Source organism: Pan troglodytes, chromosome Y (genome assembly GCF_028858775.2).
Source record: "Pan troglodytes isolate AG18354 chromosome Y, NHGRI_mPanTro3-v2.0_pri, whole genome shotgun sequence".
Lineage (NCBI taxonomy): Eukaryota > Metazoa > Chordata > Mammalia > Primates > Hominidae > Pan > Pan troglodytes.
This window is the reverse complement of record NC_072422.2, coordinates 11,363,970-11,436,058: the sequence shown is the minus strand read 5'-3', so window position 1 is coordinate 11,436,058 and position 72,089 is coordinate 11,363,970. Positions and strand designations below refer to the sequence as shown.

Here is a 72,089-nt window from a genome sequence, read left to right as displayed (position 1 = left end):
CCATGAGGGTCCTTCTCCATGAACTGGGAAACGTTTAGTATGGAAGTCATTGAACCAGACCTAGGAAACCCCAAGCCAAAGAGGAACATGAAGGTCAGGAGAAGAAGAGGCAAGTGTGGAGGCCAAATCCCACCAAGCATCAATCCATTCCACCCTTATTTGGCTCCAAGTAAGAAAGCCCTCAAATGCGGTGTTTTCCAAGATAGCCGCAATTTGTACATCAAATATTCTTTGCATGTTGCAGTACTCCCACCTGAACACTAGGCCATAGTGTGGGACTGCTTGTGCAATTAAGAGAATATGGGGATGGAGTTAGAAGCAACTTCTGTGTTATCTGTCTTCAGTTTTTTTTGCAGGTGAAGTTGCTAGACACTATCTACCCCTCTCCAGATTGTATCTTCAGCCCTATGTGACCTTATTGCTGCTCACAATCGATGTCCCAGAATGAAATCCCAAGAAGATTTAGGAGTGTCCCCTAATATCGTGAAGCACCTGCTAAGGTGGGAAACAAATTCAAGGTGAAGTCAAAGGCCCTGTAGTCAGAATTGCTAGTTTCTCTCCTTAGGTCAGCCACAGGACAATGAAACACTGGGAGAGGTCTATTTTTCTGGTGTGTTGTGCTCTTCTTCTTTCTACATGAGTGGCTTTTTTGCAAAGAAAAGTCATTTGAACACCGGTGGTCCTCGGCCCACCTGGCAAATCTTTGTGGATTCATAATCAACAGAAAAATACAGAACACAGAGCCCTGCAGCCCAAGCAAAGCCACAAAGACAGGCCACCAAAAAATGGGGAACTCAAAAAAAGGAGTGCTGAAGTGCATTAGCCGCATTCCTTTAAGCAGACTCCACTTTCAGGCACCCACACAGACACACAATGCCACAAACACGCAGACATAGAACACTCACAACACTACCACAGAAACACACAGACCTGCAGCTTCTGAGGCTATGTATTTCTGCAGGAAGCCCCACCTGAGACAGAGCAACCCCAGGAAATAGGGAAGCTGTACCTAGATGTCACAATGGAGCAAGCTTCAAAAAACTCACACAACGCCTAGGCAGGCCTGAGGAATCTGTCAGATATTTCTGGATTCTTAGGGATTTCATGGTTTATAGTTCTGGGGCTGTGCTTGAGGCTTCTTTAGACTGGCTCTTGTCTTCCCTCTCCTAGGATCATGGGACTATATCGTGGATCTCACAAAAAAGACAAGCCAGAGTCCATAGCTGAAGCACCTCTCCCAAGTTCTTTGCCAAGCTGCAGGGACTTTTTGCTAGGCAATGGTGACATTGCTTGTGACGCTAGCCAGAGGTCCCAATCAGGCCCAATGCCTTGACACTAGTGCATGTGTATTCATGAGGCAGTCTAGAGTGGCCGGCTGTCAGAGCTGTCAGCCTGCCTAAGCAGAGGAAAATGGTACAAACAGAGCCGAGCTGGCATCAGGATAAATGCTGCCTATGAAAACCCACTGTGGTACCCTAAAAGCCAAGACCTCAGGGACCCTTCTGGCAGTCTCTGTCATCGGGTACCCCTGGAGCAGGAGTCGTTTTGAGACGCTGAGGTTGTCACTGGAAACTGATCTTCTGACTTCATTCATGAGAGGCTATGTGCAAGAATAGGGTCCCATGGAGATTGGAATTGGATCTAGTGTGTTGTTGAGGGTTCTTTGAGTGATAGAATCATACCTGAAAACCCAGAGGTGGATGTCAGTGAAAGATGGCTGGGCTCTTGACCTCACTGCCTCCCTTCATCCTGGGCTTCCCAGGGGCTCTCTTGGAAAGGAAGGAACCAAGACAAAGGCAAGTCCAATTTGGAGCAGTGTTCTTACACCTCGGACCGGCCTCTCATGGGTGCAGATGAGGTTGAAACAGTATCTCAGAGGCCTTTGGTGGTGATGGCAAGCCTGATAAGGATGTCCAGTAGTGCCATTGAAGGTCACTGTGCATTCAGCCTACCTGAAATCCCTTTAGCTCTCTGAAATCCCTGGCTTCTAAACAATCTTTGGTGAGAGGCAGTCCCATCCAGAAATACCCCAATAAAAGATCCCCTCCACAAAGAGAAGGCTATAAATGAAACCGATGTGGATGAAATGAAACAGAGACTAGATTACCAGGCAAAACCCAAACATGACTGAAAGCTTTCCATCCTACCGGAATCATTCAGCCCTCTGACAGAAGCGAGAGAACAGGGTTTTCTTGGCTCTAATGGGAATTCACGGTATAAATTATCAAAGCTAACCAGTCATTAAAATGTGACAGTGTTTAAAAGTAAACACTCACTCAGTGAATTCTCATGAGGGTTGTTTTCCATGACCTGCAAATCATTTAGTGTGGAAGTCATTGAGCCCGACCCAGGAAACCCTAGGCTGATGAGAAACATGAAAGAAAAAAAGAGGCAAGTGTGTAGGCCACATCCCAACCAGCATCATTCCATTCTACTCCAATTTGGCTCCGGGTATGAAAGTTCTCAAACACTGTGCCACGGTGTTGACTGCTTGTCTAATTAAGGTAGTGGGGGGGATGGAGTTGGAAGCACCTTCTGTGTCACCAGTCTTCATTTTTTTTTTTCAGGTTAAGTTATGAGTCCCCTTCCACCCCTCACCAGATTATATCCTCACTTCTATCTGACCTTATTGCTCCTCAAATTCTATGTACCAGGATAAAATCTGAAGACAATTTAGGAGTACCTAGTCATGACATGAAGCACCTGCTCAGGTGGAAGCCAAATTCAAAATGAATTCAAAAGTCCCTGCAGACAAGACTACAAGTGTTTCTCCCTGGGTTGCTCACAGAACAATGAAACACTGGGACATGTTTGTTCTGGGATGTTGTGTATTCCTCTTGTTTCTAGAACAGTGTTTTTGTTTTGTTTTGTTTTGTTTTGTTTTGTTTTTGCAGGTGTAGGTGATGTGGACCGCGGTGAGTCACAGTCAGAATCAAAATTCATTGTGGATACATGATCCACAGAAAAATTAAAAAACAGGGAGCTCCACAGCCCAAGCAGCGACACACAGACAGACCGCTTAAAGTTTGGGAGACTCAAGAACAAGAATCATCACAGTGCATTAGCCAAATCTCTTGCGCACGCACAGACACACACACACACACACACACACACAGACAAAGGCACAAAGCTGCACCCAAATGCAGACATCCATGACTCACAACACTCTTAGAGAAATACGTAGCCCAGCAGCTTCTGAGGTTGTTTGGCCCTGCAGGAGGCCTCACCTGGGAAAGAGCAATTCTGATGAACACAGGAAGGGTATGACTAGAAATCGGAGAGGAGCAAGTTTTAAAAAGACTCATCCCTACAGAGACTAGGTGGACCTGAGCCATCCTACAGATCCTTTTGACATATTCCTGGGGCCCTGCTGAGGTTTCATCAGAATGAATTATGTCTGCCCTCTCCTAGGATCATGGGACTTTCCTAGGATCATGGATCCCATAGAGAAGATGGGTGAGAGTCCACAGCCAAAGTACCTTCACGGAGGTCTTCTTCCCTAAGCCACAGGGACTTGTTGCTAGGCAATGGTGACATTCATTTTGACTTTAGCCAGAGCTCACAATCAGGCCTGGTGCCCTGAGACTAACAGATGTGCATTGGTGAAGCAGGTTCTGATGCCTGGCTATCAGAGCTGCCTGCCTTCCTAAGCAGAGAAAAACTTTACAGGCTGAAGTGGCTTGGCATTGTGAAAAAGCCTGCCTGTGAGAACACTCTGTGGGATCCTTAAAATGTTGACCTTAGGGCCTATTCTGGCCGTCTCCATCATGAGTTCCCACTACAAGAGGAGGCATTTTGAGACTGCGAGTTGGTAGCTCAAAATTGCTCTTCAGACTCCATTTCTGAAAAATGCTGCATGCAAGAATGGATTCCCATGGGGATTGGAATTTTCTGTAGTTTGTTGTGGTTTTTTTGTTTTTTTGTTTTGTTTTGTTTTGTTTTTTTCTGGCTAATGGAATTACATTTGAGACCCCCGAGGTGGGAGTCAGCAAAAGATGGCTGGGCTCTTGGCCTCACTGCCTCTCTTCATCCTGGGTCTCACAGGGCCCATCTGTGAAGGGCAGGAAACTCTCTGGGAAAGACAGGAACCACCACAAATGCAAGTCCAAGGTGGAGGATTGTTCTTACATTTCAGACTGGCTTCCCATGGGTGCAGATGGCTGTATCTGGCGGAAGCCTGAGAAAAGTGTCCAGTACTGCTGTTGAGAGGCACTGTGGATTCCCCATGAAAGGAAAAACAAATCCAGCCTTGTCTGAGAGAACCAGTTGTCTTTTGCTAGAGTCCCAGCAATGTTCAATGATTCCTGCCATAGGACCAAAAAGCATGCTGCAAACAACCTCAGCCAGGACAATGAGTCCAGGAACCACATTGTGGAGGGTGTTCGCCTACCCAAAGTCCATTTTTCTCCTGAAATCCTGAGCAGGCAATAAATCTGTTATTAGTGGCAGCTCCATCCAGCAACAGCCCAATGAAAGACCTTTTATACCATGTGAAATGATGTGTAGATGCAGTAAAACAGAGTCTAGATTACAAGGCAAAAACCACAAATGGTTGTCCTCTTTTCATCCTACAGGGTTATCTATCTTCGATAGAAGTGGGAGAAAAAGTTCCAAAAAAGAAAACAGGCAGCTAAAGGAGAAATTATGCTTTCAAAATTATCACACCGGCCCAGTTATTAAAAAGTGAGAGTGTTTAGAAGGAAAAACTTGTGCAATGGATTTCCATGAGGGTTACCCTCTGTGAACTGTTAATTGCTTACTGTGGAAGATGTGAAGCTGCCTTATGTTGGAGTCCAAGCAACGTTCTAAGATTCCTGTCAGAGAACCCAAAATTTTAATGCAAAGTGCAGACCATCTCAGCCTCCACAAGGAGAACACAACCCACAACCTGGAAAGCAGCCAGTCTACACAAAGTTTCTTTTGCTTTCTGTAATCCCTGGCAGCCAAAAGACCTGTGGTGAGATACAGTACCATTCAGCAGCAGCCCAGTGAAATACCCCCTCCACTCTGAGAAAGGATGTGCAGGTGAAATGGAACAGAGACTAGAATGCCAGGCAAAAGTCAGACGTGGCTGCATGTTTCTCTTCCTATAGAAATCTTGCTGCCCTCCGATAGAAATGGTGGAACAAGGGACAGGTTTTCTTGATAGCAGGTGTAATGAGAACTCACAGTTTTAAAAGCATCACAGCTGCCAAGTAATTAATACCTGACAGTGATAACATGAAATAATCGTGCAATGGATTCTCATAAAGTTCGCCCTCCCTGTACTGGGACACGTTTAGTGTACAAGACATTGATCCATATGCAGAAAACCTGAGGTCAGTGAGGAACATGGAATTCAGGAAAAAGAGGCAAGGACAGATGCCACATCCCACCTGCCATCAATCCATTGCACTCCCATTTGGCTCCTGGTGTGAAAGCCCTCAAATCAGGAGTTTGCAGCATGGACTCAGTTTGCCCTCCAAAAGTTCCCTGAACGTTGGAGTACTGCCATCTGAAGATTGGACCATTTTGTGGACTGCTACGCAATTAAGGGAACGTGGGGATGCAGTTGGAAACAACTTCTGTGTCATCTGTTTTCATTATTTTTGCAGGTGAAGGTGAGAGTCATCGTCCACCCCTCACCACATTGTATCCTCACCCCTCTCTGTCCTTATTGCTGATCACACTGTCTGTCCCAGAATGAAATTCCAAGACAATGGAGGAGTGGCCCCTCAAGATGTGAAGCACTTGCTTGGCTGGGAACTGAATTCGAGTTAAATTCAAGGAGCCACGCAGACAAGACTTCTAGGGTCTCTCGCTAGGTTGGCTGATAAAAAATGAAACACAGGGAGATGCCTGTTCTTGGGTGCGGCGTGCTCTTTTTCTTTCTAGAAGAGTGACTTTTTTTTTATTTTTGCAAGAGAAGGCGGTTTGTACCCCAACCCATCTCAGCCAGGCCCCACCTTCATTGCAGATTCATCATCTGCAGAAATATAAAGAATGTGGATCCTAGCAGCAAAAGCAGAGCCACACAGGCCACCAAAATATTGGAAGAGTCAAAAAAAAAAAGGAAGATGGATCCTCACAGCAAAAGCAGAGCCACACAGGACACCAAAAAGTTGGAAGAGTCAAAAAAAGGAAGCACTACATTGTGTTAGCCACATTTTTTAAAGCATACTGCACTTACAGGCACAAACACTCACACACACACACTAAGCCACAAATACACCCAGACATCCAACACTTGCAACACTGTCACAGAAAAACACAGACCAACAGCTCCTGAGGCTGCATGGTTTTGTAGGAAGCCCCATCTGGGGGAGAGCAAACTGTAGGAACACAGGTGGGCTTTATCTGGAAGTCACAGTGGGGCAAGTTTCAAAAAGACTTACCCCTACAACGTCTAGGCAAGACTGAGAAATCCTTCAGATCTTCTAAATCATTAGGAATGTTGCAGTTTATTTCTGCGGATCTGCTTGACAGTTCTTCAGGCTGGCATATATCTGCCCTCTCCTAGGAAGATAGGACTATCCTGAGCATTCTGCAAAGAAGACAGTTAAGAGTCCATGGCTGACAGACCTCCACAGAGGTCTCCTCCTATGACAAGTTGCAGAGACTTGTCACTAGGAAACAGTGACATTCATTGTGATACTAGCCAGAGCTATCTATCAGGCCTCGTGCCCTAAGACTAGAGCAGGAACATTGGTGAGATATGCTTGGGCACCCAACCATCAGAGCTGTTAGCCTGCCTAAGCAGAGGAAAATGTTATCGGCAGAGCCAGCCTGGTGCCATGAAAAAGGCTGCCTGCAATAACCCACTGCAAGACCCTAAAACTCTGGACATTAAGGCCACTTCGGGAACACTCTGTGGTCAAGAACCACTGGAGGAGGATGCATCATTTCCAAACTGTGAGCTGGTCACTGAAAACTGATTTTCTGACTCTATTCCCAAAAGAGGCTGTGTGCAAGAATCTAGTGCCATGAAGGTTGGCATATTTTCTGGTGGGTTGTTGAAGGGTTTTTTTTTGTGTGTGTGTGTGATGGAATTATACCCGAGACACCAGAGGCAGCTGTCAGAGAATGGTGACCGAACCCTTGACCCTATTGCCTCCCATCATCCTGGGACTTGCAGGGGCTCTCTGGGAAAGGCAGGAACCACGACAAAGGGAAGTTTGAGATCAAGCAATGTTCTCACATGTTGAACTGGCCTCTCAGAGTTGCAGATGATGTTGAGAAATTGTCACAGCAATGTCTGTGGCAATTGCAAGTCTGAAAATATTGTCCAGTAGTGCTATTGTGGGGCAATATGGACCCAGCATGAAAGAAAAGAAAAATCAAGGCTCACATGGGAGAATGAGCTGACTTGAACTAGAGTCCAAGAAACTTTTGAAGACAGATGCCAGAGGAACCAAAAGCTTTCTGCAAATTAAAAAGAAACTCAATCCCCACAGTGAGAGCATGAATCACAAGCTGGAGTGCAGCCAGCATACTCAAAGTCCTTTTTGCTCCCTGAAATCAGTGGCAGTAAGAAGATCTATATTGTGAGTCAGTCCCATCCATCAACAGCCCAATGAAATACACTCTACACAATGAGAAAGGACTTGCCGATGAAATGAAACAGAGTATAGGTTACCAGGCAAAAGCCAGACATATGACTGTTCCTCATCCTGCAGGAATCGTGCAGCCCTCTCATAGAAGTAGGAGAACAAGAGTTTTTCTGTTGGTGGCTGTAACAAGAATTTATGGTTTTAAAAGTACCACAGTGGCTCAGTCATTAAAATATGACAGTGTTTAGAAGGAAACACTCATGTAATGCATTCCCATAGGTTTTGTCTTCCATGAACTGGGAAACGTTTAAGGTGAGGATACTGAGCCAGACCCAGGAATTTCTGGACCAACGAGGAACATGAAATTGAGAAAAAGAAGAGGCAAGTGTGGGGGCCACATCCCATTCAGCATCAGTCCATGCAACTTTCCTTTTTCTCTGTGCATGAAAGCCCTCAAATCAAGAGTTTGCCAGCATGGCCCCAGTTTACCCTACCAGTAGCCTCTGCACCTTGGATTAATCTCACCAGAAAAACAGACCATGATGCGGACTGCTTTCGCAATTAAGAGAATGCAGAAGTGCAGTTGGAAGCACCTTCTGTGTCATCTTTCTTCACCATTTTGCAGGTGAATGTGTGGGAACACATCCACCTCTCACCAGATTGTATCCTCAACCCTATCTGACTTTATTGCTGTTCACATTCTGTCCCATAATGAAGTCCTAAGACGATGGAAAAGTGCCGCCTCACAACGTGAAGCACCGGCTCAGCTGGGAACCAAATTAGAGGCAAATTCAAAGGGCCCTGTGGACAGGACTGCTAGTGTGTTTTTCTGGGTATGCTGCAGGAAAATGAAACACTGGGAAATGTCTGTTCTTGGGTGTGGTGTGCTCTTTCTATTTCTAGAAGAATTTTATTTTTTTTTCAGAAGGCGGTGGTTTGGACCTTGGCCCATCTCAGCCAGCCTTCCAATTCACTGCAGATTTATGATCAATAATAATAATAATAATAATAATAATAAAGAAAGAACATGGAGCACTGAAGCCTAAGCAGAGCCAGACAGAGAGACCATCAGAAAGTTTGGAGACTCAAAAAAACAAGTGCTGCAATGTGTAACCCACATTCCTTTAAGCAGACTTTCCTTACGGGCACATACACACACACACACTAAACCACACATACACGCAGACATCCAACACTTGCAACATTCTCATAATAACACGCAGACTAGCAGCTTCTGAAGATCTGTGATTCTGCAGGAAGCCCCACCTGGAAGATTGCAATTCAGGGGAATACAGGGGAGCTTTAAATCTACTTAGAAATCACAGTGGAGCAAGTTTTGAAAAGATTTACTCTCACAACGCCTAGGTAGATTGAGGCATCCTGAAGATATTTCTGTACACTTAAGGTATTCTTGGTTTATTGCTTGGGCTCTGCTTGATGTGTCTTCAGGCTGGCTTATGTCTGCCATCTCCAACAATCATGGGACTATCCGATGGACCCCTCAGAGAAGACAAGTAACAGTCCACAACTGACACACCTCTACAGATGTCTCCTTCTCTTCCATGCTGCAGGGACTTGTCCTTAGGCAATGGTGCCTTTCATTGTGATGCTAGCCAGGGTTTACAATCAGGCCTGGTGCCCTGAGACTAGCACATTCCCATTTGTGGGGCAGGCTCAGGTGCCTGGCTGTCAGAGCTTTGAGACTGCCTAAGCAGAGGAAAATGATACAGGCAGAGTTGGCTTGCTATCGGGAAAAAGGCTGCATTCGATAACTCACTGTAGGACTCTAGAAATCTCAACCTTAGGGCCCCTTTGGGCAATCTCTGTAGTTGGGTCACGCTGGAGGAGAAGGTGTTTTGAGACTGTGAGGTTGTCACTGGAAACTACTCTTCCAGTTCCTTTCCCAAAAGAGGCTGTGTGCAGGAATCAGGTCCCCTGAGCATTAAAATATAGTCTGGTGAGAGGTTGAGGGGTCTTCAGATGATGGATCGTACTTGAGACCCCTGAGGCACATGTCAACAAAAGATGGCTGGGCCCTTAACCTCAATGCCTTCCTTCATCCTGGAAGTCACTCTGGGTGGCTCTCTGGGAAAGCCAGGAACCATGACAAAGGCAAGTCCATGTTGGAGCAGTGTTCTCACACCTCAAAATGTCTTCTCATGGATGCAGATAAGGTAGAAGCTATGTCTCAGAAGTGCTCTGTGGCAATTGCAAGCCTGAAAACATGTCCAGCAGTGCAGTTGAAGGAACTATGGAACCCCATGAAATCAAAGAAAAATGAAAGCTTGCCTTAGAGAATGAGCAGACATGTGCTGGCATTCAAGCAACGTTCCAAGATTTGTCAGAGACCCAAAAGCCCCTGCAAAGTGCAAGCAAACTCAGCCCCCACAAAAAGACCACAACCCACAACCTGGAAAGCAGCCAGCCAACCCAAGGTCCATTTTGCTCCCTAAAATCCCTGGAAGCCAAAATATTTGTGGCAAGAGTCAATCCCATGCAGCAACAGCACAATGAAAGACCCAACACAATAAGAAATGATGTGTAGAAGTATTGAATCAGAGCCTAGATTACAAGGCAAAAGCTAGAGAGAGATACCTGCTTCTCATCCTAAAGGAATCAGGCAGTTCTCTGACAGAAGTGGGAGAAAAAAAGTTTCCTTGTTGGTGGCTGTAATGGAAATTTACAGTATTAAAAGTATCACAGCTACCCAGTCATTAAAATGTGACAATGTTTAGAAGAAAACACTTACACAATGGGTTCCCATGAGGGTCATACTCTAGGAACTTGGAAACGTTTAGCATGAAAGACGTTGAGCCAGACCCAGAAAACCCAAGGCCTATGAGGCATATGAAAGTCAAGAAAAGAAGGGTCAAGTGTGCAGGCCACATCCCACCCAGCAGCAATCCATCGCATTCCCATTTGGCTCTGAATATAAAACCCCTCAAATCGGGAGTTTGATGGGGCAGCCCCAGTTTGCAAACAGAATGTTCCGTGCACTGCAGTACTCCCACCTGAACACCAGGCCATGCTGTGGATTCCTCATGCAATTAAGTGTTGTGTGGATGCAGTTGGAAGCACCTTTTTCATGTCTTCAGTTTTTGCAGGTGAAGGTGCGGGACCCCATCCACCTCTCCCAGATTGTATCCTCAAACCTCTCTGACCTTATTGCTTCTCCCACATTTTGTCCTAGAGTGAAATCCAAAGACAATGGAGGAGCACCCCTTCATGACATGAAGCGCCTGCTCAGCTTGGGACTGAATTCGAGGTAAATCGAGGGGCCTTGTGAACAGGACTGCTAGTGCTTCTCCCTGGGATGGCCTCAGGACAATGAAACACTGACAGATTTCTGTTTCTGGGCATGATGTGCTCCTCTTCTTTCTAGAAGAGTGCCTTTTTTTTTTTTTTCATGGGGAGCTGATGTGGACCCTGTTCAGTCACAGCCAGCCTCCCAATTTATTGTGGATTCAAGAACCACAGAAAAATGAAGTACGCAGAATCCTGCAGCCAAAACAGAGCCACACAGACAGGCCATCAGTAGGTTGAGAAACTCAAAAAAGAAAAAGAAAAAAAGAAGTGCTGCAGTTCATTAGCCACATTCCTTTAAGCAGCCTCCATGTACAGGCACATGGGCACACACACACACACACACACAATCAAACACACACAGACACAGAGCCACACAGGCATGCACACATCTAACACTCACAACACCCCCATGGAAACACAGTCTGGCAGCTTCTGAGGCTGCATGGTTCTGCGGGAAGCCCCACCTGGGAGAGATGAATTCTGGGCAGCACAGGCAGGCTGTACCTAGAAATCACAGTGGGGCAACTTCCTAAAGGACTCACGCCTACAGGGTGAGTAGAGAGACCTGAGGCATCCTGCAGATTTTTTGGATAATTGGAAATTTTGTGGTCTATTTCTAGGTCTCTGCTTGAAGTTTCTTCACACTGGCTCATGTCTGCCCTCTCCAAGGATCATGGGACTATCCCATACATCCCACAGAGAACACAGCCAAGAGTTGACTGCTGATGCATCTCCATGGAGGTCTCCTTCTTTGCCAAACTGCAAAGACTTGTTACTAGGCAATGGTGACATTAATTGTAATCCTAGCCAGAGCTCACAATCAGGCCTGTGCCCTGAGACTAGCACATATTCATTAACGAGGCAGTTTGGGCACCTGGCTGTCAAAGCTGTCAGCCTCCGTAAGCAGAGAAAAATGGTCCACAGAGAGCTGGCCTGGTATTGGAGAAAAGGCTGCTTGTGATAGCCCACTGGAGGGCGCTAAAAGCCTTGACCTCAGGGCTGTTTGGGCTGTCACTATGGTCGGGTCTCCTTGGAAGAGGAGGTGTTTTGATACTGTGAAATGGTTGCTGGGAACTGCTTTTGTGACTCCATTTTTGAAAGAGACAGTGTGCAAGAATAGGATCACATAGGGATTGGAAAATAGTCTGGTGATTTGTTGAGAAGTCATGGGGTAATGGAATCATAAATGAGTCACCAGGGGCTGGTGTCAGTAGAAGACAGCCAGGCCCTTGGCCTCATTGCCTGTCTTCATCCTGGGCCTTGCAGGAGCTCTCTGGGAAAGTCAGGAACCAAGAAAAATGCAAGCCCAAGGAAAAGTAGTGTTCTCACACCTTAAACTGGCTTCCCACAGGTGCAGATGAGGTTGCAACAGTGACAGCAAGGCTGTCTGTGGCAATTGGAAGCCTCAAAATGGTGTCCAGTAATGCTGTTGAGGGGCACTGTGGACCCCACCTGAAAGCAAAGACAAATCAAAGCTCACCTGAGAGAAGAAGCTGAATTGTGCTGGAGTCCAAGCAATGTTTAAGGATTCCTGTTACAGAAAAAAAAAAAAAAAGTCTCCTGGATAGTGCTAACAAACTCATCCCACATAATGAGACAAAATCTCACAATCTGCAGCTCAGCCAGCCTACCTGAAGTCCCTTTTTTCCTCTCTGAAATCCCTGGCAGCTAAATAATCTGTGGAGAGAGGCTGTCCAATTCAGCAGCAACTCAATGAAAGAGCCCTCCACAAAGAGAAGGCTGTGCAGATGAAATGAAACAAAGGCTAAATTACTAGGAAAAAGTGAGAGAACAGTGCCTGCTTTTCATCCTTCAGGAATCATGCAGTCGTCCAATAGAAGTGGGATAACAGGAATTTCCTTGTTGGCGGCTGTAAAGGGAAGCTGCCCAGTCAATAAAACGTGACAGTGTTTAGAAGGAAACAATCAAGCAATGGATTCCCATGAGGGTCTTTCTCTGTGAACTGAGAAGGGTTTATTGTGGAAGTCATTGAGACAGACCCAGAAAACCCTAGGCTGATGAGGAAGACGGAAGTCAGGAAAAGAAGAGGCAAGTCCGGAGGCCACATCCCACACAGCATCAATCCATTACACGCCTATTTGCCTTCGAATATAAAAGGAATCAAATAGAGAGTTTTCCAGCATTGCCAAAATTTGCTTTCCAAATGTTCCTTGCATGTTGGAGTCCTACCACCTGAACACTGGGCCATGGTGTGAACTGCTTGTACAATTAAGAGAATGTGGGGATGGAACTGGAAACATAGCTACTCACACTCTATGTCATAGGATAAAATTGCAAGATGATGGATGAGTGCCCCCTCATGACATGAAGCACCTTCTCAGCAGGGAATCGAATTTGCGGTGAATTCAATGGGCTGTGCAGACAGGACTCCTACTGCCTTCCCCTGGGTTGGCCACAGGACAATGAAACACTGGGTGGTGTCAGGTTTTCCTTGTAGTGTGCTCTTCTTCTTTTAGAAGAGTGAAGAGTGGCTTTTTTTTTTCCATGAGGAGGTGATTTGGATGCCAGTGCTTCTCAGCACAACTCTCAATTCACTGTGGATTCATGATTCATAGAAAAATAAAGAACACAGAGCCCGCAGCCCAAACTGAGCCACACAGACAGGCCACCAAAAGGTTGGGAGACTCAAAAAAAAAAAAGGAAAAAAAGCACTGATGTGCATTAGCGACCTTCCTTTAATCAGACTCCACTTAAAGGGACAGCTACACACCCACTTAAATACACAATACCACACCCACACGCAGACATCCACCTCTTGCAACACTCCCACAGAAACACAGAGCCTGGGACTTCTTGAGGCTATGTGGTTCTGCAGGAAGTCACACCTGGGAGAGAGCACACCTGAAAAACACAAACAGTGGGCAAGTTTCAAAAAGGCTCCCTTCTACAATGTCTAGGTAGGCCTGAGGAATTCTGCAGATCCTTTTGGATACTTAGGAATTACACTGTTTATTCCTGGGGCTCTGCTTGGTATTTCTTCAGGCTAGCTCACATCTGCCATCTCCTGGGATCAAGAGACAATAACAGGGATCTCACAAAGAAGACAGGTGACAGTCCACCACCAACACAACTCCAGAGAGGTCTTCTTCTCTGCCAAGCCTCAGGGACTCATCACTAGGCAAATGTGACATTCACTGTGATGACACCCAGAGCTCAAAATCAGGCCTGGTGCACTGAGACTTGTGCATGCACATTCATCAGGCAAACTCAGGTGCCCAGCTCTCAGAGCTATCAGCCTAATTAAGAAGAGAATAATAGTACAGGTCGAGCTGGCCTGGTATCAGGAAAAAGATCACATGCAAAATCCCACTGCTGTATCCTAAAAGTCTCAAGATCAGGGCATTTTTGGGCCATGTCCTTAGTCATGTCGCACTGGAGGAGGAGGCATTTTGAGATTATGAGGCCGTCTCAGGAAACAGCTCTTCTGACTCCATTCTTGAAAGGGGCTGTGTGCAAGGATCAGGTCCTGTGGAGAATGGAATACAGTCTGTTGTGTTGTTTAGTTCTTTGGGTGATAGAATTATATGTGAGACCTCAGCTGTGGGTGTTAGTGAAAGATGGCTGGGCTCTTGATCTCACTGCCTCTTTTCATCCTGGGACTCCAGAGACTGTCTGGGAAATGCAGGAGCCACTTCAAAGGCAAGTCCAAGATGGAACAGTGTTCTCACAACTTGGACTGGTATCACATGGGTGCAGATGATGTTGAGACAGTGTCTCAGGGCCTTTCTGTGGTGATGGTAAGCTTGAAAATGGTGTCCAGTAGAGCTATTGAGGGTCACTGGAATTGCCCATGAAAGTAAATAAACATTAAGTCTCACCCGAGAGAATGAGCTGCCTTGTGATGGATTCCAAACAATTTTCAATGATTCCTGTCAGAGAATCCAAAAGCCCCCTGCAAAGTGCAAACAACCTCAGCCCCCATAATGAGACAACGACCACAACCTAGAGTGCAGCCAGCCTACGCGAAGTCCCTTTCACTCTCTGAAATTTTTGGAAGCTAAATAATCTGTAGCAAGAGGCAGTTCCATCCAGCAACAATAACAAAAGAGACTCTCTACAATGAGAAAACCATGCAGATGAAATGAAGTAGAGGCTAGATTACCCGGAAATATTCAGACACCACTGCCTGCTTCCCTTCCTTCAGGAATCATGCAGTCCTCCAATAGAAGTGGGAGAACAAGAGTTTTAATGTTGGCGATGTCATGGGAATTTACAGTTTTAAAAGTGTCAAAGCTGCCCAGTCATTAAAAGCTGACAATGTTTAGGAAGAAACTCTCACACAAAGGATTTTCATGAGGGTTGTTATTTGTGAACTGGGAAACATCTAGTGTGGAAGTCATTGAGTCAGAAGCAAGAAAGCCTAGGCTGAGGAATATGGAAGTCAGAAAAAGAAGAGGCAATTGTTGATGCCACATACCACCCGGCATCAATCTATTCCACTCCCATTTGGATCCAGATATGAACTCCAGGGAGTTTGCCAGGGTGGCCCCAATTTGCACTCCAAATGTTTATTGCATGTTGAAGTACTCACACCTGAGCACTGGGCCTCTGTGTGTACTGCCTTTGGAATCAACTTTGGCATCATCTGTCTTCATTTTATTTGCAGGTGAAGTTCCGGGACTCCATCCACCCCTCAACATATTGTATACTCATCCGTATCTGACCTTATTGCTGTTCACACTTTGTGTCCCAGGATGAAATCACAAGATGATGGAAAAATGCCCCCTCATGACATGAAGCAACTACTGAAGTCAGGTCTGAATCTGAGGAAAATCAATGGACTTTGTGAACAAAGACTGATAGTGTCTCTTCCTAGGCTGGCCACAGGACAATGAAATATTGAGAGATGTCCCTTCCAGGGTGTGGTGTGCACCACTTCTGTCTACAAGAGTGGCTTTTTTTGCACGAGGGTGGTGACTTGGGAGCCGGATGGTCTCAGCCCACCTGCCAGTTCACAGGAGATTTATGATTCACAGAAAAATAAAGAACATGAAACTCCACAGCCTAGGCAGAGCAACACAGACAGGCCACAAAAGGCTGGGAGACAAAAAAAAAAAAAAAAAAAAAAAAAAAAAAAAAGTACCACTGCAGTGCATTAGCCACATTCCTGTAAGCTAACTCCACATGCAGGCACACACAAACACACAAAGGCACACACACACGCAGATATTTGACAGTATTAAATTCCCACAGAAACACACAGCCTGGCACAGCCTGAGTCAGTGTGGTTCTGCATGCAGAAATCCACACCTGGGAGACACCAACCCCCAGGGAACACAGCTGGACTGTACCTAGAAATCACAGTGGGGCAAGTTTCAAAAAGACTCACTCCTACAACATCTAGGCAGGCCTGAGGAATCCTGCAGGTCCTTTTAAATTCTCAGGAATTTCACGATTTATTCTTGGAGTTCTGCTTGACTTTTCTTCAAGCTGGCTTACATCTGCTAGGATCATGAAACTATCCCATGGATCCCACAGAGAAGACAGGTGAGAGTCCACCCCCGAAGCACCTCCACACAGGTATCCTTCTCTGCCAAGCCACAGAGACCTGCTGCTAGGCAACAGTGACATTCATTGCAACACTAGCCAGAGCTCACAATCAGGCCTGGTGCCCTGAGACTAGCACATGTGCATTAGTGAGGCAGGCTTTGGTGCCTGTGTGTCAGAGCTGTCAGCCTGCCTAAGCAAATGTCTATGTTAGAGGGAGAGGCACCCTGGTATTGGGGAAAATGCTGCCATCAAAAACCCACTGCAAGACCTAGAAGTCTTGACCTCAGGGCCCCTTCAGGCTTTCTCCTTGTTCAGGTCCACTGCAGGAGGAGGCGTTTTGAGATTGTGAGGTGGTAGCTGAAAACTCCTCTTCTGACTCTATTCCTGAAAGAAGCTGTGTGCAAGAATCGAGTCCCATAAGGATTGCAATATAGTCTTCTGTGTTCTGGAGGGTTCTTTGTGTGATAGAATCACAGCTGAAATCCCAGAGATGGATGTCAGTGAAAGATGCCATGCTCTTGACCTCACTTCCTCCCATTTATCCTTTGCATTGCAGGTGGTCTCTGGAAAAGGCAGGAACCACGACAAGGCATGTCCAAAATGGAGCAGTGTTCTCACACTTCAGCACGGCGTCTCAAGTATTAAGATGAGGTTGAGGCAGTGACTGAGAGGTCGTCTGTGGTGATCACACGTCTGAAAAAGTTGTCCAGTAATGCTGTTGAGGAGCACACTGGATGCAACATGAAAGCAAAGAAAAATCAAGACTCGAAGGAGAGAAACACCTGCCTTGTGCTAGAGTCCTAGCAATTTTCAATGAATTCATTCAGAAGACCAAAAATCCTCCTGAAAAGTAGGAACAACCTCAGCCCCTATAACAAGACAACAACTGAAAACCTGGAGAGCAGCCAGCCTACCTGAAGTCCCTTTTTCTCTCTGAAATCACTGGTAGGTAAATAATCTGTGGCAAGAGGCAGTCCCAACCAGCAATATCCCAATGAAAGAGTCCCTCCGCAATAATAAGGCCATGCAGATGATATAAAACAGAGGCTAGATTACCAGGCAAAAACCAGACACAATTTCCTGCTCCTCATCGTACAAGAATCATGTAGCCCTCTGATAAAAGTGAGAGAACAAGAGCTTCATTGTTGGTGGCTGTAATGGGAATTTACAGTTTTAAAATTATCAAAGCTGCCATGTCATATTAAAACATGACAGTGTTTAGAAAGAAACACACACGCAGTGGATTCTCATGAATGTCGTTCTCCATGACCTGGGAAATTTTAGTGTAGAAGTCCTTCAGCCTGACCCAGAAAAACCTAGGTTGATGAGAAACATGGTAGTTAGGAAAAGAAAGGGTAAATATGGAGGCCAAATCCCACCTACCATCAATCCGTTTCACTCCCACTTGGATCTGGGTGTGAAAAGCCCCAAATCAATAGTCTGCCTGGAGGGAAGCAATTTACATGCCAATGTTCCTTCTATGTTGGGATACTTCCACCTGAACATCAGGCCATGGTGTTAATTTCTTGTGCAATTAAGGGAATGCAGGAATTGAGTTTGAATCACCTTCTGTGTCATCTGTCTTCATTTGTCTTGCAGGTGAAGTTGCGAGATTTCCTCCACCTCTCACCAGATTGTATCCTCATCCCAGTGTGACCTTATCACTGCTCATACTCTATGTCCCAGGATGAAATCCCAATGCAATGATAGAGTGCCTCCTCATGACATTAAGCACCTACACAGCTAGAAACTGAATTTGAGGTAAATTCAATGGGCCTTGTGGACAGGACAGCTACTGTCCCTTTCTGGTTTGGCCGGAGGACAATGAAACACTAATAGATATCTGTTTTATGGTGTGGTGTGCTTCTCTTCTTTCTATAAAAATGACTCTGTTTGCAAGAGGTGAATTGGATGCCGTCAGGTCTCAGCATGCCTCACAATTTCCAGCAAATTCATGATCCACAGAAACAATAAAGAACATGGAGCCTCGCAGCCCAAGTAAAACCACACAGACAGTCCACCAAAATGTTGGGACAATTAAAAAAAAAAAAAAAAAAACAGCGCTGATGTTCATTAGCCACATTCCTTTAAGCAGACACCACTTACAGACACACACACACACACAAACGCAATGACACACACACGCAGACATTCCACACTCACAACACTATCACAGAAACACATTGCCCAGCAGCTCCTGAGGCTGTGGTTCTTTAGGGAGCGCCAGCTGGGAGAAAGCAAATGCAGGGAGTACAGGCAGACTGTATCTGGAAATCAAAGTGGGGCAACTTCGAAAAACATTCATCCCTACAACATCTAGTCAGGCCTAAGGAATCCTACACGCCCTTTTGGATCCTTAGGAATTTTCCAGATTATTCCTGGGGATCTGCTTGACATTTCTTCAGGATGGCTCAAGTCTACCCTCTTCTAGAATCATGGGCCTATTCCATGGATCCCACAGATAAGACAGGCGAGAGTTCACAGGTGACGCACCTCTACAGAAGTATCCATCTCACGAATCCCCAGGGACTTGTCTCTAGGCAACAGTGACACTAGCCAGAGCTCATAATCAGGCCTGGTTCCCTGAGGATAGTGCATGCACATTCGTAAGGCAGTCTTGGCGCCAGGCTGCCAGAGCTGTCAGCCTTCCTAAGCAGAGGAAAATGACACAGACAAAACATGCCTGGTGTCAAGAAAAAGGCTGACTGTGAAAACACACTGGAGGGCTGTGAAAGTCTTAGCCTCAAGATCCCTTTGGGACATCTCCATTGTGGGGTACTTCACTGGAGGAGAATGTGTTTCCAGACTGTTGTGGCCACTGGAAACTGCTCTTCTGACTCCATTCCTAAAAGAGGCTGTGTGCAAGTATCATGTGCCATGAGGATTGGTATATACTATTGTGTGTTGTTGAGGGTTCTTTGAATGACAGATTCATATCTGAGACTCCAGAGGTGGGTGCCAATTAAAGATGCCCAAGCTCTTAACCTCACTGTCTCACTTCATCCAGGGCCTCACAGGGGTTCTCTGGCAAAGGTAGGAACTATGACAAAGGCAAGCCCAAATGGAAGTAGTGTTCTCACACCTCCAACAGGCCTCTCACATGTGCAGATTGGGTAGAGATGATGTCTCAGAGGCTTTCTGTGGTGTTGTCAAGCCTGAAAAGTGTGACCAGTAGCACCATTGAGGGGCACAGTGGATTGCCCATGAAACCAAAGAAAAATCAAGGCTCACCTGAGAGAACAAGCTGCCTTGTGGTGGAGTTCAAGCAACATTCAATGATTCCTGTCAGAGAAACCAAAAGCCTCCTGCAAAGTGCAAACAACCTCAGCCCCAAGAATGAGAAAATGACCCACAATATGAAGTGCAGTCAGCCTACCCATAGTCCCTTTTGCTCTCTTAAATCCCTGGCAGATAAATAATCTGTGGTGAGAAGCATTCCCATCCAGCAACAGCCCAATGAAAAGGCTCCTCCACAATGAGAAGGGAATGCTGATGAAATGAAACAGATGCTAGATTACCAGGCAAAAGCTAGACACAGCTGCCTCCTACACATCCTACAGGAATCATGCAGTCCTCTGATAGAAGTGGTAGTACAAGAGTTTCCCTGTTAGCTGCTCTAATGGGAATTTATGGTTTTAAAAGTATCAAAGCTGTCCAGTCATTAAAACATGACAGTGTTTAGAAAGATACTCTCAAACAGAAAATTCGCTTGAGAGTTTTTATCCATGCATTGGGAAAAGTTTAGTATGAAAGTCATGTAGCCAGACCCAGGAAACACTAGGCCAATGAGAAACTTGGAAGTCAGGAAAAGAAGAGGGAAGTGTGGATGCCACATCCCACTCAGCATCAATCAATTTCACTCCCATTTGGCTTCAGGTATGAAAGCCCTCAAATTGAGAGTTTACCAGGATGGCCCCAATTTGCACTCCAAATATTCCTTGCACTTTGGAGGACTCACACCTGAGCACCAGGACTTGGTGTGCACTGCTTGTGCAACTAAGGAAAAGCAGGGATGGTGTTGGAAGCACCTTCTTTGTCATCTGTCTTCATTTTATTTGCAGGTGAAGTTGCAGGACCACATCCACCCCTCACTAGATTGTATACTCAACCTGATCTTACCTTATTGCTGCTCATACTTTATATCCCAGAATAAAATCCCAAGATGATGAAGGAGTGCTTCTTCATGACTTGAAGCACCTGCTTAATTGGGGATCAAGTTCGACATAAAATCAAGGGGCCCTGTGAACTGGACTTCTCATGTCTCTCTCTTTATTGGCTGCAGGCCAATAAAATACTGGAAGATGTCTGTTCTTTGCTGTGGTATGCTCAACTTCTCTTTAGAGGAGTGGATTTTATTTCAGGGAGAAGTGACTTGCATACCAGCAGATCTCAGCCCACCTCCCAATTCATCGCAGATTCATGATTCATGGAAAATAAATAAATAAAAAAAACCATGAAACTCTAAAGCCTAAGCACAGCAACACATACAGGCCTCCAAAAGGTTGGGAGACTCAGAAGAAGAGGAAGAAAGGGAAGAAGAAGAAGGAGAAGAAGAAAAAGAAGAAGAGGAAGAAGAAGAAGAAGAAGAAGAAGAAGAAGAAGAAGAAGAAGAAGAAGAAGAAGAAGGAGAAGAAGAAGAGGAAGAAGAAGAAGAAGAAGAAGAAGAAGAACAACAACAACAACAACAACAACAACAACAACAACAACAAGAAGAAGGGGAAGGGGAAGGGGAAGGGGAAGAAGAAGAAGAAGAAGAAGAAGAAGAAGAAGAAGAAGAAGAAGAAGAAGAAGAAGAAGAAGAAGAAGAAGAAGAAGAGGGAGAACAAGAAGAAGGAGAAGAAGAAGAGGAAGGAGAAGGAGGAGGAAGGAGAAGGAGGAGGAAGAAGAAGAGGAGGAGGAGGAGAAGGAGAAGGAGAAGAGACAGCAATGCCATGCATTAGCCAGATTCCTTTTAGCAGACTTATCTTGCAGGTACACACGCACACACACAAACACACAGAAAACCCACACACACAAAGTCTCACACAAGCAGACATCCAACACTCAAAACACTATCACAGAAACACACAACTCAGCAGCTCCTGAGGCCGTGTGGTTCTTCAGGTTGTCCTATCTGGGAAACAGCAACCCCAGGGAACACAAGCAGGCTGCACATAGAAATCACAGTGGGGTAATTTTCAAAAAGACTCACCCCTATAATGTCCAGGCAGGCCTCAGTTTCCCTGCAGACCATTTTGGATTCTTGGTAATTTTGTGGTTTATTCCTGGAGCTGTGTTTGACATTTCTTCAGGCTGGCTTATGTCTGTCCTCTCCTAGGATCATGAAACTATCCCATGGATCTCACAGAGAAGGTGAGACTCCACCACCGACGTATCTCCATGGAGGTCTCCTTCTCTGCCAAGCCACAGGAACTTGTTGCTACACCATGGTGACATTCATTGTGATACTAGCCAGAGCTCTGGGTCAGGCTGGTGCCCTGAATCTAGCCCATGCCCATTCATGATGTAGGCTTGGGTACCCAGCTGCCAGAGCTGTCAGCCTTCCTAAGCAGACGAAAATGGTACAGACAGCAACGTCCTGGTATCAAGAAAAATGATACCTGTGAAAACACACTGCAGGACCCTAAAAGTGTCGACCTCCGGACCCCTGTGGGCCATCTTCATGGTCGAGTTCACTGCAGGAGGAGTCATTTTGAGACTGTGAGGTGGTCGCTTAAAACTACTTTTCTGACTCCATTCCCAAAAGAGGCTGTGTGCAAGAATCGGGTCCCATGATGATTGAAATATTGTCTGATGTGTTCTGGAAGGTTCTTTGCGTGATAGAATCATTCCACAAACCCCATAGGTGGGTGTCAATGAATGATGGCCAGGCTTTTGGCCCCACTGCCTCCTTTCATCCTTTGCCTCACAGGCACTCTCTGGGAAAGGCAGAAACCATGACAAAGTCAAGTCCAAAGTAAAGCAGTGTTCTCACACCTCTGACTTGCGTCTCAATGTTTCAGATGAGTTTAAGACAATGTGTCAGAGGCCATCTGTGGCAATGGCAAGCTGAAAGAGGATGTCAACTCGTGTTCTTGGAGCACTGTGGATTCCCCATGAAAGCAAAGAAAAATCAAGGCTCACCTGAGAGAATGAGCTTCCTTGTGCTGGTGTTCAAGCAATGTTCAATGTTTGCCTTCAGAGGACCCAAAATCCTAAAAATCGGTAAAGTACAAACAGCCTCAACCCCCACAATGACAAAAAAAGCAACAATCTGCAGTGCAGCCAGCCTAGCCAAAGTATTTTTTGCTCTTTGAAATAAATGGCAGCTAAATAATCTGTGGTGAAAGGCAGTCCTATCAAGCAACAGCCCAGTGAAAGTGACGTTCCACAGTGAAAAGGCCATGCAGGTGAAATGGAACAGTCTAGATTACCAGGCAATACCCAGACACAGATATCTGATTCTCAGCCTATAGATATCATGCAGCCCTCTGACAGAAGTGAAAGAACAAGTGTTTCCATGTTTACGGCTGCTATGGGAATTTACAGTTTTAAAAGTATCAAAACTGTCCAGTCATAAAAATATGACAGTATTTAGAAGGAAACATTCACACACTGGATTCTTGTGAGGGTTGTTGTGCATTAACTGGGAAACATTTAGTGTGGAAGTAATTGAGCCAGAACCAGGAAACCCTAGGCCAATGAGGAACATGGAAGTCAGGAAAAGAAGAGACAAGTGTGGACCCACTCAGCATCAATCTATTCCACTTTTATTTTGCTGTGGTTATGAAAGCCCTCAAATCAAGAATTTGCCAGGATGGCCCCAGTTTGCACTCTAAATGTTCCTTTCACGTTGTAGTACTCCCACATGAATACTGAACCATGGTATGGACTACTTGTGTAATTAAGGGAATGTGGGGATGAAGTTGGAAGCAACTTCTGTGTCATTTGTGTTCCATTTTTTTTGTTTTGTTTTGTTTTGTTTTTGCAGGTGAAGCTGTGGTAACTTATTCAGCCCCCACCAGATTGTGTCCTCATCCCTATCTGACTTTATTACTGCTTACACTCTATGTCATTACGAAATTCCAAGATGATGGAGGATAACCCCATCACGATGTGAAACATCTGCTGTGCTGGGAACCAAATTCTAGGTAAATTCGAAAGGCCCTGCAGTAGGACTCCTACTGCCCCTTTCTGGGTTGGCAACAGGACAATGAAATGCTGGGAGATATGTGTTTTTTGGAATGGTGTGATCTTATTCTTTCTAGAAGGGTGGCTTTTATTGCAGAGGGAGGTGATTTGGACACTGGCCAGTCTTAGCCCACCTCCCAATTCACTGAAAATTCATGATCCACGGGAAAATAAAGAACACAGAACCCCACAGCCTAACGAGAGTCACAGAGACAGGCCAGCAATAGGTTTTGAGACTCAAAAAAAGGAAGTGCTGAAATGCGTTAGCCACATTCCTTTAAGCAGAATTCACTTACACGCACGCGCACACACACACACACATAGAATGCCACACACACACGCCGACATCCAACACTTGCAACACTCCCACAGAAACACACAGCTGGGCAGATCCTTAGGCTGCATCACTCTGCAGGAAGCCCCACCTGGAAGAGAGTAACCACAGAGAACACAGGTGGGCTGTACCTAGAAATCACAGTGGGGCAAGTTTCAAAGACTCCCTCCTACAAAAATTGGCAGGTCTGAAAAATCCTACAGATATTTTGGCTCTTCAGGAATTTTGTGGTTTATTCCTGAAGCTGTGCTTGACGTTTCTTCTGGCTGCTCATGTCTGCCCTCTCCTGGGATCATGGGACTGTCCCACCGATCCCAAAGAGAAGACAGGAGAGAGTTGACCACCCATGCACGTCCATGGAGGTCTCCTCCAAGCCACACGGATTTGTTGCTATGGAATGGTGACATTCATTGTGACCCTAGCCAGGCTCACAATGAGGCCTGGTGCCCTGAGACTAGCATGTGTATTCGTGAGACCAGCTTGAGCGCCTGACTGTTAAAGTTGTCAGCCTGCTTAAGCAGAGGAAATTGGTACAGGCAGAGGTGGTCTGCTATCGGGAAAAATTTGCCTACGAAAACCCACCATGGGACCCTAAAGTCTCAACCTCAGGACCCCTTCAGGCTGTCTCCATTGTCAGGTCCCTCTGGAGAAAGAGACAATCTGAGACTGTGAGTTGGTCATTGGACACTGTTCTTCTGACTCCATTCCTGAAAGAGGCTGTCTGCAACAATTGAGTCCCATGAAGATTGTAATATAGTCTCATTTGTTGTTGAGGGTTCTTTGGGTGATAGAATCACACCTGAGAATCCAGAGGTAGGGTTCAGCAAATGATGGCCAGACCCTTAATCTCACAGTCTCCCTTCATCCTGGGCCTCACAGGGCCTCTCTGGGAAAGGCGGAAACCATGACAAAGGCAAGTCCAAGGTGAAGCATTATTCTCACACCTCAGACTGACTTCTCAAGGTTTCAGATGATATTGAGACAGTCTTAGATGCTGTCTTTGGTGATGGCAAGCCTGAAAAGGCTGTCCAGTACTGCTGTTTAAGGGCACTGTGGATTCCACATGAAAGCAAAGAAAAATCAAGGCTCACCTGAGAGAACAAGCTGCCTTGTGCTGGAGGCAAAACAATGTTCAATGATTCCTGTCAGATAAACCAAGACTGCTGAAAAGTGAAAACAACCTCCGTGCCCACAATGAGACAATGAGCCATAACCTGGAGTGCAGCCAGCCAACCTGAAGTCACTTGTGCTCTCTGAAATTTCTGGCAGCTGAATAATCTGTGGTGAAAGGCAGTCTAATGCAGCAACAGCCCAATTAAAGAGCCCCTCCACAGTGAGAAGGCTGTGCAGATGAACTTAGCAGAGGCTAGATTACCAGGCAAAAGCCAGACACAATTTCCTGCTTCTTATCCTACAGGAATCATGCAGCCCTCCAATAGAAGTGTAGGAACAGGAGTTCCCTTGTTGGCAGCTGTAACTGGAATTTATGGTTTTAAATATATCAAAGCTGCCGAGTCACTAAAACATGACAGTATTAAGAAGGAAACACTCATGCAATGAATTCCCATGAGTGTTGCTCTATGTGAACTGGGAAACTTTTAGTGTGGAAGTCGATGAGCCAGACCCAGGAAACCCTAGGCCGATGAGGAACATGAAAGTAGGGAAAAAATAGAGGCAAATTTGGAGGCCACATCTCACCTAGCATCAATCCCTTCCATGCCCATTTGGCTCCAGGTATGAAAGCCCTTAAATCAGGAGTTTCCAGGATGGCCCCAATTTACACACCAAAAGTTGCTTGCACTTCGGGGTACTCCCACCTGAAGACTGAGCCTTGGTATGGACTGCTTGTGCAATTAAGGAAATGCAGAAATGGGGTGGAAATCACCTTTGTCCTCTTTTTTTTTTTTTCTGCAGGTGAAGTTGTGAGACCCCATTCACCCCTCACCCGATCATAGCCTCACAAGTATCTGACCTTATTACTGCTCACACTCTATGTTCTAGAATGAAATTCAAAGATGAGGGAGGAGATCCCCCTCAAGACCTGAGTCACCTGCTTGGCTGGGAACCAAATATGAGGCAAATTCAAGATGCTCTAAGGACAGCACTGGTAGTGTCTCTCCCTGGGTTGGCCACCTGACAATGAAATTCTTGGAGATGTTTGTTTGTTTTTTGCTGTGATGTGCTCCTCATTTGCCTAGAAGAGTGGCTTTTTTTTTGCAAGGGGAGGTGATTTGGAGGCCAATGTGTCTTGGCTGGCCTCCAAATTTACTGTGCACTCATAATTCACGGAAAAGTAAAAGACACGAAGCCCCACAGCCCAAGCAGAGCCACACTACAGGCCATCAAAACGTTGGAAGATTAAAAAAATAAAAGAAGTGATATAGTGCATTAACCACATTTATTTAAGCAGATTCCACTTACAGGCACACACGCGCACACACACACGCGCACACACACACATACATAATGCTACACACACACGCAGACATCCAACACTCACAACCCTTCCACAGAAACACACAGCCGGGCAGATCCTGTGGTTGCATGATTCTTCAGGAAGCCCAATGTGGGAGAGAGAAACCCTGGGGAACACAGGCAGGCTGTACCTAGAAATCACAGTGGGGTAAGTTTCTAAAAGACTCACTCCTAAAATGACAAGGCAGGCCTGTACAATCCTTTAGATCCTTCTGGCTCCTCAGGAATTTTTCAGTGTATTCCTGGAGCTGTGCTTGATATTTCCTCAGGCTGGTCCATGTCTACCCTCTCCTAGGATCATGGGACTATCCTGTTGATCCCACAGAGAGCCAGGTGAGAGTCCATCTCCCACACACCTCTACAGGGGTCTCATTCTCTGCCAAGACACAGGGATTTGTTGCCAGGTAAAAGTGAGTTTCATTGTGACACTAGCCAGAGATCATAATGAAGCCTGGTGCCCTGAGACTAGTGCATGCACATCTATGAGGCAGACTTGAGCATCTAGCTCCCAAAACTGTCATCCTGCCTAAAAAGAGTAAAATGGTACTGGCAGAACAGGTCTGCTATTGGGAAAAAGCTGCCTGCAAAAACCCACTGAGGGTTTTTAAATTCTCAAATTCAGGGCCCATTCTGGCTATCTCTGCTGTCAGGTCACACTGGAGGAGGAGGTGTTTCAAGACTGTGAGTTGATCATTGGAAACTGCTCTTCTGACTCCATTCCCAAAAGAGGCTGTGTGCAAGAATCAGGTCCCATGAAGATTGGAATATAGTCTCATGTGTTGTTCAGGGTCTTTAGGTGATAGAATCTTACCTGAGAATCCAGAGGTGGGTTTCAGCAAAAGATGACTGGACCCTTGGACCTCACTGCCTGCCTTCATCCTGAGCCTCACAGGGACTCTCTGGGAAAGGCAGAAACCATCACAAAGGCAAGTCCAAGGTGAAACATTGTTCTCACACCTCATAATGATGTCTCATGGGTTCAGATGCGGTCCAGTCAATGTCTTCGAGGCCATCTTTGTCAATGCAAGCCTGAAATGGCTGTCAGTAGTTCTGTTGAGGGGCACTGTGGATTCTCCATGAAAGCAAAAAAAAAAAAAAAATGAACTCTTGTCTGAGGAATGAGCTGCCTTGTGCTAGAGTCCAAGCAATGCACAATGTTTCCTGTCAGAAAGCCCAAAAGCCTCCTGAAAAATGAAAACAACCTCAGCCCCCACAATGAGACAATGACCCATAACCTGAATTGCAGCCAGCCTACCAGTAGTCCCTTTTTTCTTCCGAAATTCCTGGCAGCTAAATAATCTGTGGTGAGAGGCAGTCTCATCCAGCAGCAGCCCAAATAAAGAGCCCTTCCATAATGGGATGATCATAGAGATGAAATGAAACAGAGGCTAGATTACCAGGCAAAAGCCAGACATGGCTGCCTGCTTCTCATCCTGTAGGAATCAAGCAGCCCTCCAATAGAAGTGGGAGAATAGGAGTTTTCTTATTGGCAGTTGTAAGCAAAATTTACAGTTTTAAAAGTATCAACGCTGTCCAGTCACCAAAACCTGACAGTGTTTGGAAGGAAACAGTGATGCAATGGATTTGCATGAGGGTCATTCTATGTAAACAGGGAAAATTAAGTGTGGAAATTATTGAGCCAAACCCAGGAAACCCTAGGCAGATGAGGAACATGGAAGTCAGAAAAAGAAGAGGCAAATGTGGAAGCCACATCCTACCCAGCATCAATCCATTCCACTCCCATTTGACTCTGGATATGAAAGCTCTCATATTGGGAACTTCCAGGATGGCCCCAACTGGGACTCCAAATTTTTCTTGCCTGTTGGAGGACTCCCACCTGAACACTGAGCCTTGGTGTTGACTGCCTGTGTAATAAGGGAATGCAGGGATGGATTTGTAATCATCTCCTATGTCATCTGTCTTTTTGTTATTCGTATATTAATTAATTAATTAATTTTGCTGGTGAAGTTGTGAGACCCCATTCACACTTCACCAGGTTGTATCTTCACAACTATCTGACCTTATTGCTGCTCAAACTCTAGGTCCTAGGATATAATCCAAAGACAATGGGGGAGTGCCCCCTCATGATGTAAAGTGCCTGCTCAGCTGTAAACTGAATTCGAGGTAAATTCAAGGGACCCTGCATATTGGACAGCTAGTGTCTCTCCCTGGGTTTGCCGCAGGACAATGAAACACTGGGCGATGTTTGTTTTTATTTTTTTATTTTTTATTTTTGGTATGGTGTCCTCCTCTTCTGCCTAGAAGAGTGGCTTTTCTTTGCCATGGGAGGTGATTTGGACACCAGTGGGTCTCAGACTGCCTCCAAATTCACTGCAGATTCATGATCCTCAACAAAATAAAGATCACGGAGCCCCAGAGCCCAAGCAGAGCCACAGAGAGTGGCCAGCAAAGGGTGGGAGGCTCAAACAAAAGTAAGCACTGTATTGCATTAGCCACATTTCTTTAAGCAGACTCCACTTACTAGTACACAGTCACAAACTCACACACACACACACACACACAAATCCACAGTGCTACAAACTTATGCAGACATTCAACATTCACAACACTCCCACAGAAACAAACAGCATGGCAGGTCCTGAGGCTGCATGGCTCTACAGGAAGTTCCACCTGAGAGAGAGTAATCACGAGGAATACAGTTGGGCTATACGTAGAAATCATAGTGTCACAAGTTTCAAAAAGACTTACCCGTACAATGTCTAGCAGACCTGAGGAATTCTGTAGATTATTTTGGATCATTGTGATTTCACAGTTTATTCCTGGGTCTATACTTGATCTTTCTTCAGGCTGGCTCATGTCTGCCTTCTCCTAGGATCATGGGACTCTCCCAGGGATCCCACAGAGAAGACAGGTGAGAATCCAAAGCTGACGGACCTCCACGGAGTTCTTCTTTGCCAAGCCTCAAGGACTTGTCAGTTGGCAATGGTGACATTTATTGTGATGCTAGCCAAAGCTCACAATCAGGCCTGCTGCCCTGAGACTAGTGCATGGACATTCATGAAGCAGGCTCAAGCACCATGTTGCCAGAGCTTTCAGCTAGCCTAAGCAAAAAAAAAAAAAAAAATACAGGTACAGCCGCCCTGGTATTGGGAAAAATGCTCCTTGTGAAAATCCACCTCAAAACACTAAACATCCCGATCTAAGGCCCCATTGGGCCATTTCCATGGTCGACTCCTGCTGGAGGAAAAGGCTTTTTGACATAGGGAGGTGGTTGCTGGAAACCGCTCTTCTGACTTTATTCTCAAAAGAGGCAGTGTGCCAGAATCTGGTCCCATGGGGATTGAAATATAGTCTGGTGTGTTGCTGAGGGTTCTTTGGGTGATAGAATTATACCTGAAAGTCCAGAGGGAGGTGTCAGTGAAGGATGACTGGTCTCTTGTCCTCAATACCTCCCTTCATTTTGGGCCTCACAGAGGCTCTCTGAAAATGGCAGGAGCAAAGACAAAGGCAAGTCCAAGGTGGAGCAGTGTTCTCACACTTTGGACTGGGCACGAAAGCAAAGAAAAACAAAGTCTCACCTGAGAGAATGAGCTCCCTTATTATGCAGTCCAAGCTATGTCCAATGATTGCTGTCAGGATCCAAAAGCTTCCTGCAAAGTGCAAACAACCCCAGACCCCACAACGAGACAATGACCCACAGTGTATATCGCGGCCAGGTTATCCAAAGTTCCTTTTGCCCTTTGTAATCCCTGCCAGCTAAATAATCTGTGGCAAGAGATAATCCCATTCTGCAACAGCACAATTAAAGAACCCATCCCCAATGAAAAGGCTGTGCAACTAAAATGAAGCAGAGGCTAAATTACCAGGCAAAAGTGAGACATGGCTGCCTACTTCTCATCCTACAGAAATCGTGCAGTCCTCTGATAGAAGTGGGAAAACAATAATATCCTTGTTGGCTGCTGTAAAGGGAATTCATACTTTTAAAAGTATTAAAGCTTCTCAGTCTTTAAAATCTGACAGGGTTTAGAAGGAAACACTCAAACGAAGGATTCTCATGAGCTTTAATCTCTTTGCACTGGGAAATGTTTAGAGTGGAAGTCGTTGAGCCAGACCCAGGAAACCTTAGGAGGACAAGGAACATGGAAGTCTAGTAAGGAAGAGGCAAGTGTGGAAGCCATATCCCATCCAGCATCAATCCATTCCACTCCCACTTGGCTCGCGGTATGAAAGCTCCCCAATCAGGAGTTTCCAGGATGGCCCCAGTTGGCACCCCAAGTGTTTCTTCCACGTTGGAATACTCCTCCCTGAAAAAAAAGCCATGATGGGAAATGCTTGTGCAATAAAGGGAATGCGGGGATGGAGTTGGGAAACTTTCTGTGTCATCTGACTTCATTTTATTTGAAAGTGAAGTTTTGAAAACCCATCCACTCCTCACCAAATTGCATCCTCACAGCTATCTGGCCTAACTGCTGCAAAAACTCTATGTCCCAGAATGAAATTCCATGACAATAGTGGAGTGTCTCCTCATAACATGAAGCCCCTGCTCACTTTGGAACCAAATTTCAGGCAAATTCAAGAGGTCCTGCAGACAGAACTGCTAGTGTCTCTCCCTAGGTTTGCCTTAGGACAATAAAACACTGGGAGATGTCTGTCTTTTTGTGCTGTGGTGTGCTTCTCTTCTTTCTGGAAGGGTGGCTTTTTTTTCAGGGAAGGTGATTTGGATGCTGGCGGGTCTCTGTCTACCTTCCAATTAACTGCAGATTTAAGATCCACAGAAAATTAAATTACATAAAGCCCAGCAGCCCAAGCAGAGCCACACAGACAAAGGCCATCAAAAGGTTGGGAGACTCAAAAAATGAAGCAGTGAAGGGTGTTATTCACATTGCTTTAACCAGACTTAATTTACAGTCACAAACACAAACTTACACAAACAAAATGCCACACAGTCACACAAAGACATCTAACATTCACAACAGTCCTACAGAAACACACAGCCCAGAAGCTCCTCAGGCTCTTCGTTTCTGCAGGAAGCCCCACCTGGGAGAGAGCAACCCTGGGGAACAGAGGTAGGCTGTACCTAGAAATTACAGTGGGGCAAGTTTCAAAAAGACTCATGCCTACAATGTCTAGGCAGGCCTGAGGAATCCTGCAGATTCTTTCAAACCTTAGGGATTTTGCGGTTTATTGCTTTGCTGTGCTTGATATATTTTCAGGCTGTCTCAGGTTTGCCCTCTTCTTCAATCATGGGACTATATCATGGATCCCACAGAGAAGACAGGTGAGAGTCTGCTACTAACTCACTTCCACGGAAATCTCCTTCTTGGCCAAGCCGCCAGGACTTTTCCCCAGGAAATGGTGACATTCATTGTGATGCTAGCCAAAGCTCACACTGTGGCCTGGTGCCCTAAGACTACTACATGTGCACACAGGAGGCAGCCTGGCAGCCCCAGTGTCAGAGCTCTCAGCATGCCTCACTAGAGGAAAATGATACAGGTAGAACCTACCTGGTTTCAGGAAAAAGGATACCTGTGAAAAGGCACTGCAGGACCCTAAAAGTCTAGATGTCAGAGCAACTTCAGGCCATCTCCGTGATCAGGGCACACTGAAGGAAGGTGCATTTTGAATCTGCGAGTTGGCTGTTGCAAACTTCTTTTCTGACTCCATTCCCAAAAGAGGCTATGTGCAATAATCAGGTCTCATGGGAATTGAAATATAGTCTGGTGTGTTGTGGAGGGTTCCAAGGTGACAGAATCCTAAATGAGACCCCAGAGGCACCTGTCAGCCACCTATTAATGGGCTCTTCACCTCATTGCCTCCCTTCATCCTGGGCATCTCAGGGGCTATCTGGGAAAGGCAGGAACCACGACAAAGACAAGTCCAAGGTGGAGCAGTGTTCTCACACATCAGACTGGCCTCTCACTGGTGCAGATGAAGTTGAGTCATTGTCACAGAAACCATCTGTGTTGATGTCATGCCTAAAAATTGTGTCCAGTAGTGCTGTTGAGAGACACTTTGGATTCCACATCAGAGCAAAAGAAAATCAAGGCTCTCCTGAGATAACAAGCTGTCTTGTGCTGGAGTCCAAGCAATGTTCAATGATTCCTTTCAGAGGACCAAAAAGCCTCCTGCAAAGTATAAACAATTTCAGCCCTTAAAACAAGACAACAATCCACAACCTGGAGCACAGCCAGCCTACCTAAAATCTTTTTGGCTCTCTGAAATTGCTGGCAGCTAAACAATCTATGGCAAGAGGGAGTCTCATCCAGCAACAGCCCAATGAAAGATTCCCTCCACAATGAAAATGCAGTGCAGATGAAACGAAAGAGATGCTAGAGTACAAGGAAACAGCCACACATGACAGCCTGCTTCTCATTCCAGAGGAATCATGCAGCCCTCTGATAGAAGTGGAAGAACAAGAGTTTCCTTGTTGGCAGTTGTAGTGGGAATTTATGGTTTTAAAAGTATCAAAGGTGCCCAGTCATTAAAACATGAAAATGTTTAGAAGGAAACTCTCACACAGTGGATTTTCATGAGTGTCATTCTCTGTGAACTGGGAAAAGTTTAGTATGGAAGTGGTTGAGCCAGGGTAGGTAAACCTAGGCTGATGAGGAACATGGAAGTCAAAAAAAGAAAAGGAACACTGGAGGCCACATCCAACCCAGAATCAATCCATTCCACTCCCATTTTGCTCTGGGTATAAAAGCCCCCAAATTGGGAGTTTGCCAGGATAGCCCTAATTTGCACACCAAATGTCCCTTGCACGTTGGATACTCCTACCTAAACACTGGGCCATAGTCTGGACTGTTTGTGCAATTAAAGGAATTGAAGGATCGAGTTGGAATAATCTTTGTCATTTGTCTTTATTTTTTTTGCTGGTGAAGTTTCAGAACTGAATTCAGCCCTCACCAAATTCTATCCTCACCCTATCTGAACTTAATGCTGCTCACACTCTATACACAAGGATGAAATCCTTAGACAATGGAGGAGTGCCCCCTCATGACATAAAGACCCTGCTCTGCTGGGAACCAAATTCAAGGTAAATACAATGGGACCTGGGGACAGGGCTGCTAGTGTCTCTCCCTAGTTTGGCCACAGGACAATGAAACACTGGGAGATATCTGTTCTTTGGTGTGATGTATTCCTCTTCTTTCTAGAAGAGTGGAATTGACTTGGAAGCCAGTGGGTCTTGGCCCACTTCCCAATTCACTGCAGATTCATGATCCTAAGAAAAATAAAGAACACAGAGCCCCACAACCCAAGCAGAGCCATACAGACAGCCACTGAAAGATTGTGGATCTCAAAAAAAAAAAAAAGCACTGAAGTGCATTAACCACATTCCTTTAAGCAGCCTCCACTTACAGGAACACACACACACAAAAAACGGAACACACAATGCCGCACCCACACTCTCACATCAAACATTCTCAACATTCTCAGGGAAACACTCAGCCCAGCAGCTCCTGAGACTGATTGATTCTGCAAGAAGTTTCTCCTGGGAGAGAGGAACCCTGGGGAACAAAGTCATGCTGTACCTAGGAATCACCATTGGGCAAGTTTCAAAAAAAGTCATCCCTACAATGTCTAGGCAGGGCTAGGAAATCCTGCAGATCTTTTTGGATCCTTAGAAATTTCACGGTTTATACCTGGGACTCTGCTTGATGTTTCTTCAGGCTGTCTCAGGTCTTCCCTGTCCTAGGAACATGGGACTATTTCTTGGATCCCACAGAGAAGAAAAGTGGGAGTACATGGCCCACATACCTTCACGGAGGTCTCCTTTACTGCCAATCCACAGGAACTTGTCGCTAGGCAATGGTGACATTCATTGTGATGTTAGCCAGAGCTCCCAATCAGACCTTTTGCCCTGAGACTAGTGCATGAGCATTCGTGATGCAAGTTTCGGTGCCTGGCTGTCAAAGCTGTCAGTCTGCCTAAACAGAGAATAATGGTACAGGGAGAGCCCACCTGGGATCATGAAAAAGTCAGCCTTCAAAATCCCACTGTGGTACCTGAAAAGTGTCGACCTCAGGGCCCCTTCAGGCCCTCTCCATGGTCGGGTATCCCTGGAGGAGGTGGCATTTTGAGACTGTGAGGTTGCCTCAGGAAACTGCTCTTCTGACTCAATTCCCAAAAGAGGCTGTATGCAAGAATCGGGACCCATGTGCATTGGAATATAGTCTGGCGTGTTTCTGAGGTTTCTTTGGTTGGCAGCATCATACCTGACACCCCAGAGGCCAGTGTCATTGAATAATGACTAGGCTCTTGACCTCACTGCCTCTCTTCATTCTTGGCCTCAAAACGGCTCTCAGGGATTGACATGAACCACAACAATGGCAAATCCAAGATGGAACAGTGTTCTCACACTTTGTATTGACCTCTCTTGGGTGCAGAGGAGGTTAAGACCGTGTCTCAGAGGCCCTCTGTGGTGATGGCAAGCCTGATCAGGGTGTCCAGCAGTGTGGTTGAGGGGCTCTGTGGATTTTCCATGAAAGCAAAGAAAAATCAAGGCTCACCTGAGAGAACAAGGTACCTTGTGCTCAAGTCCAAGCAATGTCCAGTGATTCCTGTCAGTGAACCCAAAAGCCTCCTGCAAAGTCCCCAAAGTGAGACAACGACCCACAACCTGGAGCACAGCCAGCCTACCCAAGTCCCTTTTGCACTCTGAAATCTCTGGCAGATAAAAAATTTTGGTGAGAGGCATTACCTTCCAGTAATAGCCCAATGAAAGAGCCGCTCCACAATGAGAAGGATGTGCAGATGAAATAAAACTGAGGCTAGATTACCAGGCAAAATCTAGACTGAGCTACCTGCTTCTCATCCTACAGGAATCATGCAGGTCCTCCAATAGTAGTAGGAGAACAATAGTTTTAATATTAGTGACTGTAAAGGGAATTTAGTTTTAAATACATCAAAGCTGCCCAGTCATTAAAACGTGACAGTGTTTACCAGGAAACACTCATGCAAATGAAGGTCATTCCCGTGAACTGAGAAACATTTAATGTGTAAGTCATTGAGCCAGACCCAGGGATCCCTAGGCCAATGTGGAGCATGGAAGTCAGAAAAAGAAGAAGCAGGTCTGGAGGCCCACATCCTACCCAGCATCAATCTATTCCACTCCCATGTGACTTTGGGTATAAAAGGACTTGAATCAGGATTTTGCCAAAATGGCTTCAATATGCATTCTGAATGTTCTTTGCATGTTGGAGTACTCCTACCTGAACACCAGGCCATGGTGTGGACTGCTTTTGCTATTAAAAGAATGAGGGGATGGAGTTGGAAGCACCTTCTGTGTCATCTGTCTCAATTTTTTACTGCAAGTGAAGTTCTGGAACCCCATCCATCCCTCACCAGATTGTATCCTCACCCCTATCTGAGCTTATTTCTGCTCACACTCTGTGTTCCAGAATGAAATCCCAAGATGATGTAGGTGTCCCTTCTCATGACATGAAGCAACTGCTCGGATGGAAACCAAATTCCAGGTAAATTTATAGGGACGTATGGACAGTACTGCTAGAGTCTCTCCCTGGGTTGGCCACATTATAATAAAACGCTGGGAGATGTCTGTTTGTGTGTGCGTGTGTTGTGTGCTCCTCTTCTTTCTAGATGATTGGCTTTTTTTCTGCAGGGAGAGGTGATCTGGAGGCCAGTGGGTCTGGGCCCACCTCCCAATTCACTGGGCATTCATGATCCACCAAAAAAAAAAAAAAAGAAAGAAAGAAAGAATACAGGCCCCATAGTGAAATGACAGCCACACAGACCACCAAAAGATTGGAAGACAAAAAAAAAAAAAAAAACAGAAAAAACACTGAAGTTCGTTAGCCACGTTCTTTTAGGCAAGCTCCACTTACAGACACACACACACACACACACACACACACGATGCTACACATACACCCAGACATCCAACACTGGCAACACTCCCACAGAAGTGCACAGCCTGGCAGATCCTGAGGCTGTATGGTTCTGCAGGAAGCCCAACCTGAAAGAGAGAAAACCCGGGGAACACAGGCAGGATGTTCCTACAATGTTTTGGAAGGCCTGAGGAATCCTCCAAATACTTTTGAATTCTTAGGGATTATGAGATTTATTACTGGGGCTGTGCTTGATGTTTCTTCAGTCTGGCTCAAATCTGCAGTATCCTAGGTTCATGGGACTATCCAGTGGATTTCACAGAGAAGACATGAGAAAGTCCAGCACTGATTCAACTCCGCGGAGTTCTCCTAGGCCAAGCCACAAGGATTATTCGCTAGGCAACAGGGACAATTATTTGGACTCTGGCTGGAGTTCACAATCAGGCCTGGTGGCCTGTGGCAAGCCCATGTGCATTTGTGAGGCAGACCTGGCTGTCAGAGCTGTCAGCCTGCCTAAGCAGAGAAAAATGGTAGAGGCAGATCCAGCTTGATATCAGGAAAAAGCTGTCTACAAAAATGCACTCTGAAATTTTAGAATTCTGGACCTCAAGGCCCCTTCAGGCTGTCTCTGTTGTCACATCATGATGGGAAAAAAAAGTGTTTCAAGACTGTGAAGTGATTGCTGAAAGTGGTCTTCTGACTCCATTCCTGAAAAAGTCTATATCCAATAATCTGGTCACATGGACATTGAAATATAGTCTGGTGTGTTATTGAGTGTTCTTTGGGTGATAGAATCATATGCGAGGCCCAAGAGGCAAGTGTCACTGAAAGATGGCTGGGCTCTTGACCTCACTGCCTCCCTTCATCCTGGGCCTTGCAGGGGCACTCTGGAAAAGGCAGGAACAATGACAAAAGCAAATCCAAAGTGGATCAGTCTTCTCAACCTCATACTGGCCACTCAGTTGTACAGATGAGATTGAGAGAGTTTCTCAGAGGCCATCTATTGCAATGGTAAGCCTGAAAATTGTGTCCAGTATTGCTGTTGAGGGGCACTGTGAATTCCCCATAAAAGCAAAGAAAAATCAAGGCTCATCTGAGAGAACGAGCTTCCTTGTGCTAGAGTCCAAGCAATGTTCAATGGTGCCTGTCAGAGGACCCAAATGCCTCCTGCAAAGTGCAAACAACCTCAGCCCTCACAATGAGACAACGACCCACAAGCTGGAGCCCAGACAGTATACCCAAAGTCCCTTTTGCTCTCTGAAATCACTGGCACATAAATTATTTGTGGTAAGAAGCTGTCCCATCCAGCAACAGCCCAATGAAAGAGCCCCTCCACAATGAGAACGCCATGTAGATTAAATGAAACAGAGACTAGATTAACAGGCAAAAGCCAGACACAGCTACCTGCTTCTCATCCTAGAGAAATAATGCAGCCCTCTGATAGAAGCCAGAGAACAAAGATTTCCTTGTTGGTGACTGTAATGGGAATTTATGGTTTTCAATGCATGAAAGCTGTCCAGTCATTACAAAGTAACAGTGTTTAGAAAGAAATACTCACACAAGGGATTCCCATGAGGGTCTTTCACCATGACCTGGGAAACGTTTAGTGTGGAAGTCATTGAGCCAGACATAGGACACTCTAGGCTGATAAGGAACCTGGAAATCAAAAAAAGAAGAGGCAAGTGTGGAGGTCCACATCCCACACAGCATCAATCCATTCCACTCCCACTGGGCTCCTGGTATGAAACCCCTCCAAGCGAGAGTTTTCCATAATTCCCCAATTTGCACTCCAGAACTTTTTGGACATTGGAGTACCCCCAAATGAACACTGGTTCATGCTGTGGACTGTTTATGCAAGTAAGGGAATTGGAAATGGAGTTGGAAGTACCTTCTGTCTTCACTTTTTTTTTTTTTTTTTGGCAAGTGAAGTTGCGGGACCACATCCTCCCTTTACCAGATTGTATCCTCACCCCTATCTAACCTTATTGCTGTTCACACTCTATGTCCAAGAATAAAATCCAAAGATGATGGAGGAGTGGCCGCTCATGAGCTGAATTAGAGGTAAATTCAAGGGGCCTTGCTGAGAGAATTGCTAGTGTCTCCCCCTATTTTTCTGGAGGACAATGAAATATTAGGAGATACGTTTCGTGGTGTGGAGTACTCTTTCTTTCTAGAAGAGTTGATTTGGACATCAGTGGGTCTCAGTCAGCCTCCAATTCAGTGCAGATTTATGATCCATGGAAAAATAAAGAACACGGGGACCTGCAGCCCAAGCAAAGCCACACAGACAGACCATCAAAAGGTTAGGAGACTCAAAAACAGAAGGACCAATGTGCATTAGCCACATTCCTTTAAGCAGATTCCATTTACAGACACAAACACCCAAAAACACACACAATACCATACAAACACTCAGACATCCAACATTTGCAACCCTCCCACAGAAATACACAGGCCAGCAGATCTGAGGCTGCATGGTTCTGCAGGAAGCCACACCTGGAAGAGAGCATCCCTTGGGGAAAACAAGCGGGCTGTATCTAAAAATCATAGTGGGGCAAGTTTTAAAATTACTCACCGCTACAATGTCTAGGCAGGCCGAAGGAATTCTGCAGATCCTTTTGTATCCTTAAGGATTTCGTGGTTTATTTCTGGGGCTGTGCTTGATGTTTCTTCAGGCTGGCTCACATCTGCCTTCTCCTAGGATTATGGGACTATCCCATGAATCCTACTGAGAAGACAGGCGAGAGTCCACTGTTGATGCACATCCATGGAGGACTCCTTCTCCACCAAGCTGCAGAGACTTGTTGCTAGGCAATGGTGACATTCAGAGTGATTCTATCCAGAGCTCACAATCAGATTTGGTGCCCTGAGACTAGTGCATGCACATTCATGGGGCAGGCTGGGGCGCCTGGCTGTCAGAGATGTTAGCCTGCCTAAGCAGAGGAAAATGGCAAAGGCAGAGCCAACCTGGTATCTGGAAAAAGCCTTCCTGTGAAAACCCACCATGGCACTCTAGAAGTGTCAACTTCAGGGCCCTGTGGGGCTGTCTCTGTGGTCAGGTTCTGCTAGAGGAGGAGGTTTTTTGAAACTGTGAGGTAGTCACTGGAAACTGCTCTTCTGACTCTATTCCCGAAAGAAAATTTGTGTGTGTGAGCATTGGGTCCCACGGGTATTGGGATATAGCCTGGTGGGTTTTTGAGGGTTCTTTGGGTGATAGAATCATACCTGAGACCCCCAGAGGTGGGTGTCACTGAAAGATGGATGAGTTCTTGACCTCACTGCCTCCCTTCATTGAAGGCCTTTTGGTGACTCTGTGTAAAAGGCTGAATCCAAGACAAAGACAAGTCCAAGGAGGAGCAGTGTTTTCAAACCATGGACTTGCATCTCATGGGTCAGATGAGGTTGAGACAGTTTCCCAGATGCTGTCATTGACAATAGCAAGCCTGAAAAGAGCATCCAGTAGTGCTCTTGTGGGGCACTGTGGATTCCCCTTGAAAGCAAAAAACAAACAAACAAAACAAACAAACAAACAAAAACAAAATAAAACAAACAAAAAAATCCTCAAGGCACATCTGAGAGAACAAGCTGCCTTGTGCTGGAGGCCAAGCAATGTTCAATAACTTGTGTCAAAAGACCCAAAGGCCTCCTGCAAATTGCAATCAACCTCAACCTCCACAACAAGACAATGACCCACAACCTGGAACAATGCAGCAACATCCCAGTGAAAGAGCCCCTCGACAATGAGATGACCTTGCAGATTAAATGAAACAGGGGCTAGATTACCAGACAAAAGCAAGACATGGCAGCCTGCTTCTCAACTGACAGGAATCATGCAGCTCTCTAATAGGAGTTAAAGAACAAGAGTTTTATTGTTGGTGACTGTAATAGGAATTTATGATTTTAAAAGTATCAAAGCTGCCCAGTCATTAAAACGTGACAGTGTTTAGAAGGAAACACTTATGCAGTGGATTCCCATGATGGTCGTTCACTGTGAACTGGGAAAGTCTTAGAGTGGAAGTCATTGAGCCAGACCCAGGAAACCCTAGGCCAACGAGAAACATGGAAGTCAGGAAAAGAAGAGGAAAGTGTGGAGGCCACATGCCACCCACCATCAATGCATTCCACTTTTATTTGGCTCCAGGTGTGAAAGCCCTCAAATTGGCAGCTTGCTAGGATGGCCTTAATTTTCACTCCAAATATTCCTTGCACCTTGTAGTACTTCCACCTTAACACCAGACCACGGTGTGGATTGCTTATGCAATTAAGGGAATGTGGGATGGGGTTCAATGCACGTTCTGTTTAATCTATCTTCATTACTTTTTAACAGGTGAAGTTGCAGGGCCCCAACCAACCCTCACCAAATTGTATCATCACCCCATCTGACCTTATTGCTGTTCACATTCCACATCCCAGGATGAAATCCCAAGATGATCAAGGACTGATCCCTCATGATGTGAAGCACCTGCTCAGCTGTGAATTGAATTTGAGGTAAATTCAAGTGGTCCTGTGGACAGGACTGATAGTGTCTCTTTCTGGGATGGCTGAAGGACAATAAAACACTGGAAGATATCTGTTTTTTGGTGTGGTGTTCTCGTCTTTCTATAAGAGTAGCTTTTTTTTTGCAGGAGACAGTCATTTGGATGTTGGTGCATTTCAGCCCATCTCCCAATTCACTGAGGATTCATGATCCACAGAAAAATAAAGAGCATGGAGCCCCACAGCCAAAGCAGAGCCACACAGACAAGCCACCATAAGGTTGGGATACTCAAAAAAAGAAATGACAAGTTGTGTTAGCCATATTCCTTTAAGCAGACTCCACTTACTGGCACAGAAATACACACAGGCACAAACATAATGACACACACACACACGCAGACATCCAACACAAACAACACTCCCACAGAAACACATAGCCTGGCAGGTCCTGAGGCTGTGTGGTTCTGCATGAAGCTTCACCTGGGAGAGAGCAACCCTGGGGAACACAGGTGGGCAATATCTAGAAATCATAGTGGGGCAAGTTTCATAACGACACCCGTACAACGTCTAAGCAAGCCTCACAAATCTTGCAGATCTTTTTGGAAACTTAGGAATTTTCCAGCTTATTCCTGGGGCTCTACTTGAGGTTTTTTCAGGCTGGCTCACATCTGCCCTCTCATAGGGTCATGGGACATTCCCCTGGATCCCACAGAGAAAATAGATTACAGTCCACCAGTGACACACCTCCATGACAGTCTTGTTTATTCTCAAGCCCCAGGGACTTGTCATTAGGCAATGGTGACATTCATTGTGATGCTAGCCAGAGTTCAGACATGGTACTGTGAGACTAGAGCTTGCACATTTGCATGCAGGCTTCGGCGCCCAGCTGTCAGAGGTGTCAGCCTGCCTAAGCAGAGGCAAATGGTACAGGCAGAGCTGGCCCAGTATCGGGAGAAAGGCTACCTACACTACCCCACTGTGGGACCCTAAAAGTCTCCACATTATGGCCCCTCGGGCTGTCTTTGTGGTCGGTCACAACCCACTGGAGGAAGAGGGGTTTCAAGACTGTGAGGTGGTCCCTGGAAACTGCTCTTCTGACTCCATTCCCAAAAGAGGCTGTGTGCACAAATTTGGTCCCATGTCGATTGGAATATAGTATGGGGAGTTGTGGAGGGTCTTTGGATGATAGAATCATACCTCAGACCCCAGAGGTTGGTGCCAATAAAAGATGTCTGGGCCATTAACCTCACTGATTCCCTTCATCCTGGGCCTTGCAGTGGTTCTCTAGGATATGCAGCAACCATGAGAAAGGTAAGCCAAAGGTGAAGATGTGTTCTAACACTCCAACTGGCCTCTCACGGGTGCAGATGATGTTGAGACAGTGTCTCAGAGGCTGTCTGTGGAGATTTCAACCCTGGAAAGGGTGTCCAGTAGTGTTAGTGATGGGCATTGTGGATCTATCATGAAAGCTAAGGAAAATCAAGGCTGGCATGAGAAAAAGAAAAGACTTATGCTGGAGTACAAGCAACATTCAAAGATTCTTGTTAGAGGACCAAAAAGCCTCCTGCAAAGTGCAAACAATCTCAGCCCCCAGTTTCTTGTGCTCCCTGAAATACCTGGTGGCAAATAAATTTGTAGGGAGAGGAAGCCCCATCCACAAAACAGCCCAATGAAAGACCCTCTTCACAATGAGAAAAGACATGTATATGCAATGAAACAGAGCCTTGGTTACCCAAAAGCCAGACATGGTTGCATATTTCTCACCATACAGGAGTCATGCAGTCCTCCAATAAAAGCTGAAGAGCAAGGTTTTCCTTGTTGGTGGATGTAAGGAATTTATGGTTTTAAAATTATCATAGCTGCCCAGTCATTAAAATGTGACAGTGTTTGGAAGGAAACATTCATGGAATAGATTCCCTTGAGGGTCTTCTTCCATGAACTGGGAAATGTTAGCATGCAATTCGTTTAGCCATATCCAGGAAATCCTAGGCTGATAAGTTACGGGTAACTCAGGATACTAAGAGGCAAGTGTGGAGGCCACATCTCAACTTGTATCAATCTATATCACTCTCCTTTGGCTCCAGGTATGAAAGCGCTCAAATAGGGAGTTTGCCAGGATGGACCAAATTTACATCCCAAATGTTACTGGCACATTGATGAACTCGCATTGTAGCAGGAGGAGCTGTGGGCAAAGCCATTCAGACACTGCGTTTCAAAAGGAAGTGGCTGAATTCGTCAGGGAATGTCATCAGACTTGCATCTCAAAAATCAAGCTCTCTGAGAGAGAGAGAGACAGAGAGAGAGAGAGAGAGAGAGAGATCCCCGCCCCTTTTAAAGGCTTACATGTGGTACATGGCTGGGGTTGCATTCATTGATAATCAGGACAGAACAGAACAGAATAGAACAGAAAGTGTCACAGTAATTCCTCATACAATGTCTGGAATCTATAGATAATACAAGCGGTTAGTTCAGGGTTTGATTTTAAACTTGCAGGCCTGGGGTGTGGTGCCAGGCTGTCTGACTGTTGATCTCTTTTCTGCCTTTCTTTAGCTTTTGATTCCTCTTTATTTTTCTGAGGTACCAGACAGTAAGTGAGGTGATCCCCTTCCTTATTCCCCCCTTTGAAAATCTCACTTATTAGTAGGAGTTCTCACTCTTATCCTCACTACCTAGGTCTTCCTGGAAGACAGATCGATTGTGATTCATATAACATACTTGTTTTGAAGCATTTTTGTGGAGGAAGGCAGTAACAAACCATCTAGTTACTTGAAGGAACATGGGTAGCAATCAGGGGAGCAACAAGCAGGTTCCTATTACTATTGTTCCTATTATGATAGTTTTAAATCTTCCTAGTGCTGGAAACCACTTTCAAAATACTGATCCAGGATCAAATCCATGCCAAACCTGTACAGGTACATGTGCCAGTTTTGTCATATCCCTGACTATATTTTTTACCGCTTGCCCTTGATGATCTATATGCAGACAGCAATTGGTTAGGTTAAACGTTCCACAGATTCCTGCTTCAGCTGCTAGCAAGTAGTCTAGGGCTAATCTATTTCGATAGATAGCATTTTTTACCTGGATTTTCTGCCAGGCTAAAACAGTCAGAGCTCTGCCAGTTTTACTTGTGATTATTTCTGACAGCTTGTAAACAAATGATCTGGTTGAGCATGTAAATGGGGGTTTGTTCTCCCCACAAGCCATCTTGTGCTCAAGTGGCAGGCCCATAGTACTGTCTAATTATTTCAGGGGGCCACTTGTCATCTTTCCAATTACCTATAGGTATGCTTATCTTTTCCCAGGAAGCATAGATTGGGAAGCCCAGGAGTTCAGCTATTTTCATGGGCAGTAGGAAAAAGGATGGTGTAATGGTGCTGACAATACAACTACTCTCCCATTGTTCAGGTAACTTGGCATAGATTCCATTCCCAAAAATGATATATAGTCCAGTGGAGGCTTTCCAGTCCCGAAGAGAATGTGAGTGGGTCCACACTGCTTGCAAATTTGTAAATTTACTAAATGGATCTTTCTGTGTGGTTTGAACCCCACCCCGTGTCTGTTTTTGCTCTGCTTGGCTTTTGCTCAAGGCAATGGAGCCTTCCCACAAGAAGAGTGAAGTTCTGTCCTCCTCTAGCTATGCAGTATGGCTTAATAATTAAGGTTCTTAAAACCCAGAAGTTGCCAGTATGGGCCTTCTGTACTGGAATCTTATCAGGGACTGGATCAGTGGTCACTAATTATTGGGCTCCCCAAGGCCATTGATCTCCCTTAGTGGTACCCTCACATACATAACAGGAAGTAGCATTGAGGGAATGGGCTAAATTTTGTGCTAACTGCAGGAACAAATTATATGTCTTCCCTGGGTGCTCTGATACTGGCACATTTAATTCATCATAGAAGGTCTGAAACACTGGTTCAGGAGAGTGCCTTTTGAATTCTCCTCAGACCAAAATATTTACTTAAGGATCCAGACCAGATCTGCTGATCCCTAGAGTTACATTTTCTCCCTCTTTTCAATGGGGATTTGTTATTATTACTTCTAAGGGGTTACAGTGGCCACTAAGTGTAAGAGGAATCATCCTTTCCTTCTGAAGCCAAACTAGAACTTTTTCATTCTTTTTCCAGGTAGCCCAAATGAAACAAGACCAAAAAGTACATGCTTTATCACATAGGCCTAACTCATAGCAAATATGCTTATTCTCTGCTGTATAACTTTTTTCTCAATATAGAGAGCCACATACTAATCCTTGCTGGTTACTCTTAATGGTGGCACAAGCATCAAAATTTAAGGTTATGTGTTTGGGGGTTCCCTTTTCTTCTGTTTTATTATTTCACTTGTATCACTTAGGAAAAGATCAGTTCTTAATCTTATTTCAAAGATTGTGATCATAGGAGTCTCAGATGTGTTATATCACATATCAGTTCTGTCATTTACTGAGCTGCACATTTTATACTGAGTGAAGGTATACAGGCAAGTTCCTTTTGAGCTCCCTAGGCATTCATAATAACTATAAAACAGAAAGATAGTTTTAACTTGTTGCCCTACCTCAGTAACCTGATGAATACACTGGGAACAGTCCTCCAAGCAGGGAAAATCAGTCTTTATTATACAAGCCCAAATTTTAAGGAGAATAACTCCCACAACGAGTTTTCTAATGCTTCAGAAGTGTGTAGAACAGTCAGCTTCCTGTTGTCACTGGAGCAGGGATTGTCGTCTTTCTCAGTGTCATTTTGCAGGGGTTTTCAAGGCTTGCTCTCACCTCCCAGGTCTCAGCCACTGCAGTTTTTACACTATGGTGATGGATCCAGGCTGGGATTCCTTCTACATTCATGGCAGTCAGAGTGGTCAAAATGATGGTCAGGGGTCCTTTCCATTGTGGCCATAGTGGGGTTATGTTCCAGTCTTTGATGCAGTCTTGATCACCGGGGGCAAAGGGGTGAACTGGGGAGAATAATAGGGCATGGCTCATTTACCCAAGCAGAAATTGTTTGTGTAATTTTTCCTAGAGCCTGTAGCTTTTGCTGTAACTCAACTTCACCTCACTCTCAAGGAGTCCTGGGGGTCCCCATAATATGGGAGGGGTTCTACTATATAATATTTCCTAAGGGGAATATCCTGCTTTTTTAGAAGGGGTGCATCTTATTTAAACAATGCCTTAGAGAGGGGCTGTAACCATTTTCATCCTGTTTCCTGGCACACTTTCCCGAAACTACTTTTGATAGTCAGATTCATTTGCTCCACATTTCCATAATCTGAGGTCGGTAGGCTGCATGCAGTTTTCATGTGATCTCCAATACCTTTGCTGTCTCCTGCACTAAGTCAGCCACAAATGCTGGCCCATTATCTGAGCTGATTCATGAGGGCAGTGCAAATCTGGGAATAAGATCACAAAGAAGCACATCAGTTACTTCATGAGTTTGATCAGTTCATGCTGGATAAGCCTCTATCCACACAAAGTGGGTATGCAAAAAATCTGATAAATACATATTACCTCCACACTTTGGCATTTCTGTGAAGTCCACCTAGAGATCTTCAAAAGGGGTCTTCTCCATAAACTTGTATGCTGGACTGAACAGCTGGACCCTGCCTCGCCTTGTGCTGTCAGCAGGTAATACATCACTGTGCCACCGTTTTGGCAAGAGCTGGAAAATGCTACATTTAGGCGTACTGGTCTAACAACTTTTCAAGTGATTCCTGACCTAGATGGGCAGTTTCAGGCATAGCCAGTACAACTGTGGCTCCTAGCAGCTGTAGCAAGAGTATTTTTCCATCTGGTAGCTGAACTATCACTCTCTTGCTGTTTGCCCTCCTTCTGCCTGGTAGGGGGTGGAGGCTGCTTTTTTAGTCTCTGAGTCAGCTCTGGAGTTTCCTAAAGCCACCGTGGTAGAACCTCGCTGCAATGCATGACTGCCACTTTTTTGGGGTTCCATACTTCTTCTAATCATTGCAAGATTTCTTGCTGATTTTTTTTTGTCCTTTCCTCCAGGGTTTATCAGGCCCCTTTTCTTTATATAATGTTCCATGAACGTGGGTGGATAAGATGACATACAGAGAGTCAGTTTAAATTTTTACATTCTTACATCCACTGAGTTCTAAGGCCCGAATTAAAGCAATGACCTTGGTTTCTGGGCTGAAGTACCCTGGTAAAATGGTTTGGCCTCAATGACAGCATACAGGATTACCAATGCGTATCCTGCATACCTCTGTCCTTGTGGGTTTACAAAGCTGTTCCCATCCATGTACAACTCCCAGTCCACTGGTGCCCAAGGCTGGTCCCAGAGATCAGGTATGCTAGAGTAAACTGAGTCCAACACCTCTACACAGTTATGCTTAACAGGGCTTCCTGATACTGGGAGCAAGGTGGCAGAGTTCAGGTTGTTACAAACTTCAATGGTTATGTGGGGATTTTCACAGAGCAAGCTTTGGTACTTCGTTAGTATAGCACTGGTTAGCCAATGATGTCCTTTGGTATTCATTAAAGTCATCGCATCATGGTGGGGGTCTTTATGTTCAGGTTTTGCCCAAGAGTTAGTTTATCTGCTTATCGTGCTGGCAGGGCAGTTGCTGCTAAGGCTCTCAAACATGGGGTCCAAGCTTTAGATACCCCATCTAGTTGCTTAAAGAGGTAGGCCAACAGCCTCAGCCAGAGCCCCACAGTCTGGGTCAAAAGCCCAAATGCCATTTTTTCTCTCTGACACATATAGTGTAAATGGCTTTGTCAGGTTAGGCAGACCCAAGACTGGGGCTGACATGAGTTTCTCTTTTAAGTCACAAAAGGCTTGCTGTTATTGGGATCCCCATTCAAAAGGTTCCTTTTCACCCCTCTTTTTAACCCCATACAGGGGCTTGGCAATATAGCTCCTAAGAAATGTCTCACCTTCCTTCTGATCTTAGGCTCTGATAGGCTGCAGAAGACCTGCTTTTTTTATGACCCCGAGCTGTGTTCCCTCTGTCAGATAGTGAATCCCAGGTAGCGTATCAGCTGTCTGCATATCTGAAATTTCTTCTTGGACAACTTATACCAAGAATCCTCTAGGTCTGAAGCAGGGCATCTGTCCCACTGGAGCACCCTACTGCCATGGGGTATCCCAGAAGAAGGTCATCAACATACTGGAGCAAAACACATCCTAGGTCTTTGGTGGGGAACTTTTTGAGGTCTTGAGGCAGTGCCTCCCTGAAGATGGTGGGGGAGTTCTTGAACCCTTGGGGAAAGCGGATCCAAGTGTGGTGAATGGTGACACATGACCCCAGATCTTCCCATTGAAACACAAACAGTTTCTGGCTCTCAGGAGATAGTCTGATGCTAACAAAAATGTCATTCTTGTCTGGGCAGGTGAACCAGTTTTCCTAAGCTGGCAGTAACCCCAACAATGTGTACAGGTTATCTACTATTGGGTTTAAAGTGACTGTAGCTTGATTGACTAAGTGCAAGTCCTATAGTGGCCTGTAGTCCTTGGTCCCTGGCTTGGGAACAGGCAAGAGGGGAGTATTCCATGAAGACTGACAAGGGAATATAATTTCAAAGGCTCTCAGACATTTAAGATGAACCTGGATATCTTCAAGAGCTTCTCTGGGGAATGAGCACAGCCTTTGCCTGACCAGCTGGGCCCCAGGCTTAACTTCTATGAGTGCAGGGGCTTGGTTGACTGCCAGCCCTGGAGGAATATCTTCTGCCCACACCCTTGGCCACTGCTTAGCCAGAGCTGGTTCTATCTCTTGGACTAGCTCAGTTATGAAAAGTCTCCATTTCTCCCCTCTGGGGAGCATAAGGGCTGTGAAGACTCACTTCACATCCCCCTATGGCACAAGTCTGGGGCAAGCAGAAAAATTGTTTTGCTGAGACTCCTGTGGCTCTGATTATATCAATAGTCTTTTTGGATAAGTGGGAGACCAGGATGGTCAATACTGAATGTTCAGCACCAGTATTGACAAGAAATACAATCTCTTTGCCCCCAACTGTCTTCCTGACCATGGACTCATTCAGTTCATCTGAACCCTGTCCCCCTCAGTCCAGGAACCCTTCTGCCAGATTAAACAAGGCCCTTTCATCCTTGCTTGAGACCTCTGGCTTGGAGCCATTTTGTTTCTCTTTTAACTGGAGACACTTGTCTTATCAATGCCCTATTTCTTCACAGCATGCACACTAGTTACACTGCAGGCATGGTCAGTCATACTGGATGTTTTTCCCAGGGCCACTCATTCTTTCACTCTTTGGAGGTACCCCTCTAATAGCTGCAGCTAGCAGGTTGGCCTATTGCCAGACTTGGCACTCATTTTCTTGCTGCATCCCTATTCACAAACAACTGATTGGCTATTTCCAACAACTGTGAAGTGTTCATACTCGCAAATCCAGCCTGTTTCTGAAGTTTTCTTCTAATGTCTTCTGTGCTTTGACTAACTAAAACCATGTTAATCATGTACTGATGTTCAGAACTTTCAGGATCACAGGGAGTACACATATGGTAGACCTCACATAGTCTTCCATAAAATTGTGCCAGACTCTCTTCTTTTTCTTCAATGACTTCAGAGACTTTGTTAACATTTGTGGCCTTCTGAGATCCCTTATTTAACCCTTCTAAGTGGGCTTCCCTATATTGCTTCAGACTTTCTATAACTTCTCCTTCATTTAGGTTCCACTGGGGATCCATTACGGGTAATTGGATCCTCACATACTCCTGGAGGTTTTGGTAATCAGAAGGAGCACGTTCCTCCAGCCACTTGGTTGGCTTCTGGAGCAACCTTCCCCTTCTATCTGTGTTAAAGAGATACATAAGCAGCTGGTGGCAGTGGCAATTGGCCCAAGTAGGGTTGTGGGTCTGGATAATAGTTTGAAGCAAGTCAATTAAAGTCTGAGGTTTTTAATATAAGATGGTGTATTTTTTTCCAAATTAGGAGATCAGTAGAAGTAAAGCGTTGATACACAAAGGCATGCATTTCCACCATATGCCTGTCATCGCCTACCCCAGTATACCGCTGCTTCCTCAGGGGCATTTGTATCCCAGTCTTAGGTGGTAAGTGAGCCACCAAGGTTGGGGTTTCTCCCACAGCTTCACATCCTTACTTGCCTACTGTGGTTGGCCTAGGGGTGTGTGTGTCTTGCAGAGGCACAGGTACTGTGGGGACAGAATTGGAGAGTCTCTCTTCTTGGTAAGGGACAGGGGCATCACTGGTGTCATTTCCTGCCATGAGTCTTCTGATATTGGGTCAGACAGAAAATTAGGACATAGCTTCCCTCGATGGTTGGAGTGGAACTATTCCTTGGCTATTTGTCCCTTTGCCACTAATAATGTTGCTGCTGTCTGTCCTCTTAACTATTGTGGGAGTTCTAAAACCAGTTGTAACCAAGTGTCTATGTATAAGAACTGGTCTGGGTGCCCTGGATTACAGGATATCTTGTGCCATACCTTTGAAACAAGAGACCTATCTAGACTTCCTTCTGATGGCCTACCCACTTCTAATGTTGGCCAGTCTATCTCACACAAAGTTTTAAGTTTCCCTGGTGTCATAGTAACTCCACAGTCTCTTTTAAATCCCTTCTTGAAATTATTCTTCATAGTTCCTAGGGGGCTGGGTTACTTTGTGTCTGAACCATTTTTCCCCCAGAGAAGACAACACTGGCACTGCAAGAGGGAAAGGGTAAATGTCCCTCACTCATCTAATTCACACTAAATCAATTAATTCAAGCCAAGTAAAAATCAAAACCAAAGCCAAAGTGCTGATAAAGGCACACTGTGAGTGATCAGGCCACACTTCTGCTCAAACAGAGTTGGTAAGTTTCCAAGACTGGTCTTACTGTGTTCGAGATTTCCAGATTCCAAGTGCCAGTTCCTTCCTGGTGTTCAGCCACTCTGTCAATCCTCTGTGGTGGCCTGCTTTGCAATGCTCTGGTGAGGTGTTCCAACCAGGCAGTTGCCTACTCAGAAGCACTATCAGTATTTGCGTCACTCAAGCTGGATGGATTATCCTGCAGGGATGCTCTACAGGGCAAGCCTAAGCTACCTAAGGGGCTACCTAGGCCATCTACTAATCACCTCTCTTCCCAGTCAGGGAACCAAGAAATGTAGAAGGATGAGCCACAGACAAAACCATTCAGACACCAACCTAAAGAAGGAAGTGGCTTTATTTGGCAGGGAGTTTTGGCAGACTTGTGTCTCAAAAACCAAGCTCCCCAAGAGAGATTCCTGCACCTTTTAAAGGCTTATAACTCTAAATGGTTCATGTGAAAGGGTTGTGATCAATGAAGCAATCATGGGGTATGTGGCTGGGGCTTCAGGCATTGGTAATCAGGAAAGAAGAGAACAGAACAGAAGGTTTCACAATACTTCCTCATACAATGTCTGGAATCTATAGGTAATAGAAGCGGTTAAGTCAGGGGTTGATTTTTAACTACAATGCCTGGGGTGTGGCACCAGGCTGTCTGACTATTGATCTCATTTCTGCCTTTCTTTAGCTTTGGCTTCCTCTTTCTTTTTCTGAGTATTAGACAATAAGAGTGGTGGTCTCCTTCCTTACCACCTGAAAACTGGACCATAGTGTGGACTGTGTGTGCAATTTAGGGAATGTGGGGATGGAGTTGGAAGCACCTTCTGTGTCATCTGTCTTTATTTCTTTTGCAGGTGAAGTAGCAAGACCCCAGCCTTTCCTGACCTTATTGCTGCTCACAGCCTATGTCCCAGGATGAAATCTCAAGATGATGAAGAAGTGCCCCTTCACGACATGAAGCACATGCTCACCTGGGAACCAAATTCGAGGTAAATTAAAGGGAAACTGCAGACAGGATTTCTCATTTCTCCACCTTGTTTGACCACAATGCAATGAAATACTTGGAGATGTTTGTTTTTTGGTATGGTGTGCTACTCTTCTTGCTAGAAAACCAGCTTTTTTTTTGCAGAGGGAGGTGATTTGGATGATGTAGGGTCTCAGCCCCACTCCCAATTCACTGCAGATTCATGATTCACGGAAAAATAAAAGCACAGAGCCCTGCAGCCCAAGCACAGCCACATAGACAGGCGGTGTAGGAGACTCAAAAAAAAAAAAAAGAAAAGAAAGAAACAAAGAAAGAAAAAAAAGGAGAGCAGAATTGCGTTAGCCACATTCCTTTAAGCAGACTCCACTTCAAGGCACACACACACACAAACACACGATGCAACACACACATGTAGACATCCAACACTCACAACACTCCCACAGAGAAACAGCCTGGCAGCTCCCGAGGCTGCAGCGTTCTGCACAAACCTCACCTGGGAGAGGAGAGAGCAACCCCAGGGAATACAGGTGGACTGTACATAGAAATCACAGGCGGGTAACTTTCAAAAAGACTCACCCTTACAACGTATAGACAGCAATGAGGAATCATGCAGATTTTTTTGGATCCTTAAGAATTTTGCCGTTTGTTCCTGGGGCCCTGCTTGATGTTTTCTCGGGCTAGCTCATGTCTGCCCTCTCCTAGGTTCATGGGACTATCCTGTAGGTCCTACAAAAAAATAGGTGAGAGCCCACCTCTGAGGAACCTCCAATGAGGTCTCCTTCTCCACCAAGCTGCAGGGACTTGTGGCAAGGCAACGGTGACATTCATTGTGATGCTAGCCACAGCTCATAATCAGGCCATGTTCCTGAGCCTAGACCATGGGCATTCATGAGGCAGGCCCAGATGCCCAGCTCTCAGAGCTGTCAGCTTGCCTAAGCAGAGGAAAACAGTACAGGCAGAGCCAGCCTGGTATCAGGAAAAAGGCTGTCTGTGGAAACCCACTACAGGACCCTAAAAGTCTTGACCTCAGGGCCCCTTCAGGCCATCTCCATTTTCAGGTCCCCCTGGAGGAGGAGGGGCTTCAAGACTGTGAGTTGGTCCCTGGAAACTGCTCTTCTGACTTTATTTCTGAAAGAGGCTCTGTTCCAGAATCAGATCCTATGAGGATTGGAATATAGTCTGGTGTGTGGTTGAAGGTTTCCTGTGTGATAGAATCATACAACTCAGAGGTGGGTGTCAGTGAAAGATGACTGGGCTCTTGATCTCACTGCCTCCCTTCATCCTGGCCCTCAGAGGAGCACTCTGGGAGAGGTGGGAACCCCAATAAAGGTAGGCAAGTCAAAAGTGGAGCAGTGCTCTCACATCTCAGACTGGCCTCTCACTGCTGCAGATGAGGTTGAGACAGTGTCCCAGAGGATATCTTTGGCTATGGCAAGCCTGAAAAGCATATCCAGTAGTTTTATTAAGGGGCACTGTGGATTCCTGAAGATGGCAAAAAGAAATCAAGGCTTGCCTGAAAGAATGAGCTGCCTTGTGCTTGAGTCCAAGCAATGTTCAGTGATACCTGTCAGAGGACCCAGAATCCTTCTGCAAGGTGCAAAGAACCTCAGACACCAGAATGAGACAGCGACCTGAAACCTGGAGCACAGCCAGCCTACCTGAAGTCCTTTTTGCTATTTGAAATCCCTGCCAGCAAAATAATCTGTGGCAAGAGGCAGTCTATCCAGCAACAGCCCAATGAAAGAGCCCCTCCACGATGAGAAAGCTGCGTAGATGAAGTGAAAACAGAGTCTAGATTACCAGGCAAAGGCCAGACACAGCTGGCTGCTTTTCATCCTACAGGAATCATGCAGCCCTCCTATGTAAGTGGGAGAAGAATGGTTTCTTGTTGGTAGCTGTAACTGGAATTTATGGTTTTAAAAGTAACAAAGCTGCCCAGTCATTAAAACATGAAAGTGTTTACAAGGGAACATTCACGCAATAGATTCCAATGAGGGCCATTCACTATGAACTGGGAAATGTTTAGTAAAAAAGTCATTGAGCTAGACCCAGAGAAACCCTTGGCTGATGAGGAACATGGAAGTCAAGAAAACAAGAATCCTACAGATCCTTATGGATCTGGAGGCCACATCCCATTCAGCACCAATCCATACCACTCCCATTTGGCTCCAGGTATGAAAGCCCTCAAATTGGGGGTTTGCCAAAGTGGCCCCAACTTGCACTCCAAGTATTCCTTGAACTTTGGAGCACTTCCACCTGAACACCGAGCAATAGTTAGGACGGCTTGTGCAATTAAGGTAATGCAAGTATAATGTTGGAAGCACCCTAGGTCATCTGTAGTTACTTTTTTTTTTTTTGCAAGTGAATTTGCAGAACCCCATCCACCCCTCACCAGATGGTATACTTTCCCCTATCTGACATTATTTCTGCCCAAATTCTATGTACCAGGATGAAATCTCAAGATGATAGAAGAATGTCACCTCATGACTTGAAGTACCTACTCAGTTGGCAACTGAATTTGAGGTAAATTCAACGGGCCTGTGGATGGGACTGTTACTGTCTGTCCCTGGGTTGGCCATGTGACAATAAAGTACTGGCAGATGTCTGTTTTTTGGTGTGGTTTACTCCTTCTTTGCCTAGAATAGTGGCTTTTTCTGCAGGGGGAGGTGATTTGGACATCGGTGGGTCTCGGCCTGCCTCCCGATTCACTGCAGATTCATGATTCCCAGAAAAATAAAGAACAAGGAGCCCTGCAGCCCAAGAAGAACCACACAGACAGACCATGAAAAGTGTGGGAGACTCAAAAAAAATGTTGAAGTGCACTAGCCACATTCCTTTAAGAAGACTTTACTTACAGACACACACAAAACACACACATGCACACACACACACAAACATACAATGCCACATGCACATGCAGATATCCAACACTTCCAATACTTCCACAGAAACACACAGCCTGGAAGCTCATGAGACTGTGTGGTTCTGCAGGAAGCCCCACCTGGGAGTGGGCAACCCTAAGGAACACATGCAGGCTGTACCTAGTAATTACCATAGGACAAGTTTCAAAAAGACTCACCCCTACACCATCTAGGCAAGCCTGAGGAATCCTACAGATCCTTATGGATCCTTAGGGATTTTGCCACTCATTCCAGGGGCTCTGCTTGACATTTCTTCAGGCTGGCTCACTTCTGTCCTCTTCTAGGATCATGGGACAATCCCGTGGATCCCACATGGAAGACAGGTGAGAGTCCGTGGCCGGAGCACATCCACGGAGGTCCCCTTCACCAAGCCACAGAGACTTGTTGCTAGGCAATGGTGACATTCATTGTGATGCTAGCCAGAGTTCACAATCAGGCTAGGTGCCCTAAGTCTAGTGCATGAGCATTTGTGAGGCAGGCCTAGATGCCTGGCTGTCAGAGCTGTCAACCAGCCTAAGCAGAGGCAAATGAAACAGGCAAAGCCCGCCTGGTATCAGGAAAAAGGCTATCTGTGAAAACCCACTGTAGGACCCTAAAAGTCTCGACCTCAGGACCCCTTTGGACTGCCTCCATTGTCGGGTCCCTGTGGAGGAGGAGGCATTTCAAGACTCTAAAGGGGTTGCTGGAAACTACCCCTCTGACTCCATTCCCAAAAGAGGCTGTCTGCAAAAATTAGGTCCTGTGGGGACTGGAATATAGGCTGGTGTGTTGTTGAGCATTCTTTAGGTGTCAGAATTTTACCTGAGACCCCAGAGGTGGGTGTCAATGAAAGATGGCTGGGCTCTTGACGTCACTTCCTCCCTTCATTCTGGGCCTTGTAAGCCCTCTCTGGAAAAGGCAGCAACCATGACAAAGCCAAGTGCAGGGTGGAGCAGTGTTCTCAAACCTCGGACTGGCCTCTCCTGGGTGAAGATGAAGTTGACACAGTGTCTCAGAGGTCGTTTGTGGCAATGGCAAGCCTCAAAAAGGTGACCAGTGGTGCTGTTGAGAGCCCCTGAGGATTCCCCATGAAAGCAAAGATAAATCAAGGCTCACCTGAGAGAATCAGCTGCCTTGTGCTTGAGTCATGCAAGATTCAATGATTCCTGTCAGAGGACTGAAAATCCTCCTGCAACGTGCAAACAACCTCAGCTCCCACAAGAAGACAATGAACCACAACCTGGAGGGCAGCCAGCCTACACAAAGTTCCTTTTGCTCTCTGAATTTTCTGACAGCTAAATAATCTGAAGGAATAGGCAGTCCCATCCAGCAACAGCCCAATGAAACAGCTCTTCCATGATGAGAAGGCCATGCAGATGAAATGAAACAGAGGCTAGATTATCAGCCAAAAACCAGACATGGCTGTGTGCTTCTCATCCTACAGGAATCATGCAGCCAGAAGAGGTAAAACAAGAGTTTCCTTTTTAGTGCCTGTAACATGAATTTATGGTTTTAAAGGTATCAAAGCTGCCCACTCATTTAAACATAACAGTGTTTAGAAAGAAACATTCATGCAATGGATTCCCATGAGGGTCGTTCCCCATGAACTGGGAAACGTTGAGTGTGGAAGTGGTAGAATCAGACCCAGGAAACCCTAGCCTGAAAAGGAACATGCAATTCAGGAAAAGAAGAGACTAGTCTGGAGGCCACATCCCACCCAGCATCAATCCACTCCATTCACATTTGGTTCCAGACATAAAATCCCTCAAATCAAGAGTTTGCCAGTATGACTCCAATTTGCACTCCAAATGTTCTCTGCACCTTAGAGTACTCCCATCTAAACCCCAGGCCATCGTGTGGACTGCTTGTGAAATTAAGGGAATGCAGACATGGAGTTAGAAGCATCTTCAGTGTCACCAGTCTTGATATTTTTTTTTCAGGTGAAGTTGCTGGAACCTATCCAAATCTCACTAGATTATAACCTCACCCCTATCTGACCTTACTGCTGCTCACACTCTGTCCCAGGATGAAATCCCAAGATGATGAAGGGTTGCACCCTCATGACGTGAAGGACCTGCTCATCTGGGAACCAAAGTCAAGGTGAATTCAAGTGGCCCTGAGGACAGGACTGCTAGTGTCTCTCTCTGGTTTGGCCACAGGACAATGAAACACTGGAAGATTTGTGTTTTTTGGTGTGGTGTGCTTCTCTTCTTTCAAAAGAGTAACTTTTTTTTTTTTTCAGCAAGAGGTGATTTGGACACTTGCATGTCATAATACACCTCTTAATTCACTGCGGATTCATGATCCACAGAAAAATAAAGAATACAGAGAACTGCAGCCTAAGCAGAGCCACCCTAAGCTGAGCCACACAGACAGGCCACCACAAGGTTGGGAGACTCAAAAAAAAAAAAAAAAAAAAAAGGAATCACTGACGTGCATTAGCCACATTCCTTTAAGCAGATTCCACTTAAAGGCACAAACACACACACAATGTCACACGCATACAGAGATATCCAACACTCACAACCATCCCACAGAAACACACAATCTGTCAGCCCCTGAGGCTGCATGGTTCTGCAGGAAGCCCCATTTAATAGAGAGCAAACCCAAGGAACACAATCAGGCTGTACCTAGAAATCACTGGGGCAATTTCATAAAGACTCACCCCTGCAAATTCTAGGCAGGCCTGAGGAATCCAGCAGATTTTTTGGAAACTTAGGGATTTCATGGTTTATTCCTGAGGCTCTGCTTGATATTTCTTCAGGCTGGCTCATGTCTTCCTTGCCCTAGAATCATGGGACTATCACATGGATTCCACAGAAAAAAACAGGTAAGAATCTACCACTGACGAACCTACATGGAGGTTTCCTACACTGCCAAGCTGTAGTACTTGTCGTTAGGCAACATTGACATTTATTGTGACACTAGCCAGAGCTCAAAATCAGACCAGGTGCACTGAGACCAGGGCATGTGCATTTGTGAGGCAGGCTGGGCATTCACCTGTTAGAAATGCCTGCCTAATTAGAGAAAACTGGTACAGGTAGAGCTGGCCTTGTATCAGGAAAAAGGTTACCTGCAAAACCCACGGCGAGACTCTGAAAGTCTCAAACTTTGAGCCCTTTCAGGCCATCTCCATGTTAAAGTCCTGCTAGAGGATGAGTCATTTCATGACTGTGAGGTGATCACTGGAAACTGCTCTTCTGACTCCATTCCTGAAAGAAGCTATGTGGCAGAATCTGGTCACATTGGGATTGGAATATAGTCTGGTGTGTTATTGAGGGTCCTTTGGGTGACAGAATCATACCTGAGACCCCAGAGGCATGTATCAGTGAAAGATGTCCTGGCTCTTGATCTCACTGCCTCTCTTCATTCTGGACCTCACAGGAGCTTTCTAGGAAAGGCAGAAACCATGACAAAGGCATGTCCAAAGTGAAGTAGTTTTCTCATACCTCAGACTGGCCTCTCACAGCTGCAGAGGAGTTTGAGACAGTGTCTCAATGGCCTCCATAGCAACGGCAAGCCTAAAAAGGATCCCCAGTAATGCTGTTGGGGGACACTTGGATTCCCTATGAAAACAAAGAAAAATCAAGGCTCGCATGAGAGAATGAGCCGCTTTGTGTTGGAGTCCAAGCAATTCTCCATGATTTCCATCACAGGACCCAAATGCCTCCTGCAAAGTCCAAACAACCTCAGCCCCCAAAAGAAGACAATGACCCACAAGCTGAAGTGCAGCTAGCCTACCTGAAGTTCCGCTAGCCTACCTGAAGTTCCTTTCGCTCTCTGAAATCCCTGGCAGCTAAATAATCTGTGGTGGGAAGCAGTTCCAACAAGTGACAGCCCAGTGAAAGAGGTCCTCCAGAATGAAGCCCTGTAGACGAAATGAAATTGAGGCTAGATTTACAGGAAAAAGCTAGACACAGCTGCCTCCTTCTCATCCTATAGGAATCATGCAACCCACCCAAAGAAGTGGGAGAACAAGAGCTTCCTTATTGGTGACTGTAACAGGAATTTATGGTTTTAAAAGTATCAAAGCTGCACAGTCATTAAAATGTGACCGTGTTTAGAAGGAAACACTCACACAATGGATTCTCATGAGGTTCGTTCTCAGAGAACTGAGAAACGTTTAGTGTGGAAGATGGTGATCCAGACCCAGGATACCCTAGGCTGAGAAGGATCATGGAAGTCAGGAAAAGAAGAAGCAAGTCTGGAGGTCACATCCCACCCAGCATCAATCCATTCCACTACCATTTGGCTCCGGGTATGAAAGCCCTCAAATCAGGAGTTTGCCAGGATGGCCCCAATTTGTACTCTAAATATTCCTTGCACGTTGGAATACTCCCACCTGAACACCAGGCCATGGCGTGGACTGCTTGTGCAACTAAGGGAATGTGGGGATGCAGTTGGAAAAAATTTCTGTGTCATCACTCTTCACCTTTTTGCAGGTGAAAGTGTGGGACCCCATCCAATCCTGACCAGATTCCATCCTCACCCCTCTGACCTTATTTTTGCTCACACTTTCTGTCCCAGAATGAAATTCCAAGATGATGGCAGAGTGCTCCCTCACAACATGAAGCACCTGCTCAACTGCCAGGCAAATTTGAGGTAATTTCAAGGGGCCCTGAAGACAGAATTTTAGTGTATCTCTTGGGCTTGGTCACAGGACAATGAAACACTGGGAGATGTCTATTCTCCGGTGAGGTGTGCTCCTCTTCTTTGAAGAAGAGTGGCTTTAATTGCAGGGGTAGGTGATTTGAACTCAGACGGGTCACAGCCAGACTCCCAATTCACTGTGGATTCTTTATCCATAGGAAATAACACGGAGCCCCACAGCCTAGGAAGAGCCACATAGACCACCCACCAAAAGGTTGGGAGACTCAAATGAAAGAAGTGCTGCTTCAAGACTGCGTTAGTCACATTCATGTAAGCAGGCTCCACTTACAGGCACACACACAGACACACACACACATACACACACAAAGGCAGACATCCAACACTTGCAACACTCCAAAAGAAACACACAGCTAGGCAGGTTCTGAGGCTGCATGGTTCTGCAGAAACTCCCACCATGGAGAAAACAACCCTGGGGAATACAGGCGGGTTGTATCTGTAAATCACTGTGGAGCAAGTTTCTAAAGGACTAACCCCTACAACGTGTAGGCAGGCCTGAGACATCCTGCAGATTTATTTTGGACCCATGGGAATCTGTTTTTTATTTCTGGAGCTCTCCTTGACATTTCTTCAGGCTGGCTCACGCCTGTCTTCTCCTAGAATCACGGTACTATCCTGGGCATCCCACAAAGAAAACAGATGAGAGTCCACCGGACGCACCTCCAGGGAAGTTTCCTTCTCCGCCAAGCCACGGTGACTTGTTGCTAGGCAATTGTGTCATTCATTGTGAGCTAGACAGAACTGACAGTTAAGGCATTGTGCCCTGAGAACAGCACATACGCATTCACGGGCAGGTGCAGGCGCTCAATTCTCAGGTCTGTGAACCTTCCTAAGCAGAAAAAAAAAAATGGAACAGGTGCGATTTTAGGGCTCCATTGGGCTGTGTTTGTGTTCTGGTCCAGATGGAGAAGAAGAAGTTTTGAGACTGTGAGGTGGTCCCTAGAAACTGCTCTTCTGACTCCATTCTCGAAAGAGGCTGTGTGCAGGAATTGGGTCCCATGGGGTTTGGAATATAGTCTGGTGAGTTTTTTAGGGGTCTTTGATTGATGGAATCATACCTGAGACCCAAGAGGTGGGTATCAGCCAAAGATGGCCAGGCCCTTTACCTCACTTCCTCCCTTCACCCTGGACCCTGCAAGGGCTCTCTGGGAAAGGCAGGGACCACGATAAAGGCAAGGCGAAGGTGGATCAGTGTTCTCACCCCTCGACCTAGGTGCTCACAGGTGCAGATGAGGTTGAGACAATGTCTCTGAGGTAGTCTGTTGTGATTGCAACCCTGAATAGGGTGTTCAGTAGCATTGTTGACAGCCACTGTGGACTCACCATGACAGCAAAGATAAATCAAAACTCATCCAAGAGAAAAGCTGACTTGTGCTGGAGTCCAAGCAATGTTCAAAGATTCCTGTCAGAGGACACAAAAGCCTCCTGCAAAGTACAAACAACCACAGCCTCCAGAAAGATACCATGACCCAAACCCTGGAGTGCAGCTAGCTTACCCAACTTTCCTTTTCTCACTGAAATCCCTAGCAGCCAAGAGATCTTTGGCAAGAGGCAGTTGCATCCTGCAACAACTCAATGAAATACTCCCTCCACAATGAGACAGGACATGCAGATATAATGAAATACGGCCTACATTACCAGGCAAAAGCCAGACAGGCCTGCCTGCTTCTCATCCTACACAAATCATGCAGCTCCCCAATAGAAGTGGGAGAACAAAAGTTTTCCTTCTGGCTGGCATCTGTAATGGAATTTATGGTTTTAAATGTATCAAAGCAGCCCAGTCATTAAAACGTGACAGTGTTTGGAAGGCAACACTCACGCAACATATTCCCATGAGGGCCATCCTCCATGAACTGGGAAATACTTAGAGTGTAAGACATTTAGCCAGATCCAGGAAACTGTATGTCAATGAGGAGCATGGAAGTCAGGAAAAGAAGAGGCAAGTGTGGAGGCCACATCCCACCCAGCATCAATCCATCCCAGTCCCATTTGGTTATGACAATGAAAGCCCTCAAATTGGGAGTTTGCCAGGAAGGCCCAGTTTGCAATCCTAATGTTCCCTGCATGTTGGAATACTCCCAGATGAACATGGGGCCATGGTGTGAACTGCTTGTTCAATTAAGGGGATGCAGTTGGAAGCACCTTCTCTGTCATCTCTCTTCAGCTCTTTTGAAGGTGAAGGTGCAGGACCCCATCCAACCCTCATCAGATTGTATCCTCACCCCTATCTGACCTCATTTCTGCTCACACTCTCTGTACCAGAATGAGATCCCAACACAATGGAGGAGTGTCCCCTGATGACTTTAAACACCTGCTTGGCTGGGAACTGAATTTGATGAGACAGCTTATCAAGGCATCCCAGAAATCACTAGGTCCTATTTTTTTCTCTACCCTGCAGTTTCCTCCTGGAGTAGAAGGTAGTCCACAAAACATACTTAGCTCTAACACAAGCTCTGCCACTTTGGTCATCCATAGATTCTCAGTACAAACATGGACAAGAAGATTAAGCACTTCCCCAGTGAAGAGAAAGCACTGGAGTCCTCATTCAATGTTTTTTGATTCAAATGATAGAGACTTTCTATGCCAATAGGCTATTACACTTTCAAAGTGGTCACCTCTCCTCAGCTAGCAAATTTCCAATGGTATGACCATGGATTTCTTCTGTTGCCAAACCATGAGATCATCCCAATACAGCTGAATGCTGGAGTATCACAGAAATGAACACTTCTCAATGTTTTTTCTGGACCCCAGAACCCCCAAACAGATATTATACCTATACCCTGGAATCTTCCTCAGAGAAATACAATGAATTATAAATATCAAACTCTGACTGATTCAGCAAGATCTTGGATTTATACATTAGCTGGTATAATTAGGCTTCATACTCTACCATTAGTTAATGCTGGTGGATCTTGTTTTCTCTTTTCCAGTGGCACAGGTGGATCTAAATTCCTTACAAGATGGATACTGGTCAGTTTCAAGTTCAATCTATTAATGTCCTATCTCATGTACAACTTGTAGCTAGACCTTGGCTTGAAATTACTACTTAAGTTGAAACTTGGAAACAATTTGTGTCATATAAAACAGGAAGAGTGATGCAGATTAAATCTAATGAAGAGTATCAGAAACCAGAAGTATCAGGTAGCTCATACAGTTAACCCTGGTGCCAAACCAGTAACTTACAGCTAGATTCCACCATTTCTTTTGTAGTTAATAAAATTGAACTATGGGCTCATTCATCCCTCAATGAAGATATATCTCAGTATGCTACAGTAACCCATACATTTTAACCATGGTGTCAGCCAGTATAGAATGTATTTGGATGCCAAGAAGCTATAGAAAGGACAGATGGATACTGGACTCTCATGGAACCTGAGTCAACTTAGTTCTGGATTGCTTCTATATGGCATACTCCATATTAATTTGCTAAGTCTGAAGGTGACAATATTAAGTCTTAGATGCAACATAAAACTAGTATGATCAGGCCCTGTAATCAAATGGATAGACTTAGTACATTGAATAAGCATGAGGCTATTATACTCAAACCCCTGATGCATACATGGATCTTAATACATCCTATTATGAACATAACTGAGCCCTTAATTCACTCTAAAGTTGACATGATCAGACCCTGGAGTCAGCCTAAAACAGCCGTAGTACAAACCTGGACCCAGCCAGAAACTCAACCACGAACACTCTTGACTCACCTGAAAGCTGATACAATTAAACCATGGTTACAAGCTGAAAATGATCTAATTAAACTAAAGAGCTTCTGCACAGCAAAAGAAACTACCATCAGAGCGAACAGGCAACCTACAAAATGCGAGAAAAATTTCACAACCTACTCATCTGACAAAGGGCTAATATCCAGAATCTACAATGAACTCAAACAAATTTACAAGAAAAAAAACAAACAACCCCATCCACAAGTGGGCGAAGGACATGAACAGACACTTCTCAAAACAAGACATTTATGCAGCCAAAAAACACATGAAAAAATGCTCACCATCACTGGCCATCAGAGAAATGCAAATCAAAACCACAATGAGATACCATCTCACACCAGTTAGAGTGGCAATCATTAAAAAGTTAGGAAACAACAGGTGCGGGGGAGGATGTGGAGAAATAGGAACATTTTTACACTGTTGGTGGGACTGTAAGCTAGTTCAGCCATTGTGAAAGTCAGTGTGGCGGTTCCTCAGGGATCTAGAACTAGAAATACCATTTGATCCAGCCATCCCATTACTGGGTATATACCCAGAGGACTATAAATCATGCAGCTATAAAGACACATGCACATGTATGTTTATTGCATCACTATTCACAATAGCAAATACTTGGAAACAACCCAAATGTCCAACAATGATAGATGGGATTAAGAAAATGTGGCACATATACACCATGGAATACTATGCAGCCATAAAAATGATGAATTCATGTTCTTTGTATGGACATGGATGAAATTGGAAATCAGCATTCTCAGTAAACTATCGTAATGACAAAAAACCAAACACCACATGTTCTCACTCATAGATGGGAATTGAATAATGAGAACACATGGACACAGGAAGGGGAACATCACACTCTGGGGACTGTTGTGGGGTAGGGGGAGTGGGGAGGGACAGCATTAGGAGATATACCTAATGCTAAATGATGAGTTAATGGGTGCAGCACACCAGCATGGCACATGTATACACATGTAACTAACCTGCACATTGTGCACATGTACCCTAAAACTTAAAGTATAATAATAATAAAATAAAATAAAAAGAAAATGAAAGAGTGAGACACTGGATTTGGCATAAATTTAAAATGTTGTGGCCCAGTACCTAGACTGAAGAATGGAAATAAAAACTTTAGACCCAAACAGAAACAGATCCAGTTAGGTATTGGGCCCAAACTGGAATGGAAACAGTAATACCTAGGCCCCAATCTGAAGGTGATAGATCCTGACCCTGGAATCACACAGAAGCTGATATCATCAAACCTTTGTTTCAGTCTCAAGCAGACACAGTCACAGAGCAGAGAGAACCAATAACTCTGACGGATCACCATTGGATACAGTCTGAAACTGAAACAGTGAGGTTTTGGAACCAACCTGTGCCTGATAAGCTAAGAGACTGAACACATCATGAAACTTACCCATTTAGACACTGGGGCAAGGTTGAAAGTGATAAAGTTAGATCCTGTATCCAAGCTGGAGATGACACATTGAGACCATGGATTCAGAAAGACATTGGTGTAATTAACTGCTGGGTACAAAAAGAAGCTACTATATTATCACCATGGATGCAAGGAGAGTCTCAAGAATTAAATTCCTGGACACAATCTGAAACAGACAGAGTCCCACTGTGGACCCAGATTGAAACTGCAAGAATAAACTATTGGACAAAGATGTTAGCAGGTATAGTCTCAACATGGACAAAGGCTGAATTTCAAGGATTAACATCCTGGAGGCAGTCTGAAACTGATCCAGTCATACTGTGGACTATTGCCAAATCTCCAGCGGTGAATCTCTGGACACATTCTGTATCTGATAAAGTCACATATGGGAACCAAGGTGAATTTCCAGCCTTATTTCCCTTAACAGAGACTATAGCTAAGATAGTTACACTATGGATCCAATTTAGATTTCCAACAATGAATCCCTGGGCAAAAACTATAGCTGAAACTGTCATACCATTGATCCTGGATGAAATGCCAACAAATCCTTGGACAATATTACAGTCTGAATATCTAGAAAGACATACCTGGCTTCCATCTGAATTTAATCCTACCTCATTGTGGACCATGGTTTATTTGCCAGCAGTAAACTACTGGATACATTTTGTTACTGAAACAATAACACTGTGAACCCAGGTTGAGTCTCCAGCAATACATTCCTGGAAACACTTGGAAACTGATATAACCACACTAGGGACCCATGCTGAATCACTAGTGATGAATTCTTGGATACGTTGTGCTATATCTGACATGGTCACAATGTGTATCCAGGCTAAATCACTATAATTAAATCCTTAGACACAGTCTGAAACTGATATACTCACAATATGGATTCTGGCTGAAACTCTGGGAGTAAGTCCCTGGCACATGATATATTCTTACCATGGACCCACGCTGAATATCCACCTGTATCTTGGACTCAAGCATGGATTCCAGGTAAAACTCCAGCAATGAATCCCTGGAGAGAGGCTACAGCTGATATGGTCCTACCATGGAATCAGGCTGTATTTATAGAAGGAAATGCCAGGACACAATCTGAAACTTATACAGTCACACAGGAGATCCTGAAAGATTCTCCAGCAGTAAATTCTTGGACACAGACAACAGCTGATGCAGACAAGCTGTGGGCCAAGCCTGAATTTCCAGCAATAAATCCCTGAAAAAAGTCTGTAGGTGACAGTACTATACCTGGATTCAGGATGAGTCTCCAGCAATAAATCCATGGACACAGTACGTATCTTATACAATCAAACCATGAGCCGAAGGCGAATCTTCAGCAGTAAATCTCTTTACACTACCTGAATCTGATAACATTATCCTTTGGACATAAGCTGAGTCTTCAACAGTAAATCTGTGCACAGACGCTGTAACTTCCACAGTCACACCATGGGCCCAGGCTGTATCTCCAGTAGTAATTCCATGGACACATCCTATACCTTCCATACTCGTACCTTGGACCCAGGTTGAATGTCCATTAGTAAATAGCTGGACAATGTCCACAGCTGATAGCATCACATTATGGAAAGAGGCTGAATTAAGAGCAGGATATCCATGGATACTGCCTTGGGCTGCTACTATCACACTATGGGCACCATCTGAATCTCCAGCATGAAATCTTTGGACACAGTCTATGTATGACACAGATACACCATGGCATCAGGCTGACTCCCCAGCAGTAACTTACTGGACAGAACCTGTAGCCAATACACAGACACTGTGCACTCAGTCAGAATTTTTAACAGTAAAGCCTTGGATCCAATCTGTATCTGTTACACTCATACCATGGACCCAGGCTGAGTCTTCAGCAGTAAAGCATTTGACACAGGCAAAAGCTCATACAATCAAACTATGGAACCAAGTCAATCACCTGTCATAAATCTCTGGAAACCAAATGAAACCAGTATATTCACACAGTAGACCGAGGCTGAGTCTCCAAAGGTAAATGACTGGGCACAGCCTGTACCTGCTAGTTATACTACTGAACGAAGCTGAATCTGTAGGAGTAAATCCCTCCACAAAGCTTGAAACAGAAATTGTCTTACTGTGGACCCAGGTTCATTCTAAAATCAACAACGTCTGCACATACACTCTACTTGACAAAATGAAATCATTGGCTAAGAATGTTTATGTAGCAGTAAATCCATGGAGAATGTCTAAAACTGAAATAGTCTCATCATGGAACCAGGATCTGTTGCCAGCAATAAATCCCTTAACAGTGGCTGTAACTGGTATAGTCATGCTGTAGTACATGGCTGTATCTCTAGTAATAATTCCCAGGAGAGAGGCTCTAGCTGACACAGTCATAACATGGACACAGACAAAATCTCCAGCAGTCAATTTCTGGTTACAACCTCTACCTGATGTAGTCACACTGTGAACCCAAATGAAATATCCATAAGTAAACACGTGGGACCAGGCTGAATTTCCAGCTGTAAATCCCATGATGCAGTCTAAGTCTCAAATTATAAATATCTGGACAAAGTCTGAATCTCTAGCCCCATGTCCTCTGTTAGAGGCTGAGATTGATATAGTCATATCATGTACCCAGACTGAATATTTGGCAGTACATCCCTCAAGAAACCCTGTTGTTGATACACTTACATTGTGTACACAGGCTGTAACTCTATCATTAATCTGTTCACAAAGTTTACATGGCACACCGAAAGCATGGACTCAACCTAAATGTCTACCACTAAATAACTGGACAGAGGCTGTATCTCTGAAAGTTATACCCTGGACCCAGGCTGAATTTCCAGCACTAAATCCCTGGACACAGCCTGTTTTTTATACAGCTACAATTTGGGCACAGTCTGTAGCTGCAACAGTAAAGGCCTGAGCACAGCCTTCATCTAATACAACAAGATTATGGTCCCAATCTGAATCTGCAGTATTAATTATGTGAATACTGCCTGTATATGACATATACATAAAATTAATCCAATTTGAATCTTCAGCAGTAAATCCCTGGATACTGCCTATGTCTAATACATTATCATTGTGGGCCCAGCCTGTATCTCTAGGAGTCAATCCATGGATAGAGGCAATAGCTTCCACAGTCACCCCATGGACCAAAGCTTTACTTCTAGCAACAAATCCCTGGACACAGACTGTATCTGATATACTTGCACTGTGGACCCAGGCTGAATCTTCTCCAGTCATTATCTCCGCACAGCCAGTATCTGACAAAATTATACTGTGGCTTCAGGCCCAGTCTCCAGTAGGAATTACCTGGACACAGACTGTATCTGATATACTTATATCATGGACCTATGATGAATCTTCAGCAGAAAATCCAGGGGCATGGGCTGTTATTTCCTCAATGTTACCATGGACTCAGGGTATCCCTACAGCAGAAAACCCTGAACACTACCTGTGTCTGAATGAATCACCCAATGATCCCAGTCTGAGTCTCCAGTGGTAAACACATGGACAGAGGCTACAGCTTCAACAGACACAAAGTGGACTCATGATAATTTTCCAGATGGAAATTCTTATACACAGAGTGATATGGGCTCATTTTGGACAATGCTTAAGATTGAAGCTTAGAAACTCTGGGCACCATCTGAAGCTAAAATATTTATAGAATTTCATTACTGCCTGAACCTGATACTTCACAACCTTTGATCCAAGATGAAAATCAAGTGTCTATTTTATGGACACACCATGAAATTGAAAATATCAATGAATAGACCTCACCTGAATTTGAAACACTTATATCCTGGATAGTGCCTGCACCACAAGCAGCAAAACCATGGTCCCAACCTGAAGCTCTAGTTAGTAGAATTTAGTTTAAAACTGGAACAGAAAAAATAAACAAAAACCTTGGGCTCAGTCAGAATTTCAAACTCTGAGCACATTCACTCCCTTTGGACATGGTAAAATAGAACTGGGCCAAATATAGAGCTACAGCATTTATAACACGGATTCAATCTGAAACTGATGTCTTCTTCCCATGTACCCAATCTGATCAGGTACAGTGAGATCTCAGACCAGATCCCAGAAGGTGATACAGTAAAACTATGGATCTGGACTGAAGCAGGCACAATGCACCCCTGGACGTGAGCTAAAACTAATACAATCAGGCCTTTGACTCACGCTGAATTTCAAGCAGTCAGGACCTGGACCCTGTCCTTCTCTGATACACCACACTTTTGTATCAGGCTGAAATGCAGGCAGCAAAATGCATGACTAATACTCTGATTGCTTTGTTTCAGACCCAAAACAATACAAGAAGAAATGGTACTCAACCTTATTCTCAAACAGTTACTACTTGGATGAAGCCAGAATGGCAAATAATCCACCCATTGAACCAATCTGAAAAGCATGAAGCCAGACCCTGGACCCAGCCTGAAGGTGATGTTATCCAACCTTGGACCTATGTGGAAACCAATTCAGTCAGACACTGGGCCCATTCTGATACGGGTAAAATGAAACAATGAACTGATCCTGAATCTCAAGCAATTAGGACCTGGCCTGAGGTGGGTGTGTTGACACATTGGTCCCCAACTCAAAATGATGCAGTCTGGCAGTGGACCCAACTTGAATCTCAAATGATGCACTCCTAGACCCAGAATCAAGTCAGTATAAATTACCCTTGGACTCAGCATGTACCTGTAACAATCAGACAATGGACTTACTCTAAAATGAATCCCTGGACCCACATTGAAGCCAATACAGTGATACGATACTGGTTTCACACTAAAATGAATTCAATAAGATCCTGGAACCAACCTGAGAGTGACACAGTCAGATTCACCCTGAGAGTCAGTCAATCTGTCCCTGGCCCCAGACAGAAGTTGGTATATTTTGGCCCTGGACTCAGCAAAGAGCTGCTATATATCAAACCTGGACCCACCCTGAAACCCAAGCAGTGAGACCCTGGATCAAGCAGGAAACTGATAAAGCCAGATCTTCATTTTACATTCAAATGAATAAAGACAGATCCTGGGCTTATTCAAAATCTCAAATAGTCAGTCCCTGGATCCAGCCTGAAGTTGACATAATTCACACTTTCATCTAGTCTGAAACCTTTCTATTAAGATTCTGCCCCAAGGTTCTATCTCCAGTAGTCAAACCATGGACCTTGCTTAAAGGAAGAGCACTCATATCTTGGATACTGTCTGTAACCTAAGCAGACAGACCCTGAATTCAGTCTGAGGCTGATAATATTGAATACTTTGCTGTTTTTAAAGCTGGGAAAGTGAGAACCTGGATCCAGCCTGAAACAAAAATACGAAGACCCAGAATCCATTATAAGGCTAATATAATTGCATCATTTTCTCCTCCTGAAATTAAGTCAAATGAAGAAATGCTATTAATGAGTGATTTTGGCTCCTTGTCTCAACGCGCACCCTTTTCACCAGTAAAAACTGTTTCTTTCCCAGATCAGTATTTTATTGCTTTGTTAACTGAGATAACTGCCACAGAAAGCCAGGATAAAATCAATTCTCTCCAACCAAGCAAGATTACAAGCATTTGGCTTCCTGGAAGAGTTGTTTACCAGTACTACGGCAGGAAATTAAAAAGTATCAAGATAAAAGAAAGCCCTGATGTCCCATGTACCTCTCTTATCTCTCTTTCTTCCTCCTTTTTCCTTCTTCCTTGTCCTCTTCCATCTCCATGTTCACTGTGCCCTTCTTTTTCAGTCTTGCATGCTGCTCCAGCCATAGTTTTAACAAAACAACCTCTCCTGATGCCTGGATCTCAATCAGGAACCAAGCCTGGACAACAACCTCTTAGGCATTCAGAACTCAATGTTTGCCAGTTGAGTGTCAACTAGCTGGGGTCTGGAAAGAAAGTTTCCAGTCTTTCTGGCTCTTCAAAACAGCTGTTATTTCTCATGAAACCACAGGCATCTTTAGTCTAGTCCTATGTTGGAGTTAATATACTTGGTACGAAGACTCTTGTTGAACCCTGAAACCACAGTTTGTAAGATCAGAGGTTATGTTCTCAGACCTTTGCAAAACCAAAATTTCAGTTATTGTATGAATCAGCAGAGATGGTAAAATATTGAGAGAATATCTTATTTTTGCCTAACAGAGTTTATGAGCTATGTTTTATGAATACAGTTCTATTTAGAAAACAGTATTTTAAAGATAATCTTACTTCTTAGAAATGGTTTATTATTCCACCTGAGGTATATGAATATATACACATGCTATTGGACAATAATATAATATCTTGGATGTAAATAATAAGTTACTTTATATATATACTTTATTATTTGAAGGGAAAGTATGCAGAAAACCTCTGTACTATATCTCAAATTGTAGGATGAATATTATATATTTCCAAATATTTTCTCAGAATTGAAGATACTCAATTTTCAAGCATATTCCTAAAAACCAAAAATTAGATTTTAGAAATGGGAGAGTGGTAACACTAATCTCACTCTTTTCCACAGATGTATTCATTCTGTAGGGTGTGAATTATGTCCTGGTCATGTCCTCCTCTGTTGGGACAACTACTGGGAGGCAGAAATTGATGAATTTGCTTGGATTGTTTCTGAGCAACTGTCTCTCCTCTTTCTGTGCTTGCTCCATACTAAATGAACAGTGGATCCTTACCACAGCTAGATGTGCCAATTTTATGTAAGTGTGAGTAATTCATTTCAAGATTAAGATATATTATAAAGTAATTACAACACTGAGATTGTTAATGAATATTTTTCTCTTTATTTTTATTGTGTGTGTGTGTGTGTCTGTGTCTGTGTGTGAGAGACAGACAGAAAGAGAGAGACAGGGTCTTGCTCTGTTGCTCAGGCTGGAGTGCAGTGGCATGATTCTTAGTAGGCTCAAACTCTCAAGATTAAGGGATTCTCCTACCTCAGCCTCCTGAGTACATGAGGCCAAAGACACGCACCACTGCATCTGGCTAATTTTTTTTTCTTTTGGCTGAAATAAAGTCTTATCATGTTGCCCACCTGGTCTCAAATGATCCTCAAAAATATTTTCTAAAGCAGTATTTGTACTTTAGTGCTTACTTGGACTTCATCTGATTCACGTGACCTCCAGGGCTTTATTCAAATTGAAATGTGGAAATAATAAAACATTTCCTTGATTTTTTTTCCCCAGAAAATCTCTGGAGCACTGGCTCTGGTTGAAGTGGGGCTTAGTCATCTTTTGGATTCTACCTAAGCTCAGACTGTCAGCATTGATGGTGCCGTACCCTACCTAGGTACCCAGGGACCTCTAGTACCTGAGTTTATCTCCCTGAAGCAGCAGCTACATTTTTAGCACCTGGTCCTTTCTATATGCCTGGAGGAAAGTCTGGAACAGGAGAAATTTATACAATGATATAACCGTTGGCTACATAGTTGTTTCCTTATGAAGGGTGAGTAATGAAGAAGACACTGAGATGGAAGAGAAGCGTGTTTGGAAAGAGAATCATATCCTCTCTTGAATAATAAAATTTTGTCTTTCTCCTCACCATACTTCTTTATCTAATCTAGGCTAAATTTGAAAACAAACCAACACAAACACCTCTTCTCTGTTTTCCATCAGAAAGTCCTGGAATTCTGGGAAAAAAAAAAAAAAAAAAAACACCTGAGCATGCTACACATCAACACTTGTGCCCAATTTTGCCCCAAGCTGAATGAATCCACTTTTTGTGTCGAGGCAAAGCAAGCTATGTGAGAGGATGGCTGTAATGTGCAAACTCATGGGGTGTGAATGCCAGGGACAAAAGGAATATCTTGAACGACAAAAGTTACTTCTGGCCCTCCTTCAAAATACTGATTGCTATCTTGTCTCTTGTTTCTTGCAGGGTGACCTGGGAGCACCTTTGGTGTGCCACATACAGCAAAAGGACACTCAGGTGCAAGTGGGAATCTTGAGTCACTTTAAGGAGTGTTACATAAAGCCCTATGTCTTCAGCCAAGTGCACCCTTTCCTTTCTGGCTCAAGGGAGTGACACAGCCTAGCCATACACCATGGCACCAG

General features: G+C 44.9%; 2 long non-coding RNA genes across 4 annotated transcripts; both read right to left on the bottom strand.

The window, feature by feature from the left end:
• Positions 1 to 27,136: 27,136 nt before the first annotated feature.
• On the bottom strand, positions 27,137 to 38,411 carry LOC107971314 (uncharacterized). The gene is made up of 4 exons (XR_001714270.3): positions 38,116 to 38,411; positions 37,693 to 37,790; positions 29,035 to 32,411; positions 27,137 to 27,397 (listed from the first exon to the last, which is right to left on the bottom strand). It is a non-coding gene; the product is annotated as an uncharacterized LOC107971314 (long non-coding RNA).
• Positions 38,412 to 45,192: 6,781 nt separating this feature from the next.
• LOC107971309 (uncharacterized) lies at positions 45,193 to 70,005 on the bottom strand. Of its 3 annotated transcripts, XR_010154966.1 has the most exons (5): positions 69,712 to 70,005; positions 58,020 to 58,126; positions 55,375 to 57,649; positions 55,081 to 55,241; positions 45,193 to 45,552 (listed from the first exon to the last, which is right to left on the bottom strand). It is a non-coding gene; the product is annotated as an uncharacterized LOC107971309 (long non-coding RNA). The 3 variants fall into 3 exon arrangements; XR_001714263.3 differs by having other exon boundaries at positions 55,081 to 57,649; XR_001714262.2 differs by lacking the exons at positions 55,081 to 55,241; positions 55,375 to 57,649; positions 58,020 to 58,126; positions 69,712 to 70,005 and adding an exon at positions 51,935 to 54,324.
• Positions 70,006 to 72,089: the final 2,084 nt, after the last annotated feature.